Genomic DNA, 70,431 nt, shown 5'->3' on the forward strand with positions numbered 1-70,431 from the left:
CCATCTTAAGGCATATCAAGGATAAGAGGGTTATGAGGGGCAGTCAACATGGCTTCACCAGGGGGAAATCATGTTTGACCAATCTCTTAGCCTTTTATGAGGAAATAACACGGTGGATGGATGATGGCAGAGCGGTGGATGTGGTCTACCTTGACTTCAGCAAAGCATTTGACACAGTCTCCCACAGCATCCTCACAGCTAAATTGAGGAAGTGTGGACTGGATGATCAGGTAGTGAGGTGGACTGCGAACTGGCTGAAGGAGAGAAGCCAGAGAGTTGTAGTCTATGGGGCTGAGTCTAGTTGGAGGCCTGTAACTAGTGGAGTGCCTCAAGGGTCAGTACTGGGACCGGTATTATTTAATATATTCATCAACGATTTAGATGAGGGAATTGAGTGTACTATCAGCAAGTTTGCTGATGACACTAAGCTGGGAGGAGTGGCTGACACGCCAGAAGGCTGTGCTGCCATCCAGCGAGACCTGGACAGGCTGGAGAGTTGGGCAGGGAATAACTTGATGAAATATAACAAAGGAAAGTGTAGAGTCCTGCATCTGGGCAGGAACAACCCCAGGTTCCAGTATACGTTGGGAAACGACCTGTTAGAGAGCAGTGTAGGGGAGAGGGACCTGGGGGTCCTGGTGGACGACAGGATGACCATGAGCCAACACTGTGCCCTTGTGGCCAAGAAGGCCAATGGCATCCTGGGGTGTATTAGAAGGGGGGTGGTTAGTAGGTCGAGAGAGGTCCTCCTTCCCCTCTACTCTGCCCTGGTGAGACCCCATCTGGAATATTGTGTCCAGTTCTGGGCCCCTCAGTTCAAGAAGGACAGGGAGCTGCTGGAGAGAGTCCAGCGCAGGGCAACTAAGATGATTAAGGGAGTGGAGCATCTCCCTTATGAGGAAAGACTGAGGGAGCTGGGTCTCTATAGTTTGGAGGAGAGGAGACTGAGGGGTGACCTTATTAGTGTATATAAATATATAAAGGGGGAGTGCCACGAGGATGGAGCCAGGCTCTACTCAGTGGCAAACAATGATAGGACAAGGGGTAATGGGTACAAACTGGAACACAAGAGGTTCCACTTAAACTTGAGAAGAAACTTCTTCTCAGTGAGGGTGATGGAACACTGGAACAGGCTGCCCAGGGAGGTTGTGGAGTCTCCTTCCCTGGAGACATTCAAAACCTGCCTGGACACATTCCTGTGTAACATTATCTAGGTGTTCCTGCTCCAGCAGGGGGATTGGACTAGACGATCTTTCGAGGTCCCTTCCAATCTCTAGCATACTGTGATACTGTGATACTGTGATACTGTGATCTGTCTTATGATAAGAAGTTCAGCCACTATCCACTCTAATCAAGAAGGTGTCATCCGAGATCCCATTTAACTCTGAGACTAGAACATCCATCTGTCAGGTAGTCATCTTTCCGAGTACAGTTATCTCTACAAATGATCTAAGCCAGCATGAGTTTTACTCATGCTTCAAAAGCCTGAGTAAAAGTTTTAATCAACTGATAGCCTTTGAGGACAGGCATTCCTATGGCAATTCTGCATTCCTTCCATATAATCATAGAATCGTACAATAGTTAGGGTTGGACAGGACATTAAGAGCATCAAATTCCAGCCCCCCTGCCATGGGCAGGGACACCTCCCACTAAACCATGTCACCCAAAGCTCTGTCCAACCTGGCCTTGAACACTGCCAGGCAGGGAGCATGCACAGCTTCCCTGGCCAACCCATTTTATCAAAGAATAGTTAGGGTTGGAAAGGACCTTAAGATCATCTAGTTCCAACCCCTGTTACAAGAATTTCCAACTCCTCCTGCTCCTGGGCCAGACATCATTCCATTTCTCTCTAGCAGGTTCTTCATTGTCAGGTACAACAGGCTGAAGGTATCTGGAGATACCTTCCAGTATCTGAAGGGGGCTTATGAGGATGTTGGGAAGGAACTCTTCATTAGGGACTGTAGTGATAGGACAAGGGGTAGTGGGTTAAAACTTAAACAGGGGAAGTTTAGATTGAATATAAGGAAGAAGTCCTTTACTGTGAGGGTGCTGAGGCACCGGAAGGGGTTGCCCAGGGAAGCTGTGAATGCTCCATCCCTGGCAGTGTTCGAGGTCAGGTTGGACAGAGCCTTGGGTGACATGGTTTAGTGTGAGGTGTCCCTGCCCATGGCAGGGGGGTTGGAAATGGAGAACTGGATGATCTTAATGTCCTTTCCAACCCTAACTATACTATGATTCTATGGAGTGCACTACAGCTTCAGTTCTAGAACAAACTTGAACGAACTAAGACAGAAGCTAATCCTGATGAGCTCTATTGCTCAAATCTGACTCTGGCATTTTTGCAAATTCTTTTTTATCTACAACAAAAATAATTTTTCACATTATGCCTCCAGTCTTGCATCTGATGACACCACATTTAGGAATCTACCCCAGTTTATCCCTGCCTTGACATGTTTTGCCTCACAGCAGTTATGAGTGGTGACTGTCTTTGCTGAACTGATGTCGTTCTTTCAGAAGAAAAGTTTTCTTCAAGAATTATTCTTATATATATATATATATATATATATATATACAGAGACAACTCATAATTAAGTTGCCTATCAGACAGAGAACATAACATGAACCAGCTACTATCTAGCCTGGAATCTGAATTAGACTCCAGCAGGCCTTTATTGAGTTCTCTATGTTGATAACTTCGGAATACTTGCTCAAGAGAGAAATATTTCATAGAATCATAGAATGGTTTTAGTTGGAAAGGTTCTTAAGGTCATCCAGTTCCAATCCCCTGCCATGGCCAGGGATGCCTCACACTAGACCATGTCACCCAAGGCTCTGTCCAACCTGGCCTTGAACACCGCCAGGGAAGGAGCACTTACCATTTTTTTGGGCAACCTGTGCCAGTGCCTCACCACTCTCACAGTAAAGAATTTCTTCCTTATATCCAACCTGAACTTCCCCTGTTTCAGTTTGGACCCATCACCCCTTGTCCTATCACTCCAGGCCCTGATGAACCGTCCCTCCCAAGCATCCTGATAGCTACCTTCAGACACTGGAAGCTGCTCTGAGGTCTCCACGCAGCCTTCTCTTCTCCAGCCTGAACAGCCCCAACTTTCTCAGCCCGTCTTCAAACAGGAGGTGCTCCAGCCCCTGATCATCCTCGTGGCCTCCTCTGGACTTGTTCCAACAGCTCCATGTCCTTCTTGTGTTCAGGACACCAGAACTGCAAACCACAGTTTCAAATGAAGTCACATGTTTCTAACCTTCCTCTTCAATGATGGGAGAAGAGGGAATAAAGTAAACAGAACCTCAAAATGACCAAGACATAACCTGAGCTCATTGGCAGCTTCTTCATTCACCTCTTCTTTTACTTGGGCTACACCCAGCATTTATTACTTCATCTTGTTTCTTTTTCAGTGTTCAAGGCCAGCTTGGACAGAGGCTTGGGTGACATGGTTTAGTGCGAGGTGTCCCTGACCATGCAAGGGGGGTTGGAACTAGGTGATCTTAAGGTCCTTTCCAATCCTTTAAAGATGATCTTTAATGCTCCTTTCCAACCCAAACCATTCCACGATTCTCTGAAGAATTTCCTATCAAACATTTCCATAAGCAATGAGCTGACACCTCAATGAAGTCAACTGAGCGAGCTGATTCGAGAGCCACTTCTCCCCAGTTTAAAGACCCAGTTCATCATGGCTCTAAGTTCTGAGACTGAGAACAGGAAGAATAGAGGTTCATGGTTGAGGACAAGAAAAAAAATGTCTAGTGAAGCTACTATCCCACCCCTTGTTACTGCAGTTAGCTTTGCCCAGCTCCTGAGTTTTTATGCCAGAAGACACACACACGCTGCTGGTCTGTGCTGAGTCTGCAGCTGTTGCCTGGTGAAGAGATTCCAGTTGAGAGCTGCCAGTTTCTATCCATGCAGATAAGCTTCAAGCCAGTGCTCTCCGGAATCCTTCAGTGAACTGCAGGAAAAGAAAGTAAAAAATCACTTATGAGCACACAATATTCAACTTCATAGGAAGCAATTTAGAATTAAAATGAAGTAAATGGAAAAAATGGATTAAAAACTCGATAGCAAAGTCTGTGTAAAGGGAATGAGTAGAGAGGATTTAATAAGAGAAAACAAATTTGAAAATCTATGTGCCTTTAGAAAAACCAAAATAAACTCTAGGTTTGATCTCACCATGGAAATAGATTTGTAATGCTGGCTTATGTCTCTTCCTTGCAAGCAAATACAATGCAAAACTATCTTGCTAAGTGATACTTACTGCAAAATATCTGAAAATGCTGTCAGTAACGTCTTGCTTTTATACTCAATGCCATGCTTCTCACAAAGGGCTTTCACCAGAGGAGCTACTTTGCAGTAGTTGTGTCGAGGCATTGTGGGGAAAAGGCTGCAGAATTGAAGGAGAGGGAGTTACTGTAAGCGTTGGCTTGTATCATTCTCTGTTCCCTCTGTCCAAAGTAATTCCCTGCCCTCTCCCATAAGGAGAGCAAAGGGTCTCCTGAGATGCTTTAGTGTGAGACTACATGGCCTTGCTGTCTTTTAAGTTCCCCATATTATTCCCACTCTTCTTCCCATAGTCATACTCACTGGTGCTCAATTTGGAAGTTGAGGTGCCCAGTGAACCAGTCATTGAACAAAGATTGTTTCACGTTGCACGTTGCATGGAGCTGGGAGGAAAAGACACCAAAGAAATACATGGTTTAGATTTAATTTATCTTCAAGTCTGGTAACTGAACCCCAGCAATCATTATCCATCCCTATTCAATATAAAGAGCAAGTCAGAGTCAGTGATTATAGCCATGATTGCCCTGAAGAATTAATCAAAGTCTAGATTTAAATGTGTTGTTAGCATATAAGTCAATTTAAATAGCTCTTTGATCAGAAAGAGCACCTTGATTGTCATGCACACAACCCCAACTGTCATTCTTTAAAGAGGTTCTCACATCTTTCACTTGGATGGAAAGAATGGAAAGAAAAGATGCCCGGTTGAGAAACAAAAGCCATTCTTCTGACCTCCTCCAACTAGTACCATTGGAGTCAGACACAAAAGGATGAGGGCAAAGGTTTGTGTCCACAGGCTTCATCTCACCTGATTTAGATACCTTTAATCTGAAATCTGCATCTGAGCTCATCACCTTACAGTCAATGGAGAACACCAGTTGCCATTCATCTGATCTGCTTTCAGAGTAAGGTGAATCCTGCTCTAGAAATGGCTCTTTCTCTCCAATGAATAGCATTATACTGCTGGAGGCAGCAAAGACTGGAATCAAGTTAGATTAACATACTCACTTTATCAGACCTAAAAATTTATCTTATCTGCACTACAGCTGTAACGTGTAGGGTAAACAATAAAGGAATACAGTCCCATTTTGCTTCTCTTCAGTTGGCCTAAAAAGGAGATTGCCTGCTGGATCATCTCTTTTCATAATAGAAAGGGAAAAGCATTGTGAAAAACACATGAAAACACTTCAGTGAAAAAGTAGGATTTTTTTTACTCCCAATGCCCTTTGTTACAACTAAAGTTTTAAGTGGTTTTACTATTATGGAAATGCCTGTTTAACAAAGAGCAAGAGCAAACCTCATTAGCACAGCGTTACAGCCATGAGAATAACAACATTGCCTTTGTCCTGCAATTCAGAACTGCAGACCCTTTCTAGAAAACAGAGATTCTCACCTGAGTAGATACCCAGTCTTTGTTCCTATCATAATCAATGTGCATTGGAATGTGATTCATCTGTGTCACCCAAGCAAACCAGATACTCTCCAGGCACCTGCACAGATAAACACAGAAACACCAGACCTCTAATCCCATCCAAATTTACCATTAAAACACCTTCCTGAATCTCATCTTTAGTGAAAGAGCACTTTTACGCAATTCAGGATTTCCTATATCAAGCGTTTGCCTCCTGCGTTTTGGAGTTTCTTTTGACAACCACTCAATTTGTAGCTGCAGATGTCGCTGAGCAGCCACCAGCCCTCCCCTGAATTTCACTCTTTCTTCTGGGCCACCAATTAGAAAATAAATATAAGTAAATTGCAATGAATACAATTATTTTGCATTCCTTTCCACTGAAACTCAATGTTGTTTCCAGGTATTAGTCATGGGGACCCTGGATATGCTGTGTGTTACCTGCACAGCCAGAAGTACATCACAAAATTTTTAAATCCCATCAAAGGAATATACATGAGACCACTTCGGATGTAGAAAGTGACAGTCAATAAAACGTCCTGTAAAACAAAGCAAAACAAGATGAAAATAAGGTTTTGTTGATGAACCCCCTCCACTCCCCTTTACTTGAACTCCAGCATTAAAAATGTTCTTAGTTATTGATCTTTCATTTACCAAGGGGAGGCTCCACACCATCATTCTGCCTCCAGCTGACTGTATCCCTGAAGCATCCAACAGCACTCACATTACCTTCAGTAACTAAAGACCCACAGACAAACAGCCCTGTTTGGGACTAGGCCTGATAGTCTTCTGTTCACTTTTATTCAGCTACTAAAAGGCCAAATAGCTTCTAGAAAAATCTTCCCAGTCCCATTGACTGCATTCCTGCTGCAGCAAGCCTAGAATCAGCCTTTTCTCTCCTAACTGCCCCAGTCACTTGAAGTGAAGGTTAATATAGCCACAGAGTGGAGGTAGGGTTTGAATGTTCCTTCTAGACATTGCAAGCAGTGCTTACCAACCAGTTTTTCTTCTTGATTGCAATGGAGAATACAGAGAACTCGAGGAAGGGTATAAATGTAAGTGGGGTCAGTACTGAAAGAAGGAATGAAAACAGAAGAGGTTTATCAATTCACAGCATCATAAATATTCCAGAATCATAGAACCATATAATAGTTAGGGTTGGAATGGACCTTAAGGTCATCCAGTTGCAACCCCCCTGCCATGGACAGGGACACCTCACACTAAACCATGTCACCCAAGGCTCTGTCCAACCTGGCCTTGATCACTGCCAGGGATGGAGCATTCACAGCTTCCCTGGGCAACCCATTCCAGTGCCTCAGCACCCTCACAGTAAATAACTTCTTCCTTATATCCAATCTAAACTTCCCCTCTACAAGTTTTAACCCATTACCCCTTGTCCTATCACTACAGTCCCTAACAAAGAGTCCCTTCCCAGCAACCTTCTAGGCCCCCTTCAGATACTGGAAGGCTGCTATGAGGTGTCCACACAGCCTTCTCTTCTCCAGGTTGAACAGCCCCAAGTTTCTCAGCCTGTCCTCACTATTCTTCTGTAAGAAGAAAGATTCTCTTTCCAGTGGAAATAAAAGTGCTCTCTTCCATTTGCACCAACTTTCACATCGCAGAATATTCTCTTCCTCTTTTCACGTCACCACTTCATTTCTTTCCCAACACCTTCATCCGTACACTTGATTCACCCCTATATGGTACCTAACACCACATAATCCTAAGAGAGATATAAGGGGCAATAACTTGTCATGTGAACCTTCTTTGGTGTGAACAAAACATCTGGGAGCTGTGACTTCAATGGCAGTATCTTTAAAACCTTTATTTTGGGAAGGAGATGGATATTTAGGTGAAGTTCTACAGCACTGCAAAGAAGTAAGGATGAAATACTCACAGATGAAGTACATATGCTGATAATTGTAAGGCATGAACTTCTTCTTCTTTTTTCCAAGCTGAAAGATGAAAAGACATTGCAATGGGCCACTTGGAGACCTGAGATGCTTCAGGAGGTATTTTAGATTCCTGCTTAATGAACACAGTGAGAACTACCTCTTCATTTATCTAATTCAACCCCTCTTGAAAAGCAGGTACTGAAGTTCCAAAGCAAGAGAGAGAAGCAGGTTTCCTTTCAGCTTCTGTATCTAGATATCAGTGTTAAGTCAATATCAGAACAAAGCCATTTTTAAGAGGGCTCAAATTCACGACAGGATACAAAAATGCTCAAGAATCAATATTTACACCTCACTCTGCAGCTTCCTGTCATTAAAATCTTTGCTTCTCCAAACATGCCCATGCTCACCTCCACAGAGAGGGTCTTTCCCAAGCTGAAGAGTTTCGGGTGCAAGCTGAGGTCAGGGTCTTTGAGGAAGCAGTTGGGTTTGGCATGGTGCTGGTGGTGTAGGTGATTCCACCAGCTGGCTGGAAACCCCTGCACAAAAACATGAAGACCAGGGATTCAGACTTGAACAGTATCACCAATTGCTATTTATCCACCTCTTATTCACAGCTACACTGCACTTCTCTCCCAAGCAATATTATCGGACTGTAAGGACACTCCCATTCATTGCTTAATCCACATTAACCACACAGAATGTTCCCAATATGAGGAAACTACCTTCAGAACATTTATCACCACAATCTGCAGAAGTCGATTCCATTTAGGCTTCCTGAAGACAGAGCAGTGCCCCAGATCATGTTGGAACCAGCCCATCTGGATCTGGAAGACAAAAGGGTCACTGAGGAAGAAGAGTCACAGTGGCATTGCATTCATTTGCCTTGGGAGGCTCTGTAACTTCAGAGTATGAGTGTGTCTTTCTCCTGGTTTGGGGAAGAAACCCCACCGCCTCTCTTAGATGCTCAGTGCTGAGAACTTCCTTCCAGGCTACTGTCCTAAAGCTGCTCAGCATCATAGAACGCCATGGAATCATGGAATACCAGGTTGGAAAAGACCTCAAGGATCATCTGGTGCAACTCTTCAGATACCAGATACTGATTTTATTGGAGCAGCTGAGGGGAAAATAGCAAAATAGCATTACAATCAAGTCGACTGTTATAGCGTGGAGGTCTTTTGCTCCCATTGCAAATTGATGATTTCCAAGTAACTAGCTAGATAATGTAAGCATTTCCAAATCCACAACTTGATTACACTCAATTTTTCCTATGGAAATACAAGAATGCTCTCTGAGGAGTATCTGCCTTAGCAGATATTGGACAAATAAAACAGATAGTTTAAAAAAGATGAGTTACTTCACACTTTGTCCATGGATGTCTCAAAACACCTAAGGATTCAGCGCCACTAAGAAAATCTTGCTTTCTTCCCCCCTTCACCCTCCCATCTAAGGGTCACAAAGTCCTTATTCCCTCCTTCCCTCCACCAACCCTGACATGTATCATACCCTTCTATTTTTCAGGACTACTGAGTGTAACTGGCTCCTAAAGGACCCAACAAGCACCAGAGCTATCAGTATCACAACAGTGGAGTTGAGCATGAAATATTCCCTCCTTTGCTTGGGTGAGTGAGGAGATCAGCTCATCCCATCTTATGAAATGCCAGCTTCACAGCACCCCACCAACCCTGGAGAGCAGCTTGTCAGCAAAATGGGTTGCTGGAGGCAACCAAAACTGTGTTGTACAACATGCTTGTCTTCAGCCAGACAACAGGATCTAAGATGAGGAAGTAAAGCAACAACTGGGATATCAGCATCTCATTATCTTCTACCCAGGAGAGCCAAACAGGTCTGCAGCGTTGAATGGCTGTCAGCAGTTTACCTGAGCAGTGGTGAACAACACTATGCCAACCACGAAAGGCACAAAGGATATTCCAAAGTGCCAGACCACGAGCCAGGATGCAACATCCAGTACCAGGAGGTGAAGGAAAATCAGGAAGAAAAAGGTGTAATTTGGCCTCAGAAGTCCCATCTTCTCAACAGAGCAGCGCAGCTCACGAAAATCCTCTACAAGTGCTTTCTGTGGGAAAAGTGAGTATTAACGCACTGACTACATTGCAAATGAAGCACGGCAGACCCAAGAATCCCACAGTAGACATGGAAGTCACAGGAGATATTGTCTCAGAGGGTCCTTTGTATAAACGTGAGCATCAGATCAACAGATCTTGGTCTTGCTTTGACACTGGAAAACAAGTTACTGATGAGCTTTGATACTGACACATTGCAGTGGGAAGAACCGAGCAGAATCTGAGGCTCTGCGGCTCCTTGCTCACACCCAGGTGTGGATTTAGTGATTCTGGGACAGCGCATGTTCCCATGCCTATGGCACAGTGTCAGGTATGCTGCTAGGTCCTTTGTTTTCCTTCTCCTCCCATACCAAACCCCAAGCCATTCCCACTGCTGGATTCTAGGACGCTCACTTTTTTATTAGGGACATTCACTTTCCATTAGAGACACTCACATCTTTATTAGACTCACAGCTGGGTTGATCTGGTGCCAGCTCCCCAATCAGCAGTGACTTCAAGTATTTTTCCACCAGGGACTTGTCCTTATGAAATGCTATAAAGGCATCCTGAGAAAGACACAAATGAAAGGGTTAAGAAAGGATGTGAGACTAAACACCAGATGCTGAACTCCAGAGGAAGTTAATTCTCACCACATATATACAATTATGAGCTCTGGAGTAGTCAACAGCGCTTGGGAAAAAATCATGGATCCTGGCTTTAGGCAAATCCATGCCCCAAGCACAGCATCAACTGCCAGACTCTCCACTGGTGTCCCACCATGTCCTACCCTGACCATGACACACACTTCCTCCTCTGCCCTCCTAGACCTTACCGTAGCATCTTGCCCAGCATAGTGGCTTAAAACTCGGCTGCCTCCAGGATGTCGTTTGGAAAACTTGCTGACATCATACACTTTCCTGTCAATCACCAGCCATTGTTCCTGTCCTTGCCCACGGCCATTGTGCATCCTGATCTCTTCCCAAGTGAAAAGCTGCAGAAAGGCTGAAGCAGGTCTTGTCTCCTTTCTGGTGGAGCCAGTCTGTGGAGCCATCTGTACTGGTAGATGTGCAGTTGGTGCTGAGGTGCAACTGGTCTAAGTTTTGCAGCACTGTGTCCAGGCTGAGAATGAACCATCTCAGCCTGCCCATTATAAAGTCCCTCTCCAAGCCACTCCCTATGCTTGCGGGCTTGTTGGCTCCTCTTCAGTCTAGAATTTCAGACTGGTTTGGGTGGAAAGGGACCTTAAAACTATTCAGCTCCAACCCCTGCCACGGGCAGGGACACCTTCCACTAGAGCAGCTTGCTCTAAGCCCCTGTGTCCAACCTGGCCTTGAACAGCACCAGGGATGGGGCAGCCACAGATTCTCCTTACACCCTGTGCCAGTGCCTCAGACCCCTCACAGGGAAGAACTTCTGCCTAAGAGCTCACCTCAGACTCCCCTCTTTTAGCTTGAAGGCATTACCCCTTGCCCTGTCAAATAGGAGATGTCCCTGCCTATACATGCACAGTCAAATCAGGACTTTCTCAGTTTGAAAGCAGAAGCTGTCCCTGTCTGTATTACCCAGGTCTCCAAACAAATGTCAAAGCCACCTTGAGACGCCCAGGTAGGTATTGAAAGCCACAGGCCTGCTCATCCAGAGAAACTGCTGAGAAGGCAGTTCAATTGAATTTACAGCATAGGCAATGTTCTGCAACAACTACCCACACACCTGCCAAAATCCATGTCACTTGCATCTGGGAGCAAGTACATGTGCACGGAGCTATTCCACATCACCGCTTTTGTGACCAAGAGTCTCCTTGCACAGACACTTGACATTGTTTCCCCAGATTTCCAGTGTGCCAGTGATGTGACTGCTGAGCTCACAGCAGAAATGTTTTGGAAGAAAAGACAATACCCATCAACTACTTGCTTGATTAGAACATTGAAAGTCACCAGGTCAGTCAGGAGGAGTAAAGAACAGGTTTTCCTCTTTTTAGATATTGTGAACTAAAGAGACACTACCCTCTATCTCAGATGGGGCTGTCCTTCAGGAATCTCATGTACTTTCTGGAAAGAGAAGCAAAACCAAATGTAAAATCAAATCTGGTTTCTGTATCTCATTTAAGAGAATTCCTATGAATTTAAGGAATTCTTATCAAATATATCCTTCACATTCTCCTGCTTCCCAGAAGTGAGAACCCCAGGGGCATTTCTGCGGCTTAAGATCTATATTTAATGGATCTAAAATGATAAGTTCTAACTATAACAAGTTTTATAAAGTCCCTCTCACAAGCATGAAGGTAGCATTATATATTGTTACAAAGAGGAGATAAGACACAGTGTGATCCAAGCTAAATGACAATTCAACAAGGAAAAGAAACTCATTTTGATTGGGGTTGTTTTTTTTCAGATTATATGTTCAGTGCAGTGCACCCACTGATTCATAAAACCATAGAATGGTTTGGGTTGGAAAGGACCTTAAGATCACCCAGTTCCAAACCCCTGCCACGGGCAGGGATGCCTGATACAAGACCACGTCACCTAAGATTCCATCCAAACTGGCCTTGAACACTGCCAGGGATGGAGTATTTACCACTTCTTTGAGCAACCTGTGCCAGTGTCTCACCATCGTCACGGTAAAGAACTTCTTCCTTATATCTGACCTGAACTTCCCCTGTTTCAGGCTGATCCCATCACCCCTTGTCCTATCACTACAGTCCCTAATGAAGAGTCTCTCCCCAGCATCCCTATAGGCCCCCTTCAGATACTGGAAGGTTGCTCTGAGGTCTCCACGCAGCCTTCTCTTCTCCAGCCTGAACAGCCCCAACTTTCTCAGCCTGTCTTCATACAGGAGATGCTCCAGTCCCCTGATCATCCTTGTGGCCTCCTCTGGACTTGTTCCAACAGTTCCATGTCCTTTTTATGTTGAGGACACCAGAACTGCACACCATACTCCAACAGAGCAGAGTAGAGGGGCAGGATCAGCTCCTTCGACCTGCTGGTCACGCTCCTTTTGATGGAGCCTGGGATACAGTTGGCTTCCTGGGCTGTGAGCGTGCACTCACCTGCTCATGTTCAGTTTCTCATCAATCAACACAGATACCCTTCTGAATGCTCTTGCTATCTGAAATCATGCATCTGCAGAAGAACTCTACAGAAGGTGGCCATGGTTGAAAGGGACATTTTTTAATACAAGGTTTGTGCAACACCAATCAGGAACAATGTGGCATAAGGAGGATTAAACACCCACAGTGGTTCTACAGCCTACACACAGAGCACCTTCCTTCACCTGTTCTTCCTCTGAGTCTTGGGTCACCTCCCAGCTTATGCAACATATGAGACAGGGATCCTGCATCAACTTGCCTCCTGCACTGCTCAACCATCATTTAGTTCTCTGGCCTTCACCACTACTTTCTACACAGTCTTTCCTCAGACACATATTGTGGTGCATATTCTTAGCAGGGAAACATACACATTTCAAGATGTGCATCAACCTTAAACTTCTACATCTTCCCCTCTCCACAAGGTCAGTCATAGTCATAGAATCCCAGACTGGTTTGGGTTGGAAAGCACCTTAAAGCTCATCCAGTTCCAATCCCCTGCCACAGGCAGGGACACCTTCCACTAGAGCAGCTTGCTCCAAGCCCCTGTGTCCAACCTGGCCTTGAACACTGCCAGGGATGGGGCAGCCACAGCTTCCTTGGGCAGCCTGTGCCAGTGCCTCACAACTTTGACAGTAACTAATTTCTTCCTGTTATCCAACCTAAACCTCCTCTGTTTGAGTTTAAACCCATTGCTCCTTGTCCTATTACTAGAGTCCCGGATGATATTTTTCATTTATATGGCTGAAGACACTTTAGCAGTTCCTACTCGCTCTTCCATGACCCTTCCCTGTGTTTCTTTCATTCATCAAACCTTGCTCTTAAACAAAAGCAGCAGCTTGAGACCAGTGTAGCTAAGCTGGGACACGTAGCTCTGATTTGCATGCCCATACACTCCTATACTGCCAGTTCTTTTACCTCTGGTGGCAGCTCATGTCCAATGTCAATCTATTCCCAGTTGCTCCATCCAGATTTCCCATAAAGTATGCAGTGTCCTGCGGTAGCATGCCATGTTCAGAGAACATCACTGTTCAAACCTCTTCATCCCTGGAGAAACTAAGGCTTAATGGCTACCCTAAATTTTGAAGTAGAATGGAGTAGGTGTGTGGCTTTTAGATTCTCATACAGTATGTGTAGGTCTGTCTTATGATAAGAAGCCTGAGTAAGAGTTTTACTCAACTCAGATAGCCTTTGAGGACAGGCATTCCTATGGCAATTCTGCTTTCCTTCCATATAATCATAGAATCATACAATAGTTAGGGTTGGAAAGGACCTTCCGACATCCAGTTCCAACCTCCCTGCCATGGGCAGGGAAACCTCCCACTAAACCATGTCACCCAAAGCTCTGTCCAACCTGGCCTTGAACACTGCCAGGGATGGAGCATTCACAGCTTCCCTGGGCAACCCATTTTGTCATAGAATAGTTAGGGTTGGAAAGGACCTTAAGATCATCTAGTTCCAACCCCTGTTACAAGAAGTTCCAACTCCTCCTGCTCCTGGGCCAGACATCATTCTGTTTCTCTCTAGCAGGTTCTTCATTGCCAGGTACAACAGGCTGAAGGTATCTGGAGATACCTTCCAGTATCTGAAGGGGGCTTATGAGGATGCTGGGATGGGACTCTTCATTAGGGACTGTAGTGATAGGACAAGGGGTAGTGGGTTAAAACTTAAACAGGGGAAGTTTAGATTGGATGTAAGGAAGAAGTTCTTTACTGTAAGGGTGGTGAAGCACTGCAATGGGTTGTCCAGGGAGGTTGTGAATGCTCCATCCCTGGCAGTGTTCAAGGTCAGGTTGAACAGAGCCTTGGGTTTAGTGTGAGGTGTCCCTGCCCATGGCAGGGGGGTTGGAACTTGATGATCTTAAGGCCCTTTCCAACCCTAACTATACTATGATTCGATGGAGTGCACTACAGCTTCAGTTCTAGAACAAACTTGAACAAACTAAGACAGAAGCTAATCCTGATGAGCTCTATTGCTCAAATCTGACTTTGGCAATTTTGCAAATTCTTTTTTTATTTTCAAGAAAAAATATTTTTCACATTATGCCTCCAGTCTTGCATCTGATGACACCAAATTTAGGAATCTACCCCAGTTTATCCCTGCCTTGACATGTTCTGCCTCACAGCAGTTATGAGTGGTGACTGTCTTTGCTGAACTGATGTTGTTCTTTCAGAAGAAAAGTTTTCTTCGAGAATTATTATTACATATATATATATGTATATATATAGAGACAACTAATAAGTGCCAGGGATGGAGCACTTACCATTTTTTTGGGCAACCTCTGCCAGGGCCTCACCACTCTCATGGCAAAGAAGTTCTTCCTTATATCCAACCTGAACTTCCCCTGTTTCAGTTTGGACCCATCACCCCTTGTCCTATCACTCCAGGCCCTGATGAACCATCCCTCCCAAGCATCCTGATAGCTACCTTCAGACACTGGAAGCTGCTCTGAGGTCTCCACACAGCCTTCTCTTCTCCAGCCTGAACAGCCCCAACTTTCTCAGCCCGTCTTCAAACAGGAGGTGCTCCAGCCCCTGATCATCCTCATGGCCTCCTCTGGACTTGTTCCAACAGCTCCATGTCCTTCTTGTGCTCAGGACACCAGAACTGCAAACCACAGTTTCAAATGAAGTCACATGCTTCTAATCTTCCTCTTCAGTGATGGGAGAAGAGGGAATAAAGTAAACAGAACCTCAAAATGACCAAGACATAACCTGAGCTCATCGGCAGCTTCTTCAATTCGGCTCTTCTTTTACTTGGGCTACACCCAGCATTTATTACTTCATCTTGTTTCTTTTCCATAACTGATTGTGAGATGATCCTGGAAAGGAATTCAGACTCATTTGTTAGGACGTTTACGTCTTTTTTTGCCAGCAGAAGTTATCATTCTACCTGTCTGTGTATCTAAATGATTGCTTGAGGAGCACTCATGTTCATCCCAAAGCTCTGTTATAAGGAGGTGACCTAATTATGATAATCCTGCCCACAAGACTGTGCTGATCTCTTTCTGAGTTGAAGCAAACAAGAGCTACAGTTTATAAGGGATTGTCTACTAGAAAATTAAGTTATCCTTGAATTTTGCTATTTCCCTTTGTAGACAATCTATCACTGCTCCTGCTATATTGAATATTAATGAACCTTGGTACTATGAATTTGTACCTTCTGTGCAGAATCCTAGAATTGTTAGGGTTGGAAAGGACCTTAAGATCATCCAGCCCTGTGCCATGGGCAGGAACACCTCACACTAAACCATATTACCCAAGACTCCATCCAACCTGGCCTCAAACACTGCCAGGGATGGAGCATTTACCACTTCTTTGGGCAACCTGTGCCAGGGACTCACCACCTTTACAGTAAAGAACTTCTTCCTTGTATCTAACCTGAACTTCCCCTGTTTAAGTCTGAACCCATCACCCTTTGCCTCTTCTTTCATTGGTGTCAAGGAGTTCTGGCAATTTTATTCTTTTACAATAAAGAACTTTCCTAAACCTTTAGCTTTTCCTGTGTCTCTGCCCTGTATCTTCAATAATAATTTCGTATTGCAGACACCACACCTGAGTAAAACATGCCCTTTTTAGGCTTTGTACATACAGGTCAGAACATATGACCCTGATATATGACATACAAATATATGACATCCCTTTTAACCTCAATGATCCTGGGATTCGAAGGTCCTGAGGCCCTGTTGTCTGCCCAGAAAGATACAGCCTTTGGCATCCATACAGGACATATTTGGGCTGTTCAGAGACCACCTTCAGTGGCTATAGGAGTTTCTTATACACCAAGAAATATGTATTAGTGAAAACAATCTTCCTCACAGGGAACTGAGTTCTGACAGTAATGGTCATCTAAACAGCTCAATACAAAGTGAAGCATCTAATCTGAACTAGATGCATATGTTCTTCCTACAGAGCCTGAACAGCAGCAAGAATCTCCAGAGGCACTTCACTCTATTAGATTTTTAATTAAAAGAGCATCTGGAATGGTTCCTTTTATTTCCAGTGACTGCAGAGGGAGACAAATGCTTCAAGTAGATTTTGGAGCACCGGGCAAGTTACAAGTCTACTTAAATCCAAAACCATCAAAAAGCCAAGCTAGTTCTTCTGACCAAAGATGAGGCAGACAACTATGGATCAGTCAGACCTTTGGAAATGGCCTACTAGCTTCCTCTATATATTGATTCCACTTCATCTTTCTTTGCTTCTGAGGATCAAACATAAATTTGATATTCTAGAGACCCTTTTGTCCTTAGACAAGCATTTAAAATATTGAATTCACACCATATTTTATTTATTGCAGTATATTTATAAGCTGATTTTCCTGAAAAATGCATTGTTATCATTTGATCCTCCAACTCTACAACTGCTACTTCTCACAGAAGCAAACCATTTTTCCTAAAGAACACCACCATTATCAGCCTTTCTTATAAGCAGTCATTGCTGCATTCTTTGTTATTGCTGTTTCAGAACTTCCCCCATAGAAATTCCTCCCCATTTTCTGAACACTTAATGTGAGTCTCTGGAGCATAGAACCATAGAATGGTTTGGGCTGGAAAGGACCTCAAGATCATCCAGTTCCAACCCCTGCCATGGGCAGGGACAGATGTTAATTACATAGAAACCACGTTCATGCCAATGAACTCTCTTCCAGTGTAATGCAATCCTCCTTCTTTCCCCACCCATCAGTAGTGTTGCATTAATACATCAGTCTTCCATACCTGACCTGTTAAGAAATCTCTTTACATTCCTTATAAAAGAACCTATCTTGGGAAGCAACAAATTCATCCTGTTTCTCAGCTGCATCCATTATCTATACCATACGGATCTACATTCACCTTAATTTCTCCATTTTCTAAATAAGGAGGAAATTCTGTAAACCACAGAGTTCACCTCTTTGGAAACTCAGGATAATGGAAGAAAACACACACGTGGATTGGGCAAGGATTGCAAGATCATTAACAGCACATGAGCACGTGTTAGGAAGGGGGAAAATCTAGCATTTTACTTTTACAGTTGCCCATCACCCTTCATTTTTAACATCGCCAAAATGTTTTTATAATTCCAGCTACTCCAGTGCTGAAAATGTTCCTCCCTGAGTTGAAAAAAGTCATTTATTCTGAGCTGGAGCCACCTCTGTGGGCAATGATGCTCCTCTTTACTGGATAATCTTCAAAGCTTTATGAACCTCAGACTGCGTTTTTAAGACCCCATGCAAATGCCTGATGAATTCGTTCTCCTTTGATCATCTTTGGGAATGATATCCTCTCCCAACATCTAAATCATGGAGAGGCTGAAGGCTAACAGGCTTCAACTTGAGTGTAAATGTTCTGTCTCCATCCCTAAATAAGCTTTGCTACAGTGCCAGTTGGTTTTGTTTTTTTAACAATTATCCTATTCATTACATCTCTCATGACACCATGTAATTCAAACACTTCATTGCCTAACCTGCCACAGCTGTGGTGTGTAAGTACAGGATACGTGAGCACAACACACAAAACCTCAGAACTACCACCTTAGCGGACACTTGGCTTTCTACAGCTACCAACAGCAGAAGGTAAATAAGTCTCACCTACCTCATGATCAGATTGACCAGAGACCTTCAGAGAGAAGGAACTTTTCTGTTTATTAAGTCTGTACTAAATATAGAACCATAGAATGGTTTGGGTTGGAAAGGACTTTAAGATCATCCAGTTCCAACCCCCTGCTATGGGCAGGAACGCCTCACACTAAACCATGGCACCCAAGGCTCTGTCCAACCTGGCCTTGAACACCGCCAGGGATGCAGCATTTACCACTTCTCTGGGCACCTTGTGCCAGGGCCTCAGCACCCTCACAGTAAAGAACTTCTTCCTTATATCCAACCTGAACTTCCCCTGTTTCAGTTTGAACCCATCACCCCTTGTCCTATTGCTACAGTCCCTGATGAAGAGTCCCTTTCCTGCATCCTTGTAGCCTCCACACACTGGAAGCTGCTCTGAGGTCTCCACACAGCTTCTCTTCTCCAAGCAGCCCCAGCTGTCTCAGCCTGTCTTATCACTCTTTTCATTTCGTAGTGCTTAGGCTGAACTGAAATAAAGACCCAAAAGCAGAAGGCCCAACAAGTTATTCCTGCTTACAGGCAAAGGTCCTTTTAATATAGTCTTACCGAATACAGAGGGTGAGATGGGGATGTAACTTTGGTTAGTGAGTTGTAGGAGCTCCATTCTCATATCAGCCAAAAGTCACTTTAAGCTATACATTCATTTCGTATTTACTTTCTTTAAATGAATGGAAAAATAGGATTAATAGCAAGGCTGAAGCCTTTAAATGCACTTCAGTTCCCAGGGAGGCTGGGTGACCTCCTTCCCTTCCAACTCCTGACTGTCACCTTGTGGCTATTTCTATGTTCAGGTCCCATGTTTGAGGGCTGAACTGCGAAGCCAACTGGCTTCCACCAAATGCCAGATTTGGGGCTGGTGTTGCTCCAGAAAGATGCTGTGAGGGTGACGAGGCACTGGAATGGGTTGCCCAAGAAAGTAGTGAATGTTCCATCCAAGGCCGGGTTGGACAGAGCCTTGGGTGACATGGTTTAGTGTGAGGTGTCCCTGCCCATGGCTGGGGGGGTGGAACTGGATGATCTTAAGGTCCTTTCCAACCCTAACTATTCTATAATTCTATGATTGCTGTAAAACTTCAATATTAAAAGCCCCAGGATAATCTGCCACTACAAACAGCCCAGAGCACTCTCAGAAACTGCAGAAGCTGGCATACAGCTTATTTCTCCTCTCAAGCTGTCATATACCTGGAGAACTTTTGGCACCCTCAGCATACACAGATCTGCTTATGTTGATTCAGGTCCCCTTTTGGTCTTATCCTTTAGGACTGTGGATTGGCTCATATGTGTTATTTGTCCTGGTTAGTCATGCAATTGGTTTATTGTATTGTGGATGCTTTCTCTTCATTGCAGCAAAGAAAACACAAGCCTCGGAAGTCTTAGGCACCAAAGTGGAACTTAAGACACATTATTCTCTTCCAAACTTAACTCTTAGGTCATCCTAGCCCTGGAGGTTAATCTCAAATTTACTTCACTTTCCAAAATTAAACATCCAGGTACCAAATGTTCTGACACTGGGCATTCAAACCAAAGCCACTCCCTGGGCAACACCAAGCACTTCAGCATTGCTAAACCTCATGGCCCACCTAAACTACAAGCAGTGCTTTTTCTACTTGCCCCATTTGCCACAATCCACCTGGTAAGTACGTTCAAAGCTTCACGAACTGAGCTGAAGTCTTGCTGTCTCTGTTCAAAACACACTGGAAACACTTCTACTTTTACAGTCACTTCATGGACACAGCACTAGCATCCAGCAACCAAGCAGTTTAGACTGTTCCCCTCTTACCAGATGATTGAAAACCTGTTCTGACAGAGAGCACCTTCCTTGCCTGGTGAAACCATTCTATTTGCATGTCCAAATTAAAAGTTCACCAAGCCCCAGAAAGAAAGGACTGAACTTTATCTCAAAACTGGCAATTTTGGCCACAACACAAGATGGAAGCATTCTTGCTACCAGGACAGTCTGCATGGCTTTATCCAGAGTTGGGAAAGATGGGTTAGGAGATGGAATCTCTATAGAGTTTTAGAAGATCTTCTTGTCTTCAGTGTTTTCTCTTGCCTACCTTAGACAGCTCCCCACTTGTGCAGCTTTCTCCATACACCTAACGAGCCTAGCCTGTGGGGCTGGAGCTCCCTATGGAGCTGAGATGTTAAATAGCTCTCCTGACCAGCATAACAAGTCTTGCTGCCCTTTGTGGCTGAGGGTCAACACTCCAAGGTTAGAGGGAATGCTTGGCAGTCTGCTGAAGCTTCACCTGCGTGCCACCTGCCTGTTGCATTTAAGACCTTACAGAACAGCTCTTTACTTCACCAAACACAAGGTTTACAACAGTTCTCTCTGCAGCTGTGGACAGGCATTTGTTCCATGTTTTAGACAGCACAGACTCTTAGACATATTGCACACTGATGACAGCAACAATTGGTAAGATAACGAATTTTATTATTAGACGATTCCTCCATCAACAGTTCTAATAAGTGGGAAAGAAACAGAGCAGGAAAAAACCAAAGTAAAACAGTAACTAAGGCCCACTTTCATTATGTTTTTTATCAACAGTTATCAATGATTTAATTATTATTTTATTATTTCTGGTACAATTTTATTCTGTGCTTAACACTCTTGGCCTGGGAAAATGCATTTCTTCCATTCTCTCACAAGCCACCCTCTTTTTAGATGCTGAAAGCATGACAATCAGAAGAAGGTACCGTATCTTCGTCAAAATCAACCCACCCCTTCTGGAGTCTAAGCCACCTATTACTGAGGCAATAGGGTGATGGAGCCGTTTTCACTAGTGCTATATCCTGGGTTGGCATTGCTCACATTGATGTAGTAAAGGAGAAGACACCAGGAAATGCAGTACAGCTAATTCACATTCCAATAAATCACAGCACATTCCCTCTTGGGGTATGTTTCAAAATCATAGAATTAGTTAGGGTTGGAAAGGACCTTAAGATCATCAAGTTCCAACCCCCTGCCATAAGCAGGGACACCACACACTAAACCATGTCACCCAAGACTCCATCCAACCTGGTCTGGAACACTGCCAGGGTTTTGATGGCACATCATCCAAAAGAGAAACACCAGCCATGTATTGGCTTATTGTGTGCCTATGGGTATGCAGCCCACTGACTTCTGTGACTGAAAAACACATTTCAACACCACCCCAAGCCCCAACACTTTCACAACTTCATTAAATTTGCCTGCAGTTTGTAGGAACACATCGTGTTCCATGGCCAGAAGTCATGAGTTCTCTCCATTTAAATCACTCATCAGTTCAGAGGTTCAAAAGAGTGAAGCTTCAGATGACCACACACTGATTACCCCTTCTCTTCCTCAGTCACCCTTGTAGGGACATGCCTTATTTCTGTCTCTTCTGACTTCCAGCAAAGGGTTCAATACCACTCAGAAGTATGGCACTGTGGAAACCACTTGCAAAGACACCATGGGAGGTCAGCAATGGGCAAATAACCCAGAGGCTTTCACACAGAAGAGATGCGGAGGGCAGCATTCCCACAGGATGTGGCATGCTGAGCTCACACATCAACATGCCTATGGAATAACGTCCACTTTCCCATTTCTCTGCCTCAATTTTGGGCTCTAATTAGCTCTTTTTCCTCATGCTTATTCCTAAAGAACTGCTGCCTGCATCTTTTCCTCCTCACCCATACACATACAAATGGGTTTGGCCTCTCACATGCTCCCCACTGCCCCTTGGTTTTGGTGCTTCTATGGCCATCATTTAATTATATCCAGGTATTTGAAAATACTGTAGCTACACAATTCCTTATGGCTTCCACACTTCACCAACTCCCATGTTCTTTGATTTTATCCTGTCTCAACTTTCCTACTACATTCATAAGGAGAACCACCTCACAAGAGCCTATGTTAGATAAGAAACATCCCTCCTATACACTCAGCAAATGAAGTATCAGCGAACCAAAAGGAATCTGTTCCCAGTCCCAAAGCTGCCTCCAGCTTGGTGGAACATTACCTCCTCCATTCAGCTTTTCCCCCCTAATTCAGCACCAGAGAAGAGGAATGAAAGAAGCACAAGAAGAATTAAAACCACATATTTTAAAAAATCATATTAATCACATTCATCAATGGAATTAAGCAGCGCCACCTCCCCACTTCTGGCTTAGCCAGTTCTCTCTCCTCTGTTCAGTATCTTCATGGCGACCACCACAGGAAGCAACAGGGCAGGGGAATTCCTCTGCAGGGATACACTGCTTCTTATTTATGTAGATAGGCATCAAGCCAGAGCTCCCCTGAATCTTTCAAAGAGCTGCCAAGAGAGAACCACATTTCCTTAGAAACAGGTAATGAAATACAGCATCCAGAGCACAGAGCCTTGTGGGAAGCATTCCCACCTACAGATTAAGCAAAGGAGTTTACAGAACCATAGAATGGTTTGGGTTGGAAGGGACCTTTAAAGGTTATTTAGTCCAACCCTCCTGCAATGAGCGGGGACAACCAGATCAGGTTGCTCAGAGATCTTCACAGCAAGGCAATGTAGACTACAGCTCCTTGGAAAGATGAAGGACTAAAGCACTGGGGCTGCATCAAAGACTGGAAGGCTGAAGCAAACAATTAGAATGAAAATAAAAGGAGAGAGCACGGCAGAAGAGAGGTAGATGACTTTCCAAAGGAGTAAGAAATATCTGGGAGGCAAGAAAGGGAACAAAGGAATAAAAGAAGAATGAATGAATGAATGTTCAAACTCATCTTTATGAAAACACCTCTTTAACCTGGAGCATACCCGGAGACAGGGGCACCAGACCTGGCATCCTATTGACCCCTGACTCTTCAGAACTGAAGAAAAGGAGCTCTCTGTTAGGTCATTCCTACTGACACCTTCCATCTGCTGCTACTGGAACCAGCACCATGGCTGAAGAGTTTTCCAGCCCTTTCATAGTCATACTGTCTACAGCTTTTCACAGAACTTCTGTGATCCAAGCTGGCTGCCCCTCCTCTTCCCATGTCCCTCACTTATTCACTCTGGAATACTGGAAAACCCTTCCCTAGGGAATGCAGTGGGTTGATACATACTATACTATGTCTGCAAAGGCGGTGAGCAATGGCTTGCACTTGTATTCAATACCATGTTTAGCACACAGGGACTTCACCAGAGGAGCCACCTTCCAGTAGTTGTGTCGAGGCATTGTCGGAAAAAGGCTGTGGGAAAAGAATACGGTGATCCAATGGCATCCATCGTCATCCCACAGAATTCCTGTTCCTCTTCTGTGCCTCAGTCTGGGATTGCTTCAACCTCCCCTTGTGCCCACAGCCATCAGTGCTCTGCAGTGGTCCCTCTCATGTCACTGCAGTACCTCTGCTACCTGGGAGGCTAGTAATTCTCACTCCTGTGCCATGCTACTCATATCTGAAGTAGTGTTAGTGCTAACTGGTGATCCACAAATATTCTGACCCATCACTTGGAGTTCCCATTCCATCCCCACATAAAGAGTCCAGTATTTACCCACATTATCTTTTGTTCTTGTATTAGCTGATAGAGACACAGGACCATTATAGGCTTTTCAGATCTAGTGGAACTAGCACTCCTTGAACCCCCCTCACATCCTCAACCCATGCTTCAACTCACTGGTGCTCAATTTGGAAGTTCAGATGTCCGCTAAACCAGTCGTTGAATAGGGACTGATGAACATTGCAGGTTGCCTGGAGCTGAAAGGAAAGAATACAGTTAACATTTAAGTCTTGTTTTGGGAATGTCCCTTCTCTTATACGTGCCAAAAAATGGTAAACAGGCACAAGTTCCTCATTATCACATGCCTTCTGGCTGAATACAGCAACTCCAAAAGCTATCTCCAGTCGACAGGATATATTATTGTTAAGGACATAATCTGGGAGAACAGCCTTGACCTCGCCAGTGAGATAAGCCATAACAACCCTGACTTTCACCCTTCTCACTTAAAAACCCCTATGTAATGGCTTCAGAACTATAATAAAACAGACTACAGAGAGAGATGTGGATCCTTCATACATGGAAAGCTCTCTATCTGAAGAGTATTACAGCAACCCTAACTATTTTCCTTGAAGCTTCTGTGCTCAGCATCTGAAGCCTCCGTCCTACCCCTGCACCTTCTTTCTTTGCACTAATCACTTACTTCATATGGTGAGGACAAGCTGCTCATGTTTTCCTCTCTCAGTTCCCATCATTTCTGTGATCTTGGGCATTACATCCCCAGAACTATAAACTCTCACCTTTGAAGACACAAGGCTCTGGGAAGGTCTTACCTGGGTAGAGAACCAGTCCACGTTCTTATCATAATCAATGTGCATCGGGATGTGATTCATTTGTGTAATCCAGACAAACCAGTTGCTCTCTATAAACCTGTGCATACAAACACGCACAAAACCACTACTGATATCACACCTATGCTGTACCAAGTCAGTACAAAACACTTGTACACATACAAGTTAGTCAATGTTTGACAAGATGAACACTAGGAACCCCAAATATCTGATCAGTAGATCAGACCTGCACACACCTTCTAAAGACACGTGCTTGACAGACAACAACCTCTTTATGCTAAAAGGCATAAGAGACAGAATAGAGCCAATAGGTAGAGATAAGCAGGAGTCTGAAGAAAAGCTGACACAGAGGATCAATATAAACCAGATAAAGAAAATGAAGGAATTAGAAGTTGAATGATACCTGACTAACAGATGAAGCCCCAGGATACCCTTCACTCCCAGCAAGGGAAAGTAGGTGAGAAAGAATCGGATGTAGAAAGTCAGCATCCAGGCCAGGTCCTGCAGCATAGGGAACAGATAAAACTTCATTAAGAGGAAGACTTACTGCTTCCCTTTAAAACCTTCCATAACATCTTCTCCTGATAAGATTTCTCTCTCCTCACCCCCCCGACCCAATCACAAAGCAATCTGACACGCAGCCACCACCCCACTCCCCAGGCATCCCTGTGCTTGGGAATTATCCTGCTCAGGGCAAGTACTAGAGAGGGCATGCTCTAAAGCATCATGTCTTCCTCTGAATCTAAAGAGGATGCAAGGAGTGAGAAAACCAAAACGCAACAATTAAAAGAATAAAGAGGTCTCATCCTTTTTTGTTCCTCTTCATATGTCTTGGAATCTCTTATTACCCTCATGGTCATTTTCTCCTGACCATCCCACCTCCCAGGAAGATGCCTTGTCTCTAACCCTCACATCTCAGAGAAATCTTTTTCTTGCTTTTTTTACCAAAGTCTCTAAAACCCATGCTATTCCTCAAAGTCCTACATTTCCCCCTAACAAACTATCTCCCTAACAGCTCTGAAAGTCTACTACACATCCCCTATTCCACTTCACACTCAAGTGTGAGAACTCAGTTTTAGGCTACCTGAAAGCTACTTGATTTTTAATAGATCATTTTGCACTGAATCCTCCTCCATCCTATCCCTGATTTCTGCTACTTTTCTATTTTTTCTCTTTTTTCTGTGCCCATAAGTTTTTACTGTATTGGTTTGGGAAAACAAAGAAAAAGAATGGCCAATTTCTTGCACTGAAATGTACCTATAAAACAAGGAGAAGGCACCATTTGCAACGTGGAGCTAACTTACCACCCACTGTTTCCGCTGCACCACAAAGTAGAATATGTACCACTGGAAATAGAGAGGCACCAGAGCTGGGGGACCAACTAGAGTGGAGAAATGGATTGCAGACATTAACTGTGCCCTTTTATCCCAGTGAAACGGACTGGAAATGGAAGGGGTGGAGTGAATGCTGTCCACAGAACTGTGAAAGGGTAGGGTTACTCACTGATGAAGAAGTACTTGTGCTGGTGGTTATAAGGCATGAATTTCTTCTTTTGTACACCAAGCTGTTGAAATAAGCAAATTGGGCTGTGAAGACAGCTAAAGACTTCTGTGCATACACTTCTACCTATGCTTTTGAAGCAATGCATACTTAGATACTTCCTAAGCTTTAAAAGAGATGTCCTATCAAACCACGCCACTGCCTTCATCATCCCCTGGAACTTCAGTCTGATGATTTTCTGTCCCTGCCTCAGATGCACAAGAGGCTGGGCAGCCCCTTGCACCACAGACAGTAACATGCACTGGAAGCTCTTTCCCTACAGAGGGCACAGTTGTCTAGCAAAGCTTAAATCGAAAACCACATGAGGCCCTGGGACCCGTTTGCTGCCAATATAAAGCTTCATAAAAGAAGAAAAATCTATGCTATTATTAATAAAGATGAACCATGATCACGTGTAGAACTCACACCTACTTGCAATAAATCTCTAAAGCACAGAAATGAGCATCTAGACATCAAACTGTGTCCACAGGAACGGGGTGGATACATTATCCTCTCTCTGAGACTGCTAATTTTTCAGTGCTCACTGTAGAAACATAACAGATCATGTCACTGACTTCCTTGAGGAATTCCATTGCATCCCTGTACATGTCCAAACCAACTCCAAACAGCAGCCCACCCTTAATTTCAGTGCAAATCAGAGCATTTAAGGCAGGTGACACCATGAATTCATGTAACCAGTTCTTTTAAGGACTGGCAAACACTGAAGCCATTCAGTTATCTTCAGAGCTGTACCAGAAATAGAGCTGGACTCCGCATCGGATCCAGTCTGACACCCACTGTCAGACTGAGACTAGTCCTTGCTTGTCATCCACTGCTTCATTTCCCAAAACACTACAATTAGTCAAGCTGATCTTGAGAAAGAGAACTATTTGCAATCTTATCTTCATACAGCTGCAAGTCTCTCATCAGAGAAGTATGAACTTGCAATTGTGACAAATATTTCATTCTTATTTTAAAACATAGCAAAAATACCTTCGATTTCTAAGAGAATAAAAATCTCAGAGGTATTGAAGAAGTATTAAGGGATATTAGGGACTAGTTGAAGGCAAAGTAATACCACATAAAGAGGAGGGCAACTCCAACCATTTTCTGGATGTACTTCTCATTTTATAGAAGCAGTTCTGATGATTTCTTTTAACCTTCAGAATAAATTTGGAAGATTTCAACCCATAGCAAGGTTGTATTAGGGAAAAAGACAAAAAAAAAGCCCAGCTGCAACATTAAGTATGTTATGGAAGCTAGAGATGCACCAGGATCTTTTAATGTCTTGGTTTTCAAAGGCCATTAATGCCAAGCTGCACCTCAGTCATGGAGACCAAACCAACTAGTCACTAGTCTCCAAGCTCTCTGCAGCTTTCCAAATTGGAATTGTAACCCTGTAACCCCTCAGCTTTCATCAGGTCTCACCTCTACAGAGAGTGTTTTTCCCAAAGCAAAAAATAAGGGGTGCATGTTGACATCAGGGTCCTTTCGGAAGCAGTTGGGTTTAGCATGGTGTTGGAAGTGGAGATGGTTCCACCAGCTGGCTGGTGCTCCCTGTAGGAAGGGGTGAGAAGAGAATGCTGTAAAGCTGTATCTTCCATCCTTAGTCCTCCCTCCCCATTTGCATTTGCTTTCTTCTTATACTGAGATTAGTTTTGACCACAGAGCATCCCAGGCCAGGCTCTAACATCCCCTCTGAGCACTGACTGCCCACCTTCAGATGGCCGATCACGAACTTGTGCACCCAGTGATTCCATCTGGACTTGCTAAAGACTGAAAGGTGTCCAAAATCATGCTGCAGCCAGCCAGCCTGGGCCTGGAATTCAAAACCAACAACAAAACAAACAGTGCTGCTGAGGGAAAAGAAGGCTCTTCATCTGAAAAGGGCTTTCTCTTCTCCTGCTCCCACGCTCCTTGCAACATACCCCTGGATAGCAAGAGCATTTCCACTTCTAGGACCCAATCCAAATGCTTCTCTTTCATTATATATCAGTGCAGTCCAAACTTTGCCTGATGACTTTTAGTCCCAGATAGTTGTTTTCACGAGGAAGGGAAAATATCATGGAAAAACAACAAAATAAAGAAGACATGGAGCTGAGAAACAGCATTTATTCTCCTACAAAACTGCACTGAAATCAGCAACAAAGTCTCCTTTAAGACACAGTTTGCTGCTGTCTCCTCCCAGTACTTGTAATTCCAAGGGGATCAGCTGGCCACTGGAGAAATAGCTGGGGCTTTGAGAGCTGCTCTGCCTTCTCCTCTAACTCACACTAAGTTCCCATGGGAACACTGTGGCTTGGCCCTGACACAGTGCCTTGGAGTTCTGGGCACAAGGGACCTCAGAAGCGTAGCGTGGCTTTCATTGTATGAAGAAGGCTGGGAATAAGGAGGGCTTTGAAGGACTACAGGAAGGAAAAAGCCTGCTGTAATGAAGAAGCATCTTGTAGAACTGTAATTTTGCCCCTTCAGGGAGAAGCAGGATTTTGGGAAGTCCACAAAGATTTCTCCTGTGCTTATGCCAATGAGCACTGAAGTCGCAAAGGGTTGGCTTTTGCTCCTTCTGGGGCTTCTTTTTGCCTAGCTGCTTACCTGGACAGTGCCTAGAAGCACTGCAGAGAAGAGGAAAGGCACTGTGGATGCTCCAAAATACCAGATGGTGAGCCAGGCTGCAACATCCAATGCCAAGATGTGGCAGAGATACAGGATGAAAAACATGTGGTTGGGTTTGAGAAGCCCCATCTTCTCAACAGTTGCACGGAGTTCACGGAAATCTTCTACCAGCTGTTTCTGTGGGGAGACCCAAGAGTATCTGGTGGCCTGAAAATGCCTCAGGAACGCAAAGAGGGGCTCAGTTTGCCCTCTTCAAGGAGCTACTGTGGCAATAGGGAAAAGCTGAGGGTCGCCTGAAGACAAATCTTCACTAACACTACAAATAGTAACATAAAGAGGAAGCTTCATACCAACACATGAGTCCAGGAAATACTATTGGTTTATGTACAGGGAATTCTGGCTGCCAGAAAGAGAAGTTAAATAGCACCATTTCAACCCAAATACTAAGTTTTTAAGTTACTTACATTCTTGCTGGGCTCAAAGCTGGGTTGATCTGGTGCCAGTTCCCCAATCAAGAGTGGGCCCATGTACTTTCGTACTAGTGCCTTGTCAAGATGAAATGCTGTGAAAGGATCCTGAAATACAGACAGAGGAAAAGGGTGAAGAAAAATAATCATTCCAGTGGCACCAAAGATACTCTGAACTCAGTAGAAAGCAACCTAACTAATGGAGCTGGCTGAACCAGGTTTTACTGTCACAGACCTTACTGTTTCTTCACACCATAAATGATCGCACAAAGCTGAATTCTCTGTTAACATTTTCTAACTGGGTGCTGTTAAGTACAGGTCACCAAGAAATAAGGGATCACACCCCTATTGCTTCTGAATCTGAAAATCTCATATCCTGTTGAACTTCAGGATGTATCATCTCAGTAACACATTCCTCTACCTCTGTTTTGTCTTTAGTTTCCATCTTAGTTTCCCTCAAGCCCCTTATCCTGAAACGGAAGTGTGACTAGGGAGAAGGGTGAGATGTTGGCACAAAACCTGGATCAGGAAGTTGAACGGGGAAAAATAACAGGACAAGCAGGACACACACAGGCGATGGTGACCCACACCAATCTCTCAAAAGCCCCATGTTGTTCCAAACACACTTCCTTGGCAAGGTCCAATGCCCACTCTGCCACATCTTCCTAGAAAAGATTTGTTTTCTTGCTACCTGCCTCCTCTTCCTCATCTGGTTCCCTTCACGTTTCTGAAATGTCCCATGAAAAGGCCATTCTCATCCTTACCACTCAAAAGACCCTCTTAGGGAAATCAGTTACTTTTACCATTTAAATGTGATGTCAACCTCAACCAGGCAGCCAGGTGAAGAAAAAACTCACTAGTGATTGTTATCACTGTAGATTCTATCACTACATTTAGATTACAAATCCTCTGAGCACACTTGGCAGTTTGAAATCTACTTCCCATTGAAACCTCCCTTTTGTATATTCCTCTCCCAGTGTCCAAACTAGCGTACATTTTACAATCTCTCTCAGCCTAATGGATGCTTTTCTTCCCTAAGGCAGTATTTGCCCACTGTGCATCAGTCTGCAAGCTTCCTGCAGCATGCACTGTTCAGCGTTAGTAATTTCTATATCACCACTGCATGATCCTAAAATAAATTGTCCTTTTAAAAGATTTCTGGTCAAGAAAGAGGTTAAAAAGTGGCTGATGCTGCCAGCTCTGGGTCAGCCCTGTTGCATTTCAGATGTAGCATCCTCTCTGCTCAGGCTTTTGCGAATAAAGGAGGGAAAGAGGAGAGGGGAAACTACATTTGCATTTTCTCAATGGAAGAGTGAAAAAACTGGGGAGGAGTATGTGGGCAGATCACAGGAGGATGGTACCACATGTTTAGACCAATCCTCTCCATGCAGGCTGTAAAACCTGGCATCGAATTCCCAACAGGAGGTTAGGGACCTGATGCACCTTCCAGAAATCAGAACACCCCCAGGACATTTAGCAAACTAAAAGTGTGCTTTGGGCTGTGTTTAATCTGCTTTTTGTCTTTAGTTGTTTTGTTTTTTGGTTTTTTTTTGAGAAACATGATTTTATTCATTTCCAAGACAAAACTATTGGAAAATTTGGAATGTACTTGGCTCAGATTCCTCACTGGTCAGCAGTTCAATTGCACCCAGCAGTGACACAGACCTTAACGCCTAAAGAATGCAGCTGGCTGCAATCCGACCATCCAACTGTGTTCATTCAGGCCCGTGTGGCGGCCACTGTGGCCCACCCTGGCCTCATGAAGTATGCTCAAATTCCCTTATTATCCTTGGCTTTAAATGATACACAGCAAAGGAAAGCACTACATCTCAAGTTCCATCCTTTCTGGTCAGGGACAACACTGGACTGAACCATAGCCCATCACAACACTGCAGAGGTTCACTTCACATCCCATACCTGCCTTTGGCTCCAGCTGGAGAAATGCATGTTCTTTGGTGGAGAAGATAAGCAGACAAAGGAAAGAAATACACTGACAAATCAGCGCTGCCAATTCCACCGCCGCTTCCTCCCCTTCACAATACTCACTGGTGCTCAGACAGGAACGATTTGTTTTAAAGGCTGAAATACGACTTTCAGTCACATTCTGCACTAGTGCCATCTCTTGGAGACACTACGCTGGGCTTTTTAAGTTAAGGGGAGGCTGAACACGCTCGTACGCTTGCAACCAACAGCTCCATCCTTACACACCACAGTGTCACCATGAGTGACACCGTAAGTGACACCTCGGGTGTTTCTGTTCCACCCTGGCCTGTGGCTGGACGTGTACACCACCACAGTACTGTTAGTTGTTATAAGTATGCAAAAACTATTAGGTTCCCCCTCAGAGGGCTGCAGACACCGTATCAGTGCACGGTTTAGTTACTCCTTTCAACAACGTTACCGTGTAAAACCAGTCAAAAACGGGTCGGTATGGAGCTGCGCACACCGGCGCTACGGGTGGCTACTAAGGACCATGCCCTGGCCCGGCTCCACCAAAGGATTTCGATCCCGACCCTCTGCCACGCGTGTCCCTGGCTGCCGGCAGCACGGCCGAGGCACTTCTGCCCCTTCCTCTTCCTCCTCCCTCTCCGGGATGCCCAAAGGCTCGCGCTCCTCCATGCTCGTAGCGGAGCCGCAGCGGTCGGAGGTGGAGGGAGTGAGGGGGTTGGTGATGGAAACCTCGGAAAAGGAGGAAACTTCGACCCCTTGCAACAGGCAGCGGCCCGGCTGTCAGTCTGCAGCCTTCCAGTGTCCCAGGGGTGTCTATAAGGATGCTGGAGACTGGATATCAGGGTCTGGATAGGACAAGGGGTGATGGGTTCGGACTGGAACAGGGGAGATTTAGGTTGGAGATAAGGAAGAATTTCTCCCCTGTGAGGGTGCTGAGGCGCTGGCACAGGGTGCCCAGAGAAGCTGGGGCTGCCCCATCCCTGGCAGTGCTCAAGGCAACCTGCTCTAGTGGAAGGTGTCCTTGCCCATGGCAGGGGGGTTGGAACTGGGTGATCTTAAGGTCCTTTCCAACCCAAGCCATGCTATAATTCTATAGTTACAGGCTGTAATGCACCATTGATGCAGCTGTAGGCACTGGAGGGAATGATTTGAGCCAATCTGAGGGCACCCTATAGACCTCCTCATCTTCTCTTCCTCAATAAGTAGCCCATTACAAGATGCATTCCTAAGGGTGTCTATGCTAATGCCAGGGCTGTTGCAATGCCTTCACTCCCAACCAAGGAAATGGGATAAATGCACCTTTATATACATTTACTGATTGTATCAAACAGGGGTGGGGGAGTGCTGGAGGGTAAGAAAGATGGGCAGGCTGACAAGAACATCAATATAACATTTAATATAAGAAATAAGAAGGTAAGAAATGTGGAAAAGGGACCAAAATATCAAGTGGCTGGTCCTTGATGACTTCATTGTTGGAAAGGACCGAGGCTTGGTGGTCAGTGTTACATGGCAGGTGAAGACACAGCCTGGAAAATTCTATCATGAACCCAATATAGGATTTGGGGTAAGGAGAAAAGCCAAGGACTGGATCCAGCAACAGAGGAACAATGCATAGACTCTGCAGCACAATTCATGCTGAATTTGCTTCTTTTTAGACCACTTCCACAACCTATTTCTCCTTACTTCTGGGCCAAGGATGCTCCATCTTCCCTGCCCTTGGTTTCATTTCCTCTTTCCAGCAAATCCCCCTCACACACACTCTTCCAGCTGTCCTACCTCTCCCTTTCAGCTGCCAGGGTTACTTCTGTTCCTACAGCAGCTCCATTTGCAGCCAAAGGGGGGAAAGATGTCACCACAGGTATATCACATAATATACTTGCTTGATGGTGCTTTGCAGATCATTCTTCATACAACAGAATACTGAATAATCCTAGAAGAGTGAATGATGCTAAAATAGATCCATTCTTGTGGAACTTCATCCATATATATTACAAACATACATTAAAAAGCCTCCCTCCACATTCTGCTCCCTTCTTGCTTTCCCTAGTAGCCACAGCCTTCTCCCTGAACTCTCATTACTGATTCCAAATGTCTTTGTTTTCATTCACACCTTCCGATCTGACCTAGTTACAGCAATTCCAGTTGAATGTAACCATAGAAACAAAGAACCACCACACTGCATCCCTTCTTGTTCTGAACATCACCTGATCGCTACCTTACCTCTTTCTAGCTTGGAATTCTGTGCCTGCAAAACATCTTATATTTCCCTCCCTTTGGCAATGGCACAGTTAATGAATCTAATGAGGCTTCCCTGCTTCTACACACTTGCACTGTCATCCATGAAGGAAAAGGTTCTCTCCCCATCTCAGCAAAAATGAAGTTGCTTTGTGTGTGGACTCCTGACCATCTCACAAACACCACTATGGAAAACATTAATATTTAGCATCATGTAAAATTTAACCATTATATTCCAAATGGTGCAGTAATAATTTCACTTTCTAGCATTTTTTGTTATCTATCATACAAAAGAATCGTTGTCCTAAATCTAATTGGTATTTTCATTTGACTTTTCATCATGAAAACAGAGGGCACCGGTCAGTTTTCTTTTTCTTATACACCACATTGAAAACCACCAAACTCTATCTTCCTAAACAAGTTAAACCTTTGGAAACTAGCTTTGAAGCATCTTAACAATAGCCAAAAGCACCACTGAGTCTTGTCTGCAAGTCTTGTTCCAAACAAGTACAAACAAGAACAAGCTGCAGTCTTGTTCTCCTCATATACCTCCTCTGATTTCAGCAGGACCAGAAGCTAGAAGGGTTGTTAACACCTTATTAACAGATCTTCCCTTAAATTATACAATAACCCTTGGAATTATCTTCAAAGCTTCTTCTGACATAAAATCTGTGGCTCTGTTTCTTTTCACCTCAGTAGGTGATTCAGCCCAAGATGTCATGGAGGCTACTTGAATCATCCAGCTCTAAGCAGTGAAGGTTTTCGTGTCCTGCTCCAAGCTTCCAGTTGACAGCACTGGTTGGTTCTCCTACATTTGCCATGTTCAGGGTCTCACTGGGTCTCACAGAGGCCCAGTGAGAATGACTTTATTACAAAGAATGAGATCTTTGTAATAAAGACAGCAGGGGAAACCCAGCTGCCATTATACACTCACTAGCACCCTGCCTCCAGCTGCCACTCTTGGAATAAACAGAGTCAACCTTTGCTTTTCCAATGGCATTTCTTCTTTTCAGTGTTCTCCTTGTTTTACCTCCACTACTCCCATCTCCATCATTCTACGATTCTATGATTTCTCCTTACTGCCAATCCAGCTGTGACCCAGCTTCCTAAGCTATTAAGGATCACTGAAAATCCAAGGGGAGGTATGAGATGCTTTTTGATTCAGTCTTCTGATCTAAGCTGCAATTCATTCTTAGCATCATAGATGACCTGAGATCACCAAAAGACAATGAAAATATATTAAAGCTCTTTATGTCACTACCATGATTCGCCTGTAGCATACTTTAAAATACCTGAGTGACCCGGGGGATGAGGGATCACTAAGTCCCTGGACATCTGGGGACCAAACCAGTAATACAGAGAAATGGAGATGGACTGAAAGGATGGCAGTCTTTATTTTACCTTCTTGGGCAGGGAAGAATGAGTTAGAATAATGGAGGGAGGAACCCATAGAAAATAGGATATGTTAAAAGAAAACCAGCAAATACTGAAAACCAGTTTAAAATAGCAAAGTCTAAAAGAAGAATCAGTTCTTGGCTTTTGCCCAGCCTAAGAAAAGCTTAAGATGCAGGGTGCATGGAATTACAGTGTGAAGATTTACAAGATGCAGGCTGTCCCCAGTGCAATTAAAACAACAACACTGATGAAGCAAATGCAGGAGGAAAACACCAATTTTAGCATCGTATTCCTTGCAGGGAAGAGCTGGAAACTCCTTGGTATCTCACTGTAACACTACTCCAGCATTAGGCTTAGGATCCACACATGCATTGGAAGGATTAGCATAACACCAAAAAAGGGGTGGATACCAAAAATATTTCCTTTCTTCTTGTCCACTGCTGCATTCTTAGGAATGAGCTGTAATAGTTGAATAATTTGGCCTAAATGAGTTAATGTTGTCCCTGAACTATTGGTTTGGATTACTAACACTTGATACTGACAATAAGGTTTGGGATACAAACTGTGTTTCTTCAGCCTGTGTTAACTGCATGGAGTATTTGCTCTGGTACTTGTCCCTAACAACTGACTGTTAACAAATATACATGATAGAGGGAAAGAATGAATGTATTATAGTGTGGACAACCAGAGGAAGACTGTGATTTGGGAGGAGTTTACATCCTTCCAGAAAAAGCAACCAAGAATCACTATATGTAAGGGATGTGGTTGCTGAGATAAAAGGAAGTGTGTTTTTTGTCCTCTAAAAGATGTACATTCAGATTAGTAACTGAGGGAATAAAGCAGTAACTGTTTAGAGTTTTTCATGTTTGAAAGCAAAATCTGAGTAAAGAGAAAAGGAAAGAAGCTGGTGATAACAGGAGAACATCAGTAGAATGCACTTTTCATTATAAATGAGATTACACTGACAAGGCAGCATTAAGAACAGAACACTTCTTATTGTGCTGATGGGTACTTGCAATGCCTGCTGCTTTCTATACTAAACAAGTGTGATTATGTACTCTGCTTCCTTGGCATCCAGACCGATATGTGCCTTGAGCCTGATAATCCCACACAGCCAACACAAGATCCACTACAGAATGTGAAACTCATTCTAGCGATGGAAGTACAATGGGAATTTCTGTTTGCTTGTTGGTTGGCTGCCTTGGGACGTTAAGCCAGCTCTCAGCCACCCTCCTATGACTAGAAAAAGTGTTGCCAACTCAAGATCATAGAATATGTCTGAGTAAAAAACCATCCCTGATAGCATTTTTGTCTTTGTTTTAAATGTATCAGCTTCATTAGCCAACTCTAGTACACACGATCATAAGCTATCTATCAGAGCAAAGGAAGAAAAATTACCAATACTGTACAGAATATATGAAAACAGAATTATATCAAAAACTATGTTTTTCAATAGACATACTTCTGATCATAGTTACACTCTAATGCAATTGAAATGTAAAGATTGAACAGTGACTCTAAGACATTCATGTTTCTTTTAACAGATTTGTAAAGGTCAGGGGCTGTTAATGGTTTAATGTTCCATAAGATAAGAAACAGAAAATAATTAATTTACCAGGGTAAGGAGCATTTGATTGAAACGTGCTTCAGAAAAGGATGTAGCCTTGACTTGAACATAATCCCAGAATCATAGAATGGTTTGGATTGGAAAGGACCTTAAGGTCATCCAGTTCCAACCCCCTGCCATGGGCAGGGACATCTCACACTAGACCACGTCACTCAAGGCTCTGCATTAATTTTAGCATTGATTCTGCTTAACTAGTGAAATTTTGAGTCTTAAAGTTTAATTTGTCTGGGTTTGACTTGGGAAATGTTTACTGGGTTTTGTTTTACAGGTCTCTCCTAGACTGAAAATAAATCGGTTCTGGTATTTCCTCTCTACACAAGTACTTGTCCAGAAACAAGTGATTTCCTGATTTTTCCTTCTGTATCCTGAAAGTTGCAGATAGACTCAGCACATGTTAATAAACAGTGGGAATCTGTTTACACAAATGACATTTTGTCCAGTAAGGAATCTCAAGGACCCAAATGGCAATAAAATGGTTTTACCAGGACTGATGTGGAAATGCAGCAGCACTCCAAGGGAGGTGATTGTTAAGTTTGTATGAAACTATCACTCTGCTATCTAATTATTCATTTCAGATTTAAATACCTTAAAGCCTTGGTCGCAGCCCTGTTTTACCAAGTGCTATGTAAATATCTGCTCCTAAGAACCTTCCTTGCTGGCTGGCAGAAGAACAAAAGGCAATGAGGACACAATAGCAGTCAGATGTGTTATGAAAGGACATTTAAACTCCAAACTGGGAGCACTGTCACTCAGAAACAGTATTATTAACAAGCCAGCCTTGTTGAGGGCTTCATACTGACCTGAAAACAATGTAGTTTAAGATGCCTAGATCATTTTGAAATGGAAGCACAATTCCCAAACTACTTTCCACATAGAAAAGAGATCAAGATATTTTATTGTAGCCTGGGAACCCAGTTTTAAATATTAACATGAGGGAAAAGGTCTTTCCCTTCTCTTGAAAAAGGCAAATGGAGTTTTCCTTTTGGGCACACATATGTTTCAAGATGCTCAAAGAAGGTGCAGTTTCTTCTTTTGAAGAGCTGTGATATCCTCATGGAACTGATAATTGGTTTTTCTTTCTTCAGGGGAAGAATACTCCATCCTGAAAGCCCAAGCCAATCTTCATCCAGTGAAATACACAGTAGTTATTGCTTACCTTTGGGTAAATTAGTGCTCATTACTTCAGCACCTTGGGTGTCTTTCTGCTTGAGTCAGCTTCCTCTGGCACAGAATCATATATCCTGATGATATGCAGAACTACATCATCCTTCATGCACCCATCTGCTCCATATGGTGATGAGCAAGAATGTTTCCTCCTCAGAGCCATTAACTGATTGCTTCTCAAGCACTAGAAATCTGCTTCAGGGGAGAGATGGAAGGAAGGGTTTGTCTGCCCTTAAGGGATGGGGAAGAAGTTTACTTCTGTTAAAGTGATGCTGCAATAGCTTCCCTTCCTAACCATTGTGTTCCCCCACCTCCATGCTCTAGCATCCCTTTCTCCAGCCCAGTCAGGATGTCATTTTGTTGTCTCCTACTAGGTTTGATTTTATTCATCCACTTCAACCCAAGTTCAGAGCTCCTCAGTCTTTCCTTCTAGTGATATGAAGGGAAAGTGGGGGTCCTTTCTCTGCTTAAGTATATTTTTCCTTGGCAGAGTAACTAAAGGTAGCTGAAAGACTAAAGATGCAGCTAAATCTGATCTTCACTCTATTTTTCTCCCAATATCCTCAGTTCCCACTTTCTTCCTTAGCCCATCTCTTTTCCCCTTCACATACCTACTCCACATCCCTCCCATGCACCCGTTGCTCACTGCTCTCTCCTGCTGCCTCGTTTTCCCACCACTTGCCATGGAACCATTGGACCTTACCAAGCGGCCAGCAACGGATCTCATGCTTTTTAAACTGGAGAAAAAGTATGATTTACCCTGCATCCATACGGATTACTGCACAGCTGTAGTGCATTTCCATGTGCTGGTGATGGTCTGGTGCTGCTAGCAAAGTCATCCTCTAGGTGTTAATGGAGACTAATCCCTTCTAAAAGATGAAAAGAATCTTATGTGGTCTTACCAACTTGTATATAAAACTCAATAAAAGCGTAATATGACAAACACAAAAACTGTGATTTCTACTACGTTTTTTAAACACTTTCCTCGGAACCTCAGTTCCTTTTACATTAATGAATCAATGAATTACACAATGTAAAGATACCAATTTGCCCATTCCAGACTAACCAGGAAGATGTCTGCACCCAAACGAGCGTGACCATGAGCAGGTCGAAGGAGGTGATCCTGCCCCTCTACTCTGCTCTTGTGAGACCTCACCTGCAGTATTGTGTGCAGTTCTGGTGTCCTCAACATAAAAAGGACATGGACCTGTTGGAACAAGTCCAGAGGAGGCCACGAGGATGATCAGGGGACTGGAGCACCTCCCATATGAAGACAGGCTGAGGAAGTTGGGGCTGTTCAACCTGGAGAAGAGAAGGCTGCGTGGAGACCTCATAGCAGCCTTCCAGTATCTGAAGGGGGCCTGTAAGGATGCTGGGGATGGACTCTTCATTAGGGACTGTAGTGATAGGACAAGGGGTAAAGGCTTCAAACTTAAACAGGGGAAGTTTAGATTGGATATAAGAAGGAAATTCTATCCTGTTAGGGTGGTGAGGCACTGGAATGGGTTGCCCAGGGAGGCTGTGAATGCTCCATCCCTGGCAGTGTTCAAGGCCAGGTTGGACAGAGCCTTGGGTGACATGGTTTAGTGTGAGATGTCCCTGCCCATGGCAGGGGGGTTGGAACTGGATGATCTTAAGGTCCTTTCCAACCCTAACTATTCTAAGATTCTATGATTCTATGTCCTTCACTTACTCACTAGTTTATGTATTTCTACATGAACCTGGAAGGCAGACATGCCCCTTCTATGTGTGCCCCCTACAAAAATCCTTCCACTTCACACTTCTATATATCCCCTTTTCCACACTTTCTTTCCTGTTATGTTTCTCACCTTCTTTCCCTGCCATCTCTTGACTACCCGATGAAACTCAGGGCTCTTATGTCCCTTACACAAGCTCTTTGTGCCGTTAAAGCTACACCATGCAACAAATGCAGCCTTTCACCTACTTGGCCACAGAAGAGAGTCTGTTCTCCTCTCATTGCCTTGGCTGGTTTGTGTCCCCGGAGCCAAACAAAACCTAGAACAAGTGCTGCAGAAAGCCTTGACAGCGTTACAGGCTGTGCTGCAAGAAGATGATAGCAGTGGCGGGGGGTTGATAAGCACCTTTTGATGACTTGGCATTAAGTTATTACACAGTTATCGATGTGAAATGTCCAGATGGGGAGTTCTGTGTGCAGATTTTACACCTGTGTCTATCTAACATGAGCCAATTCCAAAATATACCCATCTTCATACTCATTTCTCGAGAGGGAGGATTTGCTCAGGCAAACAGACTGCTCAAGCCCAGTGTTTCCACATGTAGCCAGCCCTGTATAGATTATCCACGGCTAAAGTGACCAGCTCTGAAGTATGAACTTCCATGGACTGATTGATAAAGCTTGTTGTATACAAAATAGGTGCCAATTTCAATAACACTATTACATGGCTCTTGTGGAGTGGTCACCTGGTGGACTATGACCATCAGACAACACTGTGAGTTACCAATCATACGTATCATTATCTCTACTAGTTAAAAGAAGTCATGGCTTTGAATCTAGCTGTGGACATAGAGGACACAACCTTTAATGAGGACATTGAACAAATAAAACTAGTTCATGAATTTGCAAGTTAATTTTCTTCCCAAAAATCTGCCTTTGCAGTGGATCCTCCCTGCTTTCATACAGGGAAATACCATAAGTGAAGCTTGAAGAAATGCAGCCTAAAATAATCAATTATATGTTTCCTTATCGCTTTCTCTATGTTGTCCAGTAACCCTCTCCATTTTCTTAAACATCTCTACATTCCTCAGTTTTGCAGTCTTATTCTATAGGGGATTATAAAATCATATAGCTTGCAAAGGACCTCCAGAGCGCTGCAACTCAACCAGTATAACCTCCTGTCTCAAAGCAGAGCTGTGGTCCCTCTCAGCATAGTCACAGAAACCAGAGAACCAGCTGCCTTTAGCAGGAAAATCATCAGGATCCACCAGTTTACAAATGTACATGATTTTACTTTGCAGGAACAAGAGATTTTGCCTTGTTCTGAAATGCTGCCAGAAGTGGAAATATTAAAGTAATTCACATCATCCAATAGATATGCTATAAATTACAGCTGGAAAAAAAACAGTGATAGATCTTTATCTGCACTGATTCTCAACCAGAGGTCTGCAGACTGCTCGGAGTCCATAAGCCACTGCATAGGGGTTCCACAAAGATGACTGAGAAATATATCTCCAGCACAGTTGTTTAAATTCACTAAACATAGATCTCTCCCTAAGACAACTGTATATATATACATATATAGAATTATAGAATAGTTAGGGTTGGAAAGGACCTTAAGATCATCAAGTTCCAGCCCCCCTGCCATGGGCAGGGACACCTCACACTAAACCATGGCACCCAAGGCCTTGGCCAACCTGGCCTTGAACACTGCCAGGGATGGAGCATTCACAACCTCCCTGGGCAACCCATTCCAGTGCCTCACCACCCTCACAGGAAAGAATTTCCTCCTTATATCCAATCTAAACTTCCCCTGTTTAAGTTTGAACCCATTACCCCTTGTCCTATCACTACAGACCCTAATGAAGAGTCCCTCCCCAGCATCCCTATACGCCCCCTTCAGATACTGGAAGGCTGCTGTGAGGTCTCCACGCAGCCTTCTCTTCTCCAGGCTGAACAGCCCCAACTTCCTCAGCCTGTCTTCATACAGGAGGTGCTCCAGTCCCCTGATCATCCTCGTGGCCTCCTCTGGACTTGTTCCAACAGTTCCATGTCCTTTTTATGTTGAGGACACCAGAACTGCACACAATGCTCCAGGTGAGGTCTCACAAGAGCAGAGTAGAGGGGCAGGATCACCTCCTTCAACCTGCTGGTCACGCTCCTTTTGATGCAGCCCAGGATACAGTTGGCTTTCTGGGCTGCAAGCGCACACTGCTGGCCCATGTTCATTTTCTCATCAACCAACACCCCCAGGTCCTTCTCCGCAGGGCTGCTCTGAATATATATATATATCTGAATCCAGAATTCATGGCATACATGGGCCTCAAAGCTGTTTTAAGAAGGGGGAGAACAACCAAAAAACCCAACCCCAATGAAAAAAACCAAACAAATAAAACCAAACAGAAACAAAACAAAACCACAGCCAAAACAAGGAGAGAAAATGAGAGAGAAGGAAAACCATCTTCCCAGTGGCCAGCCAGGAACAGAAGCAACGGGGTCTTCCAGAAAACTCTTGTCTTCTGGGTGTTCTCTACAGTGGGCCAGGGAATCCACAGAGCAGTTTTCCAGTAGTAACAATGCAGTTTTTATCCAAACCCACTTAAACTCGTTACTGAGATGATGCTAGCACTGACTGGATCACACTTCATAAGGGGCAGAAATTGCATGCTCCATGCACATGTAACCTGCACATGTAACCTACACATGATATTGGATATGTAAGTTTATCTACTGTATTATCCAGCATGTTCTAAAGTTATAAACTAAAAGCTATGAAGCAAAGGGTAAAAATACAGTGTAAGAAAGGATGTTTCTCTTACCCGTAGTTATCAATTTTTAGGAGAAACAAGGCAGAAAACACATCCAAATGCATCTGTGGAGGGCCCTGAGGAAAACTTGGTCCAGGTGTGTGGTTACAAGGGAAAAGCAGGCTACAGAGGGAACATGTTTAGCATTACAAAGGTTAAAGCATCCAACATGCTATGCAGAATCTCCTATAAGATTAAAATCCTCGAATTCAAAGAACTCAGGACAGAAACTTTCCAGGTAAACTTTTCCCACATCACAAGCAATGAGTTTCAGGTCCACCTTAATGTAGTGTCTTGCTGACATTTATTGTTGTCCTTGTCGGAGGTCTATTTTGAACCAAGCTAAATAAAACTAGCAAGTCTTAGGAAAACATTCCTTTCATTTCTGGCTTTCCTCACCCCCGCGCCACAGGAAAAGACTGTTTATGGCTGGGGCTGGACAGAAGCACGGCAGCACCAGGGCGGGAGGCACTTCTGGTTTCACTTGAGGAGGTGGTCTCTTATCCTATGCTGTCCTTCAGCAACAAGATATGATAGCGGGCTAGAGAGCAAATAAACAGTGTGAATTGAAACACTGGATCTTTAACTATGTGAATTCCTTCCCCTGCATTTTCATTCCAGGTCGGAACATAGTGCGGTTAAAAGATGAGGTAAATAAAGGTCTGAGCTACCGGAAGGCAGTGTTACTCCTATCCTAAGTTTGATCATACACCAGAATGCTCTTAGGGAATGCAGTCAGTACCCCAAAACGTTTTAACATCTTGTATATTAAATTTGCTTAGACTCAGACAGAGCCATTGCAGAAAGGATTAATAAAAACTCTATTTATTAACGCAAAATGGTCACAAGAAAAGACACCTATGGCCAGGAGAGCTCTGGGTCACAACTGCCTTTCCCTGGAGAGCAACTGCAGGTACCTTCAGGCATAAAAAAGGCAGCAGTGGAGATCCTGTGCCATTGTTTCTGCCCTTGCACCACAACACCTTGTGTAACTTAATGACAGAGATAAGTTTATAATAAAGATGCCCCAAGGCAAGGAAAAGATGGCACAGTCCCACCTGGTAATGAGAGCATCGCCCTAAGCAGGAGCTCTCGAGCTTCGCCTGCTGTCAAACTGCTCTCCCTGGGACAAAAGCAAGCTGTCAGGTCTGACAGCCATCCGGTGGGTAATTCAGCATGACAAAACAGAGCAAAACAGCGCTAATTCCAGGCGGAGTAGCAAGAATCTGCTTTCTAAGGTCAATAGCAAGAGGTGAGGTGACAGTTCTGGGAGGAAAAAAAGAGGGCGGGTGGAAAGGAAAAAGGAAAAGGGGGAAAGGGAGAAAAAAAGGAAAAAAAAAGGAAATTAAAAAGGGAAAAAGGAAAAAAAAAGAATAAAGGGAAAAGGGGAAAAAGAAAAAAAAAGGAAAAAAGATAAGAATAGAAGGGAGAAAAGGGAAAATGGAAAAACGGTGAAAGAGGGGGAAGGGAAAAAAGGGGGGAAATGGTAAAAGAGAGAAAAGGGAAATAAAGGGGGAAGGGAGGGGAAAAGAGGAAACGAGGGGAAGCGAAGGGAGGGGGAAGGAAAAAAGAGGGAAAGGGGGGAAAGGGAGGAAAAGTGGGAAAAGGGGGGGGGAAGAAGAGAAAAAGGGAAAAACAGGAAAAGGAAAAGGGGGGGGGAAGGAGGAAAACGGGAGAAAAAAGGAAAGGGAAAAAAAGAGAGGTGAAAGGAAGAGAAAGGGGGAAAAAGGAGGAGAAGGGGGAACGGGAAAAAAAGGGGGAGAAAAAAAGGGAGAAAATTAAAAGAAAAAAGAGAAAAAAAAAAGGGAAAATGGGGGTTTGGGGGGGGATGGGATAGGGAAAGAAGAAAACAAAAAAAAAAACCAACAAACAAAAGCGGGGGGAAGCTTTTGAAAGCAGGAGCCAAAATCCCGAGGCCAAGAAGCTGAGGAGGAGGAGCAGCAGCAGAGGGGTGCCCCCCCCCATCCCCCCCCCCCCATAGCCCCGCCGCCCCCCCCCGGTGTGAACCCTTCGACAGATCGGGCCGGGCCAATGGCCGGGCCGGGCGCGGCGGCGGCAGCGGCGGGATTGGCGGCGGGGCTCTGCTGATCCCGGCGGAACCCCGGCGGGACCGAGCGGGGCGGGGGGTGCCGGGGGGGGGATGCCGAGGGGGGAAAAGGGGCCGAGCTTCCCCACTGAACGGGGCTATGTGCGAGGAGAAAGTGCATCAGTGCGGGAGGAGCAGCGCAGGGGGCACTTCCGAGCAGGCGGTGGAGCGGGGAGACGGCGGGGGCCGGGAAAGCGACAGACAAAGAGGAGGGAGGACATGAGCGAAGGGAGAGAGCAGGGGATCAGCTGAGTTAAACCGCGCGGCAAACGCATTCCTGGTTAGAGCCAGGGACAGGTTGCGTGTGTCCCCTCTACACCCTTTTCTTTTTTTGGGGGGGGCGAGAAGACAAAGCAGCAAGTGGCTCCATGGGGAAAGGTGGGGAGAAAGGAGGGGGGTCGGGGGAGCCGGAGGCGCAGCTCCGCTTCTACACCTGGGAGGAGATCCAGAAGCACAACCTGAGGACGGACAAGTGGCTGGTGATAGAGCGAAAGGTTTATAATGTCACCAAGTGGGCAAACAGACACCCGGGGGGTCAGCGAGTGATCAGCCACTGGGCCGGCGAAGATGCCACGGTAAGGACCCAACGCACGGACATTCCCGCGGCTGCATCCCGGCGTTCAGCAGCATCCCCCCTGCCAGGGCACCGCCTTCCCGGTGCTCCCCAAGGAGAGAGCCAGCCGCCTGCCTCCCCCCCCCCCCCCCCAGCCTCTCTTAACACTCGCTGTACACCCAGCTCATCTCCTTCGCTGCTTTTAGGACGCAAAGGTTGGTCCAAATAGATGCAGCTCCTTGGCTTGAGCCATGGCGATTAGCAGCATCTGCAAGACCTGGTCGGTAGAGATTGCTCGGCTCTGCTTTCAGCCTCGCTGTTTTGTCTTTGTCTCTTGTTTGTGCTGTATCTGGAGTTCTAAATTCAGGAGTGGAGGCATCCCAAATCTCCCCCTCTTCAGTGTGTAGTTTATGACATGCAGATGCACAGCAGCCAAGCACAAGAAAGGGTTAAGGAGAGGCCAGGCTGTGTTTCACAGTTGTTTCTGTGAGGAAGGTGAGCTTGAGGTTTAAAACAAGGAGCTTTTTAGCTTTATTTTTTACTCCAGGGGAGAATCCTCTGGAGAATTTAGCTACAGGTTTCTACAGAAAAGGGGGAAAAAAACCAGCCTTTTGCTAATGCTTTTCCTAGCTGGGTTCAGCTGCCTCATGTTTCAGCAACTTCAAAACCCCAACAAACAAACCCATCCAAACAGAATCCCTTGAAAAAGGAACAAATTGCCTCAGACTGTTGTCTGCACCCTGTTCAGAAGAGCATCCGGGAACAACTTCTCTCCCCAGGGTGTTATTAGCCCCTAGTTAATAAAATGCCTACTGCCTGGGAGCTGTTCCAATACCTGTGTAAGGGCAGGAGAGGCCAAGCTGCAGCATTAACTGTTCATCCCCCACTGCTCTTAACACCTTAGCAAGGAGGAGGCTCTGTGTGTGGCAGAATTAATTGGCAAGATTTACTAACCTTTGCTTTCCATCCATCTCCATTTGCCTGTCCTCTGTGGCTATTTTCCATTCGTTTCCTTGAAGCATTCATTTCCATTCATTTCCTGAGATGCCTTTTGGTATTCCTGTCCCCCTTCCAGTAAATCCTGTGAATGAATAGCTTTCTCCCTCAAAAAGATAGGCCAGGTTTTACTTTCAGCTGCTTAAATGCAGCCCTGCTGAAACCAGAGGAGTTTGACTCCTATCCCCAAGAATTTAACTCCAGTATCTCCACTTGAAACCAAAATGCGTCTGCTATTGCATTTGTCTCCAATCCTTACCAGGAAAGGACCACAGGTTTCTGATTTTACTTACTGCTGGCCCTCATCAGATCCACCTTCGCACTGTAGGTTGCATCCCACTATACTCAAGAGCACACTCTATGAAGGCATAGTCTTAAGAATACTCTGAAATTGTTAATCATCACAGCTCTGAGTGATAAAACCAAGTTGGCATCTGTTTTCCAGCTTCCCTGTGGTGAATAACAGTTTACTGCCAAAAAGAAGTCTCATTCAGGGTGAGCAAGTCTTGGCCTTGACCCTGTCAAGGCTTAACTAACAAGTTTCATTCTGTGTTGCAAGATATCACGACTGGAAGAGTTTAGGAGGAGGAAAAAGCAATGATAAAACTTCAGTTGAACATGTTTATGTTCCTAGTTTGTACGTGGCTTCCATCTTTCTCAGATTCTCCTCACGTGCAGTGAGGACCTCTAGTCCAGCAAACGTAGAACCACAGAATGGTTTGGTTTGGAAGGGACCTTAAAGCTCACCCAGTTCCAACCCCTGCCACGGCAGGGACACCTTCCACTGGAGCAGCTTGCTCCAAGCCCCTCTGTCCAACCTGGCCTTGAACACTGCCAGGGATGGGGCAGCCACAGCTTCTCTGGGCACCCTGTGCCAGCGCCTCAGCACCCTCATATTGAAGAATTTCTTCCTAATATCTAAACTCTTCAGGTTAAAGCCCTTCCCCCTTGTCCTGTCCCTACATGCCCTTGTAAAAAGCCTCTCTCCAGCTTTCTTGTAGGCTCCCTTTAGGTATTGGAGGGTAAAACCTCAGCATCTTGTCCATTTACCAGTCCTCTAGAGGATAGGGTGCATCCATCTACTACAAGCTGCCCACTGAAACACTCACTGAGCTCTATACCCATGCCTGGCCACTCTATCTTGCTTGGTGATACATGAGCTAATTCATCTCAGGATGCTCACAGGACAAGGTGAGAAGCTTCCAGGATAGCTGTCATGTTCTGCATGCTCAGCTCAGGTTAGGGGTTTCCATGCTAGCTTATGCATGAATTTCCCCTGCACATACTAACAACACTGAGCGTTCATTCATTTTCGGCCATGCTTTAACACCCTGAGACAGCATACTTCTCTGGGGCAACCTGTCTTGGTATCACATCATGCACAGTTGCCTTTAGAAAATGAAGGCAAGAGTGTGCAAAGGCACCCTGCAGTCTCTCTCTTCCAGAAATGTTCAAGGATGTGAAAGAACATCCTTGTACTGACTGCACTAAGCACTTCAAATGCTCATGTACAATTCATACTTCAATAATACAAAGCTTATTAGCCAGCAGACCACAAAATTGGGAGGTCAGGTGTAAATATCATATGGCACTTCCCAAAGACTATGTTATGCCTTTCCCTCTTTATCTCCTCTAGAAAACAGACCTGAGGACAATTCCAAAATTCAGGTAGTATCTTATATTCGGGACCTATTAGTGAAGGAGATGCATGAGACGTAGCTAATAAAAAGCAATCCTGTGTGATGATGGTAAGAGTATTCAGGTGATGTTTTTCTCCTGCCTGGAGGCTATAGTGGAAAAGCCCATTCTCTACATATATCAGTGACATACGTGTGTATTACTTGTCAGTGAAGGTAAAACTTTCCTGCTGCCAGCACTTCCCTCATGGCATAGGCTTGTGATGGAAGTGGAAGATAGTAGTGTAGTTTTGAGTAACAGCTGTGTTTTGACGTGCATGATGGCTTTTCTGACCAGTTCCAACCTTTACTTTTCATCCCATCTATAAAAAGTGAGGAACTGAGTTCAGAGGCAGAACTGCCTGTGGGAAAGTCATGTCAGAGCATTTATAAGCATGTTTAGAAAACAGATGGGTACTGGCAGGGAGGCCCCAGGTAGACAAAAATACCTTTTAGGTGGTCAGGCAGAAGCTGCTGTTCTGAGTCAACCCCAATTCATACAACGTGAATCAGTGAGATCTCCAGGCAATACCTGGTCAGACCTCCAAAGGCTTCTTCTTTACTTTAAATAACATTGAATCAACATTCTGTAATGCTTCTCATGTGTCCACCCTCTCCCTCTTTCCCCTTCTTGCCCTTTTTTTGCCCCAAATTGCAAAACCTTGCAACAGGTACAGTCAGCTTTTTCCAACTCATTTTGCTCACACATTTCAGTGGCATTTATGGGTCTGAGAGCTGAAAATGCTGCAGTAACTGAAGGACTAGTGAGAAAGGCTTAAGGCTGGTCTGCCACTAGTTGTAACTTTGTGCATGGCCTGTGCCATCAGGAGAGGATGGTGTTCCTTAACCTCAGATGGGCTGTGATAGTAGCACCAGAAAGGGAGAAGTATGCATAAATCATGGTAAATCAAGTTAGGTTCCTCAAAGTAGAGAAGGAATATGGTGACTTGGGGCAAGTATTTCTTTGGATGGGAAATTCCGATTGTCTGTAGCTCTGGAAACAGCTTTGCTCATTCATTTTGGCACCAATAAAGTAACACCAGAGGCTAACCCAATGAAGTCAAAAAGTCCCACTTGTGCCAGGCTAAGTTTTACCAGTGATGCACTCCTCAGGAGAGAACATGGATAAATTGATCCAAACATCTCCCTGTGGCAACAGGGATCACTTGTCTATTAAATTGGTTCTCAGAGGGGATAGTTTGGGTACTGGTATGAGGAAAATCTGGTGCTTTACAGAAAAAGTGCACTTCAGTTTCATTTCTGGTATTTCAATTTACCTCTCCCATTGGAATGACATCCCCCCCCTTCTTTCTTCCCCCAAACTCTGGCATTTTATGGCTTTTTTAATCTTTAAACCATTCCCCAGGGTTTTATTTCTCTCCTGCACCTGTAGTAGCTCTTCTCTCCCCTCACCCCCCCTGCCAATGCTGCAGCTCTAACTTCTCGTGTATCATTTCTTTAACTTCAAGTTAAATGGCTGAGATCAGCTTTCACTCTCCCTCCTTATATGCCTCCCACAGCAAAAGTTCTATGGTCAGGGTATTATTCCAAAGCTCAATCCAGAGTCTTGGAATGAGGTGAAAGTTCCTATTGATTTTGGTGGACTTTGGGACCAAGGTTGTTGGCTGGTATTTTTGAACACCAGAGCCAGATTTTGATGGAGGTCAACTCTCAGAAGAGTAAGGCGGACACACTGAATACTGACCAGTTTGTGTTTAGAGCCAGAAATGAGGTTTCAGTTGGTCTCTACAGTTAGGCAATGAGACAAAGGTGGAAAGGCTTGAAGCATGGCACTCCTTACTTCTGTTTTTGGCTGATTTTGATGTACCGGTCTTATCACTACATGGAATTACATCTTTATACCTCTCCTAGGTGAATTTATAGAATTAACTCTAGTTCTGTGTAGTCAAGAAAAGGACGTGGACAGAGTGACAGTTTCTGATCTTGATCAACTTTCTGTTCCTACCACTGTATTTGCAACTAGAATTCAAGCCATGTGAAAGGAGGGGTAGGCAAGATTTCACTACGAGCAGCAGATGCATCAAATAAATGCTCCCGTCAGGCATCTGCAGGACATAGGTAGGCAAAAAACGTGTGGAAAGGGGAAGGAGTACAGAAAAAGAAGAGCCAGGCAAACTCATGAATGCCAGGATCCAAAAGACTCTACAACCAAAGCATTGTCCTTCCCTATTAGAAGTCTTGAAAATATGTGAGGAAAATAATATTCCAGCTGTGTTTCCTGCTTTTCCAGCCTCAGGATTCCATGGGCACAGGATTTATTTCACAAGTTTCCTCAACCTTGAGTTTCATCCCCCAATTAGATTCTGTTGCTGAAACTCAACACATTATTTATGTCTCTTATCACATGTTGGAGGGGCTTCAGTAAAATGTACCCAATATTCAAGGCATGCACTGAATAGAAAATATAGAAGCAGCCTTGCAAAAGATTAATGAGCCTCTTATAGGGACAAGCAGCCATATACCACAGCACTGTAAATGACAAGAAGTCTTGTAATGCATATTGATAGCTGTAATCTCTTCAACCTGCTTAGCATTATTAATATGAGGAAAGTTGCTTTATGGTGTAGGTCTCTTTTTGAATGTGGTCTTAGCCACTGCAAAGCTTGGTAACAAGCACTTTAAAGCAATTGCTTTAAAGCTTTGGTATACAACAGAGTTTTTGGGTTGATTCCTTTCTAAGACATTTTACTTGGACTTGCATGGAGGTGGAATTGCCTGTATATCTAGAATATGGTTCTAGAATAAAGAAAAGTTAAGGTAGCATTTGGTTACTCATCTTAGAGAACAAAAGGAGAAAAGCAGTCTCCAAAATGAGGAGTCACCACTTTTTCCTTAGCTATGTTAGTGCCTCTGCAGGTCTGGCCAAACCATCCAGCAATACTTTATGTATCTGCAGTCATGTCCAGGTTCAGTCACCCCCTCTCTTGAATTGCCTCCTCCAGGCAGCAGGCTTTGAAAAGGTATTTATATCCTTGTGGGGATTTGCACAAATTCCTCTCTGCCTACTACCTTCTGAGGGAATTAACAGGATTTAGGTATTTAGTTGCTTAGAAAACATTTATTGAGGTGCCTTTCACCATATGGCTAGGTAACATCCCAGGTCTCACCATTTGCTTGCTATTAGATAGGCAAATTCATCAGCCTTTGGTAGAAGTGCTGTGCTGACAATGACAACAGAGGTGGAAGCCACTCTGACACACCTCTTTCACAGTAACATAGTGGGGATGACTGCAGAGAAGGACAGTGCTGGATATGGATGGGAATGACGCAAGTAGGAAGCAAGAACTTACTCCTGAATCTCACACAATTACTCCTATTCCCACTCCAGGATGCATTCCAGGCTTTCCACATCAATCCAACCTTGGTGCAGAAGTTTCTCAAGCCATTACTTATTGGAGAGCTTGCTCCAGGGGAACCTAGCCAGGACCGGGATAAAAACGTGAGTATTTGTTTCTGAGCTAGGGGTTCTGATGGGCATGTTCCCCGTTTTGTTCCTTTTGGGATGTCCTACAGGTCAGAGGCAGATTATAAAGCTCCAGGAAAGGAGAAAAGTGGTCCATGACTGAACATCTGCATGTAGCAATATGCACATCCCAGTATAGATTAAAAGTGTGTGGAAGGGAGGTGACACATTCAGACTGGCTGTACGTCTGGACTAGGAAATATGCACCACCTCTTGGTGTCCCTTCTGCTGTTCCCTCCCTGGTGACCGAGCTCTAAAACACGTATCACCACTTGCCTGTTATGGGGAAAGGAGAGGAGTAGGGAGGGAAATCTGTAAAGACTTCCAAACTAATTGCTCAGCACCTCAACAAGACTTGAATCTCTTCACTGTTCACTCTGCAGCTCCCTTAACAGATTAGCTCCTAGGAAAACACATATTTGAGACTCAAACTGGCTTATCCTGCTGAGACCAGTATGAGCAAAGCTCTGGAGAGCAGCCACATTTGTGCCATGCATGGCATGAGCAGTAGGCACCTATGGGTTAGGAGAAGCAATGTCTCATTTTGGTGGCCGTGCTTAAGGAGCAGCAACCCAGCAAGTACCCTTTTTTTTCCCACTCAGCATCCTCAGGGCATCTCTGTATCCCTCCCAGACAGTCTGTTCATCCATTATTCAGGCACAGAGCAGGGCATGATTAGCTCTTGCTGTGAAACTCAATCCTGTCCCCTTGTTTGTGACTAGCCATGATTATGATATATCTGTATCACTCACAGTAGAAGAGACAATGGTGCATTAACTCAGGAATGCTCTTCTTGAATGATTGCATAGTACCTGACCCACATATTAAATAGATGATGGGTGCTCTGATATTGAGTGCTAATCATCAGAGCTCTGGAATTATGCATAGGTAATAGGATCACATTATCTCTTTCTCCAGCTGTCTCTTTAGTACTTGTAAAGCTCATTCAGATGAGAGTCATCAGCTGATGTAACTCTCAACACAGCCAGGTAGTGCTGCTGATTCACAGCTGAAGGCTTGGATTGCTCTCTTAGCTCAAGGTTCAAAATGCCAGGATATGGGCTCAGACCAGCCAGGATGTTTATTCATAGGGAATTGCTATGAAAAGCTAGAATACAGGGTGAATATGGAGGCAGGTTCTTCCTTACTTCTGGAGAAGCCAACCAACACAAAAAGCAGCCAGGATGCTTAGCATTTTATTTAGCCTTAGAGTTCCTTAGGCTCATTCAGATTTACTTATAAGCTTCACATGGTGTCTTCCATGTCTGTTTGCAGTCCCAGCTGGTGGAGGATTTCCGGACCCTGAGGAAGACAGTAGAGGACATGGACTTGTTCAGAGCAAATCCTTTGTTCTTCTCTCTTTACTTGGGCCATATTATTGTAATGGAAGTGTTGGCTTGGTTAATGGTTTCATACTTTGGTAATGGCTGGATCACAACTTTCATCCTCTCCTGCATCCTTACAACTTGCCAGGTGAGAAATGGTGGGCACCGAGCATATTGGCTCCTCAAATCATTCAGAGAAGGCCAGCTACTAGAGCAGAACATTCACATCAGTGAAAACCATTCCCAACATACCTGCCACTGTGGTGCCAGTGGCTTCTGGCCACCCCTACCCACTGATGATGGTGGCTCACACATTTTTCTCACCTCTTTGGCCTTTCCTTCCACATGTTGGTGGACCTGGGAGTGTTAGGCTTATGGGTGGACACAACGACCTTAAGGGTCTTTTCCAAACAATGATTCTATGATTCTGTGTTCTCCTCCAGAGCGAAAACTGAGATCTTCAGCTTCTCGCTTCAGTTATTTCCCTCTCTTCCTTACACTCAAAATTAGTCTTCTATCTCAATTTCCTTTTGTGCTTAACTCTGATTCCAAATGCTTGATTTCCCTTCGTCCTAGGCCCAGGCAGGGTGGCTGCAGCATGATTTTGGACACCTCTCTGTCTTTAAGAAGTCTTCCTGGAACCACATCCTCCACAAGTTTGTCATTGGACACCTGAAGGTAAAGGACTTTATGGACCCAGTGCACTGTGGAAACAACTGCAGTCGCTTTGACTAGGTTAAAGTAGGAAACGGCAGCTCTAAGTCTTTCTATAGTGAGGAGATGCCCAGCAGAGAGGTTAGTGACCACTGCACATGGTGCTGCTGTGCAGAAGAGATAAGGGACCCTAATCATAGCTATTACAGAACACAGTAGTTCCACAAGGTTCAGTGGAACTGCACCATTTTATAGCATTTGAGGACAAAGCTTATTACATTGCATAAACCCCTGTTTTAACATCCTGTCATGTTTTCACCATGCTCTCCACCATCCATTCAAGATGCCTTCAGAACTTCTATCCTCAGCTTCTATCATCATTCTGGGCTTTTCAGCATCTGCCTTCAGGAGGAGCTTGTAGAGGGTGGGACACAGCTTTGCCCATTCTCTCAAACCCACTCCATCTTGTCTGGTTCCAGCAGAGGGAAACCAGAACAATAATTAGTAAGACATCAAGAGGGTTTAATGGTGGATTTGGTAGTGTCAGTTTAATGGTTGGACTTGATGATCTTAAAGGTCTTTTCCAACTTAAATGATTCTATGATTCCATGAATATTAATAACAACTAACAACAGCTATTAATAACAACTTCACATGTGGGAAGATATGGTGACATGCAACTCAGAGTGTATTTATTCCCTGTTCTTTCAATCTGGATGATCCCTAGTAAGGGTAAAGCAGCCCTCTGAATCCAGCAGTCTCACAGCAACTGACACCTTGGCCACTTACCGCTTATTGCTGTCTCAAAAATGAATCAGAGCTTGGCCATAATCTGAGTTGCACCATTGTAGTTTATATTAATGAATGGGTAATCCTACCATTAGAGGAATTGTAGTTTCCCATGGTCTTGTATCTGCCCAGGGTGCCTCTGCAAACTGGTGGAACCATCGTCACTTCCAGCACCACGCCAAGCCCAACATATTCAAGAAGGACCCAGATGTCAACATGCTGCATATTTTTGTCCTTGGAGATACGCAGCCTGTTGAGGTAAGGGAAAGGGGGTAAACCATGGAAAACCATTGTTCTAAAGGGCTTCAGAGAATGCTTGTGCAAAACCAGGACCTGGCTAGTGTTGGTAGACATGACTTACAGGAACGCTGGAAAGGGCAATGCTTCATCCAGGGATTTCATCTGTCTGATGAAATGTTGTCTGATAGGAGTTTGCCATCAGACCCTCCCAAACCTCGGGCTGAAGAGCAAGATTGACTGTGTCATTCCCTATCCATTACCTATACTGATGACGGAAGAAAGTGTTTTGGGGTAGCTTGGGAAAAGCAGTAAGGTGGGATCGGAAAGAAAGTAGAAAACCATTAAAGACGACTTCATCCCTTTGGCTTGAAATACCAACACGAGAGGAAAAGAATTGTGTTCCTCAGTACTTCATCAACAGTGTTCCAAAACTGATCTTCCATTTCCACAGAAAATACCTTCCAATATTAGTCAGCCCTGCTGTGCCCCCAACAGTCTGTACAAGCTCCTCACCACTGAAACCTTTGCCATGCAGTTAAAGGGATGTTGCTTGCATAAGCAGTAACTTCTTCCTTTCTTACATTAACTACATACTGACATGGTGCACATGGAGTAACAGCCTGTTTAAGGGATTTTAACTCAATATGTCCTTCTAGAGCCAACATATTTACTATCTACTCTATAAAAACCTAGACAAAGCACTTAAACCGTGTATCATTCGTGGTCTTTTTTACAATGGAACAAAGATCTCTGGTTTTAAAAACAACAAACAAACCAAAGAACACAAAATGCAGAAACATTTGCAGCAAAGACAACGCAGGGGAATACAACATGAAAAGTTAAGGGTTTCTCAGCCAGCTTTTGTACTATTGAGAAAGTAACTCTGGACACATGTAGGGGGACATACACACTGGTATATGGACATGTATAGAGAATGCCTTACACACGTAATATTCAAGAGGCAGAAGGGCTCTTCTATGTGACTAAAATGAAAGCCTTCTCCTGGGGTGTAAAAAAGCCCCTATCAAGAAGATGTAAATTAGTATTGCACTCTTAAATGTGTGGGTACCACCCATTTAAATCTTGTGCCTGATAACTGGGTTTAAAAGCAGACCACGGTTGCAGCACTTAAAGGAAAATCTAAGGATGCAAACATTTATGACAAGGAAAACTGGATCTTCTTCCTATAAAATATATGAAATATTAGGCCAGCATCAGTCTATCCCAATAGTCCTTCATACTTGCATATAACCCTTTTACAGGCGATGCTAAAAAGACAGCCATTGAGAGCCCAGACCAGAGTGAATGATGTGCCTGATGTATTGGTGCTATAAGACTTACCTTCATGGAGAAGTTGTTATGCTGGAAGCAAAAATGCAGGTTCAAAGCAATCTAGAGTCTCCATGCATTAGCCCCTTGTGTGATCCACTCCTGCAGCTCAAAACAGACACATATGTATAGCTGCAGATATTTCACTATAGAGATGAGGTTAGGAGACTGGGTGCTGAAAAGAAATGGGAACCTGCAAAAATTCAATAAAAATTATATTCATATCAAGCTAAAAGACCTTTTAAAGAGATTTCCACCTATCACAATTAGAAAGTCGATGTATCTAACCATACAAAAACACATGGTGGTGGGAGTTTAGGCAAAACTCTTCACTCAATAACTAAAGAAGTATTACAGAGAATCTTCTCTTTCATGTGTCCTATTCCAATCCTGAGCTTTCTCCTCTGTGTTCTGCAGTATGGCAAGAAGAAACTGAAGTACCTGCCTTACAATCACCAGCACGAGTACTTTTTCTTCAGTGAGTATCTGCACTCTTCCTTTTTCCCTGAATTCCAGTGGACCTTTCCAGCCCCTACTATGTTAGCAGAGCAACTCCTGAAGTCTCAACTCATCCTCAGGATGACTATACCCTGAGCAGGTCCCAAAATCAGTTCAGTGTATTCTTCAGTGATACCCAAGTATCTTGAACATTGCCAGCATGGCAATTCCCAGCTAAGACTGGGAAATAACTTCTGTGTGAGAGGCTCCATGGGAAAAATGCATGTTGCCATTGCTCTTTGATAAGTCAAGATGAATGGGTGTGCAGCAGAGCCTCCTTTCTTCACAGAAAGGCAACCTTTCACTACTCTCACCAGCGCTAGGCAGAACCAGAACTAGTTCCTAAACCTAGGAAATCCTAGGTTTCCCTAGACCCAGTCCTATATCACTGCTCACTCATGTCACACACCTTTCCACCCCTCTGATGTCCAAAACCTTTCCTTTTGCTTTGCAGTCTTCCCACCCCTGCTCATTCCTGTGTATTTCCAAATGCAAATCATCTCGACCATGATCAAGCGCAGGTTCTGGGCGGTGAGTGAAATGTGCCTTAGATCTTCATGGGGTCTGGTTGGCTCATAAGAAATCACACTTGAGTAGGGAGGGAGACCAGTGGGCAGGAATCACACTTTGGTGCATTAATTACCCAGTGTCCTAACATCACCAACAAGGACATATTACATGAGATAGGCAAAGTGATGCCTAATGTCTTCTCTCTTCCCCTAGGACCTAGCCTGGGCCATCAGCTACTACATACGCTACTTCATCACATACATCCCATTCTATGGCGTTCTGGGATCCCTGTTTCTCCTCACTTTTGTCAGGTAGGAGATAAAGGGCATCCCTGCTGCTCTCCCCTCCCTGCAGTGCCAGATGAACTGGCTCAGCTCCGCTGTACCCCACAGGCCTTTTAGGTTCTTTGCAGTCATTGACCTCACTGTGTGTTATCTTGCTATTCCCACTGCTTCACTTTCCTCTTTATCATCTCCCAATTCTACCTCCCTGCAGCAGAGCTGGTTCTGGTGCTCAGCATCTTTCCCTGCCTGCATCTTCTCCCTTGTGATGGTCCAGCCAGGATTCTCCCTTCTTTCCCTGTTCCCTGTTCTCACATGCTGCCTGATTCCAACACACGTATGCATTTTTTTCCACTTTGCTCAAGTCTGGACCCTTCCAGAGAGCCTCAGGCCATTCTGTTTGTTCCCAGCTTACTGGGAAGGTGATTCAAGATCCCTCCTGAGCACTGCATGTGCTTCCTCTGTGAGAGAAATGCTCACTGCTTCTCCCAGTGTGGAAGACTGCATGGCCTGTACACAGGCTAGTACTAAGGGATAGCATTTAGTCCCACAGTCAGCACAAGTTTTAAGGGAAACTTTTAATCACAGTGAAAAACATTTTCTCAAGCCAAAATTTTAATTTTTTTTTGAGTAAAAGAAATCACAACAAATGTGCAAAACCCATCACAGCATTAGAACTTTTGCCTTCACAACATCTAGTGTCTGTAGCTTCAGTTTTCACAGTTTCAAAACACTTTGGAACTAAGGAAAAGAGATTCAAGAGACTCACCTGAAGTACCCAGCCAACCTTTTCAGTCTGAAATCAAGCTGAAAAACTTACAACTGACCCATTATTCCCAAAACTTCTGTGTTTTTATTAAGCTAAAAGTACAAGAGGCAAACCTGCAAATTCACATTAAATGCTCTTTGAGAAACAAGCCTAAAGACTAGAACAAGGATGCTTCTGGACAACTACTTTGTCAGCATACATTTAATTCTCAGCATAGAGAAACTGGGCATTTCTGTAGACTATACAGATGCTAAAAATGCAATTATATACCATAAGCAATAAACGAGCTGCTCTAAGGTGGTACCCAGGCTAGGGCAGAGTTAAGACTCAACACTATAGGTATTGAGAGAGCAAAGGGAAGCTGGGAGCTCCAGTGTGCTGAGCTCAGCACTCAGAAAGCTAACACCAATGGGCAGGTGGATTTTGAAATGACTGTATATGGGAAAGATGAAAACAGTTCTGAGAATTCCAGGTTCTGGGAAACCCATCACAGAAGTGATTCACTCTGGTGTACTCATCAAGAGAGGTATCTACTTCAATACCTCAGAGAAATTCTCCCTGTTAAGCCCACTCTATTTACCTCTTACCCCCATCTGCAATGTAAATTGTTCTGCTTTCTTGCCTGTTTGTTTGGAAGGTTTCTGGAGAGTCACTGGTTTGTGTGGGTCACGCAGATGAATCACATTCCAATGGAAATTGATTCCGAAAAGCACAGAGACTGGCTTAGCTCTCAGGTAACTGGGAAGGGAAAGGATACCCCTCATTCACCCCAAAATGGGTTAGAGATTCATATAGAGAGCACACAAGAAGCTTAACATGAGCTGGCAGTGTGTGCTCGCAGCCCAGAAAGCCAACTGTATCCTGGGCTGCATCAAAAGGAGCGTGACCAGCAGGTCGAAGGAGGTGATCCTGCCCCTCTACTCTGCTCTTGAGACCTCACCTGGAGTATTGTGTGCAGTTCTGGTGTCCTCAACATAAAAAGGACATGGAACTGTTGGAACAAGTCCAGAGGAGGCCACGAGGATGCTCAGGGGCTGGAGCACCTCCCGTATGAAGACAGGCTGAGGAAGTTGGGGCTGTTCAGCCTGGAGAAGAGAAGCTGCGTGGAGACCTCATAGCAGCCTTCCAGTATCTGAAGGGGGCCTATAGGGATGCTGGGGAGGGACTCTTCGTTAGGGACTGTAGGACAAGAGGTAATGGGTTCAAACTTAAACAGGGGAAGTTTAGATTGGATATAAGGAAGAAGTTCTTTGCTGTGAGGGTGGTGAGGCACTGGAATGGGTTGCCCAGGGAGGTTGTGAACGCTTCATCCCTGGCAGTGTTCAAGGTCAGGTTTGACAGAGCCTTGGGTGCCATGGTTTAGTGTGAGGTGTCCCTGCCCATGGCAGGGGGGCTGGAACTTGATGATCTTAAGGTCCATTCCAACCCTAACTATTCTATGATTCTATGTGTTACCTTTTCGCCAGGTACTAGTATATGGTCTCTGTCCATGTTGCATACCAGAAAGATGTCCTCTCAGAGCCTGCAATACTGATCAAGACATTGAAATCTAAAATTCTGTAATTAAATTGACAATCAAAAGATTACTTTATATTTGAGGCAGTACCAGGTTCAAGAAGCATGACCTGCCTTTCCTGGGTTGGTGTATTCAGCAGATACAGATGAGCAAACAGAAGAGCCCCAACAAAAATCAAAGCTGAAGGGGAGCTCAATATATTCCTCAAGTTTATATTTCAGCAATAAGGATTGAAATGAAAACCAGATGCTTTCTACCTCGTTTTAATGCCTCAGGGGCAGATAAATCCACTCTGCTGAAAGGATACCTCTTATTTACAGTGCTCCAAGCCCTATTCAGACCTAGAGGATAATGAGAGCAACTTTGGCACTGACAGTAGGAATTTGGTATTACTGAGTTGAGAGAAGAAATCATCTTTCTTAGCTAGTATATAATTACTATTCCTAGTTTTTAACAGGGCCTTGAAGGTCAAGTTTCAAAGTCAGTTTCTCTCCCTCGTGCTAAATATGCTAAAACACAAGAAAAAAAGGTGCTAAAAGTGCTATTTAGGAAAGCACCTACACATTTGTTTTAAATTAAGCATGTGAATAGAGTCACTGAAGGCTTGGGTGCATTCAGATGTTCACCTTAAGCTTTTGCTTAAGCACCTTATGCAACTGGAATTTGTAGGTAAAGAGGTTGTGAGAGTGAGAGATTTGGGGAGGGGGCTTATAAAAGAAAGAGAAATGGGGAAAGAAGGATAAAATGTGTTTGTGATAGAGGGAGATAGGCCTCTTTGATGTGGTTTTAAGATGCATCTTGGAAAGGGTGAGGAGCATATGTGTCCTATGGTTATGATGTAGAAATCACAGCTTAGCCACTCTGAGTAAAAGAGGATTTTAAGCAAGGCTACCTAATTTTACCATCATTAGTAGCAAGAGTAGTTAAGATTTCCAGAATATTCAGACCTTGTGCTTAAGGCAAAGTGAGCAATAACTAGATGGGATTTGGAAAGCAGCTTTCTGTGTCCATGTACTTTCCTCCCATTTTCCACCTTGGTACTGTTGTTAACCACCTGATTTTCAAAGGGAAGGGGCTGAGATTTATAAGTCTATACTTGGGCTGCTAAATTACTTGTCACCAAATGTCCATAAAGTGGCTCCTGATCATGTCCCTTTTACCATGGTCAGCCCAACAGTTGTCAGTAAGCCCTGAAAGGAGGATTAAAGCTCCCCTTGCTGCCACCAGCTACCTCACAGCAGCAGTCTTGTGCACTCTGACAGGTCGGTAGTGCAGTAAGACCCAGATCAGCACTCTGCCACAGGCAAAGAGGAGCTTGTTCTGACTTTAGGGTGAGACTTCACTACTCTTCACAGCTGCTCTCTTGCCTTCCCAGATGGCAGCCACCTGCAATATCGAGCAGTCCTTCTTCAATGACTGGTTCACCGGGCACCTGAATTTCCAAATTGAGCACCAGTGAGTATGGACCCAGCATCATTTGGCCACTACCAGGTTGTCACAACACAGGACATGAGGGGAGGGAAAGTCTGCTAAAGACACATGTGTGGGATGGGGCAGGATCTTTGGAGCGCTACCATATGCCAAGGAAAGAGAGGCCAAGAATCCTGGGGGTCATAGTCTCCTTCTACTACAGACATGGCGTCTTTTCCTGCTACCAAATACTTCAGCTTTCACTTTCACACTTTTAATTTGGGGTTTAAATGAGAGTCTGTGGTACATCTCTACCAGTTACAGTGGTATGGACTCAAATTCTAAGCTAACTGCTGGAATTTGAATATCCAACTTCCTCTCCCCTAAAACACTTCAGTGTTTAACAGCATCTGGCATCTGTGTGGGAGTGCACATGCTGTTGGATACGAGGTTCCAGGAGAGAGATTAAAACCAGGGCCATAGGGACAGTCTGTTGCTAGTGAAAACATTGAATGTAAAAGAGCATTGAAGAGGGCAAGGTGATCCTAAATCCTTCTTTACCTCCTTCTCTGCTCCATGAGCTTCCAAAGGTGGGAAAGGAGGTCATTGGGAATTCAATTCAACAAGAAACATCTAGGACTTCCCAAAGGGAATAGGCAGGATCCCAGCAGCCTGGGGCTGTTTCCTCACTCCTGCTTCCCCTGTATTGCTCTTGGAGTGTCCTCTCCAGCACAAACTGCCTTTCATTGTCTTTCTTGAGCACAGCTTTGTTCTGAGGCATGGCAGGAGAATCAAGGCATTCATTTTTCAAAGCCTCCTTGAAACAGAGGACTATAAAACATGGGTATCTCTCTGTGCCTCTCTTGTCTGCTTATACAGCTTAAGGAGAAGGCATTAATAATTAGCCTCTATGAGGAGGCAGCCAGAGGTGCCCATCCCTTGGGTTCGGTCTCTTGCATCCTCTCAGGTTTGTTTTCTCTTTTCTCTATTCAAGCCTGTTCCCAACAATGCCACGGCACAATTTCTGGAAGGTAAAACCTTTGGTGAAGTCATTATGTGCCAAGTATGGAGTCCAGTATGAGGAGAAGCCTCTTGGAAAAGCATTTGTAGACATCGTTGGGTAAGGTCCTTTTAGTATCATCTGCAGCTTGTAATTCATTGTTCCATGGACATCCTGTGTTTTCTAGAACAGAGAATTCAGGACATTATAGAACTTTCAGAAATACCATGGCAATATGTTGTAATCTGGTGTCATGACGTTACTAATCTTCATATCTATAGTCCAAGGAACAGCCACAGTAGTGTTGACCCACAGCAGAGATGACAGAGCTCCACTGACTTAGTGGACTAACATCAGGTGACAGCAGAAGGCAATAGGTGATGGGGGAAGAAACTGTCCCCCAGAGCAGCTTCTGCAGCTGAAGTATTATCAAAGTTCCGAACACTTAGTGTTCAGATAAGTTGTAACCTGATCTAATAGAGACTCTTTGTAAATGCTCTTCTGACACCTGGTGATTCTTGCTTTTAGGACCTGGCAGCATATCTTCAGGCTGCAAGATGAGATGAAGCAAAGGGGAATGAGTCTTGTTACAGCCCATGCTGCTTTCCATCTGAGCCCTGGCGGCAGCAATGGTCTATTCCTTATAGGCACAGCTGAAGACCAACCTAATAGTCCTTGCCAGGCAGACTATGTGTTAATGTTTCTGTCTCAGTTACTCCAAGAGGAATAATTCATGATAGGGAACATGAGAAAGTATTCTGCAGTCCAGATCTCCACTTGCAAACCATTCTGAGCAAACACACATTAAAGCTGCTTGGCCCCACCATTTAGAAGAGCTGAAAACTGGTTCAAAACCTGCTTTGCTCTTCTCATCCAGTTAGCACAGGACAATGGATGCAACACTGGGACCCAGCGGGGTGATGTCCAGCATCCCCCATATAGTGCCCACATCCCTACAAGAGTTCTCACAAACCATCTCAGCAATCACTTGCCCTGATTGAAGGCTTTTGTCAGAGTGGAAATGTTTAAGGCCAGGCTGGACAGGGCTTGGAGCAACCTGCTCTAGTGCAAGGTGTCCCTGCCCACGGCAGCGGATTGGAAATGGAGGAGCTTTAAGGCCTCTTCCAACACAAACCATTCTATGATTCTGTGACTTTTGGGGACAGATCAGCTCAGCTCTGTCACATAATACCTGCAGAGGTGATGCAGATGGGAAATTCTGTATGATAATTCCCAGGGGGGAGCAGGGAAGCACCTTCAGAGGTGCAACATGGTAAGCACAGGCAGTTCTGCTCTGCTGTTTATTCAGGGCCAGAGGGGCTATGAATAACAGAGTGGGCATCAGGTGAAGCTCTTTCTCATTTTGGCTCTTCTTGCTATACTGGGGAAAGACATTTGGTGTCTTATGGACTCATATTCAAGTTCAATTACAGGCTTCTTTGTAGGGAAAAAAGGACAGAGGCAAGATTCACACACCAAAAAAACATTTCTCCATTTTTTTTTCCACAGGTCCCTAAAGAAATCTGGAGATCTATGGCTGGATGCCTACCTCCATAAATGAACATGAATCTTAATGGGGAGGTGTGAGTGACAGGGAGGGATGGGGGTGTATGGGGGGGGAAATCACACACATGTCTTTTACTCTCAGATCTCAGTCTATAGCTACATGCACAGTTGGAGGGGAGTTTCCCATCTTGGCAGCTGCTACTGGGGATGGGCTCAGGCAACCAGTTTAATCCAGACAGATCTAAAATGTGCTTCAGAGGAGGAAATGTGATGCCAGTATTGCACAAAATGGAAGGTTGGGAGAGGAGGGAGAGAAGTGTTTAAAAAAGGGGCATTAATATCCAACCTTCACCTTCTGTTCATAAAATTCATTCTAATTCTACCTAAACCACACAAGCCCCTGATTCAGATGCTCTTGTGAGGGTTGTTAGGCTTCAGTGAGCATTTGCAATCCAAGGACACCCCAGTCAGCTTCTGCCTCTTTCCTCTTTCCCGCTTTTGTGTATAAGAATTGCTCAGCGGAGAGTTTCATTTTGTTATCAAGGATCCACGCTCACTGTCACAACAGAGAGCTCAGGTGGGCTGTGATGCCCATCAGCCCTGCTCAGAGCCCAGCTTCCTCCTTTCTCTCCCTCCTTCCTTTCTCTAATCACTTTAGGAAAAGCTGTGATACTGACCCTGCACAACTAACATCTAACCACCTCTCAGCAGGGTTAATATAGCTGTATTTTTACAACCAGTCCCTATTTCTAGGGGTCCACAGAAGATCTTGGGGCTTAAACGGCAAAATGTCTCTTTTAGGAGACGTTGTCTCTTTAATGAGCACCAGCTCTGGCATAGCATTATGGTTGTCAATAAATTATACAAAAGACCAACATAAGTCATAGAAGGAAAACTTACTAATTGCGGGTGATGGCTCCAGTGTAACCACAAATGGTCTTTTCACACCAGAGCAGTTCCGTGTGCTGCAGAACCCCATGGTTCCGCCTGCCTGCACATGCCTGGCACAGACCATGCCTATTCCTGCTCGTCAGAGGCCAGAAGCAGTGGCACTTGTTTACCCCTCTCTTGGGAACAATCAGCCAAGAAAAGGAGTTCTCCCTTCAAAGGGAGTTGCTGCCCAACCCTTTGACCTGGCCCTTCTGAAACCAGAGCTGACCAGGCTGTGCTGGTGGTATGAAACCTTCTGGAGAACCCTCTAACACGCTGCTTTCTGCCCAACCCCTAAGTACCAAAATCCAGTCATGGCTTATCAGGAGGTACGGTTTAACAGCTTCCAGGTGCTTCTCTAACAGGAAACTTGATCCCAAGTAAATCAAGGGCTTTAGACTCAGCTGTGATACAACAGAATACACATACCCATAGGCTCATGCTAAAGGACCATGGTTTCCAAAGCAGTCTCCAGTTCCAACAGCTGCCTCCTTGCTCACTCAAAACACACAATAGGGATACACAAGTTAGGAGTTTGCACGCCTCATTGCTTTGCTCGGCTCTGAAACTGGATCTTCTCCATCAAATCCTTGAATGCTAACAGAGTCCCACAGAATCAGCAAGATGCTTCTTGAAGAGAGACAGCTCCCAAGACTGGAGCCAGACAATCCAAACAATAAATGGATTCCCTCCCCACTCTCTTTGGAGGATAAGATAAAATGATATCTTTTCTTATAGATGGGAATTCATAGGCAGGACTGCACCTTCAGCTAACAAGTAATACGTAAGGTTTGTAAAGGGCTGATGTTCTCACCCACCCCTAAGCTGGCAATACCCGAAGGTCAGTAGGAATGCTTAGGATGAAAAGCTACTGCCCCTGGGGTGTCTGAAGCTCAAACAGCCTTTGAGCAAATTATACAATTGATTTCTAATATCATAAACAATAACATCCTTCTGGATGCTGTGATATCCCAGGCAGGTAGTAACAAGCTAGCCTGGAATTGTGGCTAACCTGAAGACTGCCTTAATACGTGCATCTCTGACTCCTTGAATGTATCTCCCTGTCTCTGCTCCAGCAAGGATGACCACAAGCACACAGTAACATCAGCATGCAATCTTTTAAATATTCAGCTTATTTTTCTGACAGTTCATACTTTTTTACCCCTACAGTTCTTATTTCTTAATACAGATGCCTCTTCCTCCTTACTGCTGTCCCCTCTTCTCTCTCTTACCTTTCTTCATGGGAAACTGCTTTTTATACCTAGAGAAACTGGTAGCTCAGCCTGCCTAGAGTCCTGCTTTAGCAGCTTGGCTTTGCTGCTTGCCACTGAGCAGCCTACTGTAAGGACTGGTTTTCTGAAATAAACCCAGAAGAACTCCCAACACAACAGCCTGGCCGAATGGAAGACATCAACTGCTACTGATGATGGCTGGAAGAACTTGAAACCTTCGAGGAGAGCAACCATGCTGCAAGGACCTGCAGAAGGAAAGACCAGCTCTTAAATGGGCATTTTTTCCCAAGACCTTAGCAGAAGGTTCCAAAGGGAAGAAAGGGGGGACAGGAAAGGTCTTGGTATCAACTTCCCCCCAGCTATTTGCTTCTTTCAGACTCTTGAAGAATTCCCTTTCCATGAAAAATGTTCAGTTGCTCAAATCCAGAAATAAAAGCTGTGCAATGTAATGGTCAGAACTGATTTCCAAGCGTCACACAGTGTCCTTGCTACTGCAAGGGAAAAAGGTCTGTTCTGCAAAGAACAGGTCACCAACCCTTTGTAGCTATCCCTGTCTTTTTCTTACTCATTGAACTTGTACGTGCAGAAAGTTTGCCTGGTGAAAATGGAAGATGCTGGTTACTTTTGCAAGCAAAGGCTCTCTGGTTCAGATAGTTTCTTCCTTTCCTCCAAAGACTCCCAGCCTCTATCTTGGAATTTGAGCTGTTTCATATGTGCCTTGATGTGCAAGTCTCCAACCTTCAACTGGAGCAGGTCCAACAGATCCCTGACAAAGAGCCCTGAAAGTCTGGAGCAATCTGCTTTGTTGTATTGAATTAGCACCAAGATGACATTAGGCTTACAGGAGAGGTTCCAGAAGTGTCAGTAAAACTGCAGACTTAGGTGGATATAAAGTTCCATGACCTTGCTTGGCTTTGTCTTCAATGTGGGCAGTATACAGCAATCCATCATGCATGAGGTTCCTTTACAGGTTACAGTTAGCCATCAAAATGGTTTAAACACAGCTATTTCAGTCCAGTTTTGCCCAGCTTTCTGAGGACCATAACTGACTCATTTCTCTGAAAATAACAAGGTGAAATCTTGTACCCTTTCTCTCTTGATAAAGGTCATTCATTTGCACTGTAATGAGACACAAACAACAAACTAGAAAGCTGGAAATCATGTTGGGAGCCTGCCAGGTTTTATTTAACCAAATCATTGGCTACAGGAGCACTTGGCAATGGAGAGAGGCCATGAGCTGGAAACACAGAGCTTGTTTCAGGGCAGATAATAAAACAATAGACAGGAAAGAACTGGCTTTGCTTCTCGTTAGTGGGGACTGGAGCAGAAGCTGGAGGACCAGGATGGTCAAAGAGAGTTGGAAAAGAAAGGCGTTAACTGAAGCAAGTGCAGTAAAGGCAAGAGAAGCTTTGGGAAGCACAGAAATAGGCACGTGTTTGGGGAAAAAGTACAGAGATGGAGATATGTGAAGGGAACAGGCTGGGGAGGGATGCAGGATAGAGTGGGAGTAAAAATACCAAGGGGTTGGAGAGAGAAGAAAAAGCAGCTAGAAATCAGGTGTCCTATATTCTCCCATTCATCACTAGTATCTGCCTGGATAACAGCTTATGCTAGAGACAAGGCAAGGAAGACGGAGCACAGGCTCAAAGGAGCTGGCAGAGGCTGGCAACATCACTAGACACCTTGTTGTGAGCTGGATCTTGCACTGAGCTCCCCCTCGATGAGGGTAACACACACAGTGCCCTTCAATAAAGGGTTTCAGTCCTCCACAGAGCACGTGCTTCTCCTGCACTCTGGCTGAGGTAGGTCAAAGCTGGATCTGTGCCGCCTTTGTGAGCTAACAAGAAATCTAGCCCCATGTTTCCAGGCAGAGGCACAATGGGAATGAGGGGACTTGCACTGAATTTATTTCCTTTAAGCATGGAGTTGAGGAGTCTGAGATCCCAGCTGCTTACTGAAACAGGGCTTGGGAGGCTTTGAGCACCAGCAGAGCCTCATCAGGACACATCTCCAGGCACCATCACTCCTTTCTACTGGGGCTGATCATGCCGGTTGGATTTTAGGTCATCATTAAGGGCAAAGACATCATTTTCTTTCTGTAACAAACTGTAATGTCCTAGCCATGGGCTCTTCTAGTAGATGCTTTCCCAAGGAAGCCTTCCTAACAAAGCCCTAACATTTCAAATGTGTTCTATGACTTGTTAAAGCATCAGCCCCGCATTCCTTATAGGACAGCTCCTAATTATTTTATTCTTAAAAAGAAATAAATCAGTAACTCAAAAAGAACAATTTTTTTTCCTTGTGTATTCTACTGCTCAATAAAATCATAACTATTTGTTGACCATAAAAATGATTTATGTGTTTTTTCCACTCACATCCAGCATCACTGCAGTGCTATAAGAATCTGTTTCTTCTTGAAGCACCTTCTGCAATATAAACCCACTAGAAGGTAGCATGAAGAAGCCAATTAAGCTAGTTAGGACATCTCTAGGGTGTTTGTCACCATACAGGCCTGCCCTGACATCAAGATACTGTGCTCAAATTCAGAATTCTTAAAGGGTCAAGGTAGGATTTGGCATAAAGAGTGATTCAAGTCTGAGTTTCAGCTTTAGTCTTATAATTGCTGTACTAATCAGTTCAAAATCAGATCCCAGACCAAGAACACTGTGGAAGCAATCCCTAGAAAAGGGTTTGGGATCAGATTTGCTGATTGTGCTTTTCCTTGGTTTCCTAGCTAGGGGTTTTTATCAAGGAGCTGTCAGCTAGTGATTGTGGAAAGTCCTTTTTCCGCTTCACAGGGTGAAATTAATGGTATTACTTTTATAACACCGACTTTTATAGCACAGATAGATTTCTTTATCAGCCTTCACAGAGCCCAGGAGCAATAACACTGTTTACCCTCATCTTGCATGAACAAGCACCAAAGGAGAGGAGATCTTCCCAGTAATAAAAAGATCTGCTCAGCCATTCACACTCAGTCTCCAGGCCATTGGGGAGGCAACTGAGAACAAAACTGGTATGAAACCTTTCATAGAAACCTCTTACAGTTTGTCTAAAACTCAGTTTTCTGCCCATTCCTAGCTCTATCAGAGGTTTGGTAAGCAGGTTTTCTAACCAACAACTTAATCCAATGCTTCAGCCGGCTTTAGGTCAACAACATCAGTGGACTTCAGGTCAACATCACCGGTGGACTTCAGGTCAACAGCATCAATGAGCTTTAGGTCAGCAGCGCCAGAGGGCTTTAGGTCAGCCCAGAGGCTTTAACACAAGTGAGAGACTGTTGGTTCTTGCAAATAAACCCATTTGAATGGTATCATCGGGGGAGCACACAACAACAGAGCGAGGCTGTGAGTAGGAAGCGCAGAGGCTCTCCTAGGTCACGAGACAGAATGATAGTCGGGGAAAGGCCAGGCTGTGCTTATCTGTCATTTAAATCAATACTACAGTTGCCCAGAGTACACATTAATTGCTTCATACGTAAACTCATCCTGCACTGAAAGCATGCGATGAGAAGTCGTAGAACTCAACAGAAAATGACCCTATCTGGCCCTGTTATGAGGTCTTTCATTTGATCCCAGACTAAATACATTCCCCTAATACAAACACAGGGAGCTCTTATACAAAAATCAGCTGTTACAAGTTGATGTATCACCTGACTTCCTTCCCTGGAAGTACAACTCTTCCCAGAACCTCTGAGCATCCCAAATCATCATGGCTTGAAGGGGAGCAAGGAGCAACTTTCTATGGGCTAGTTGAAATGTAGCCTTTCCAATTCCTTCCCTCCCTTGAAATTAGCACACAGATGCTAGGAATGTAAGAGAGGAAATGGATATATAGTAAGTAATCTAAGGCATGAAATCAACATAAAATATTCTTATGTTAAATACTCATATGCCAGGCATTGAGCTGATCATTTCTAACTCTATTTTAAGCTAGTTAATGGTCTAAAAAATAGAGATTTATGATTGGCAAGATCTATAAAGAAGCCTTCATCCATGAGCAATATTGATTTAAGAAGCCCATCTGTTTTACTTACCCTGCAATGGCCCAATTCCAGTTGTCTTGGTAAACTGTATGTTTTGCAGCATACCTAGTATGTGGCACCAATGTGATAAGAAACATGTTCACGGTGATCATGCGTGCCGTTTTTACCTAGGTAGTGCAAGAATATGTTGTCACAGAGCTCCCTCCTTGCAAAGTCAGTTTTTAGCTCAGTCTTTGTGCTCTATTATCATGTGTTTTATTGGGCAGCTTGAAAAATCAGTCTGAATTCCTCAAATACAACAGAGAAACATTTCCACAGTGCATCCTGCTTATACTCTCCCTCTCTCCTGCAGTTTCTACAGGGTAGGGCATGGGTGAAGGTGCGAGCCTCTTGTAAGGCAAATATTCCATTCACATTTCCAGACATAGAATCATCATCTGCTTGAAAACAATGGTATAAATAGCATAAAGGGAATAATACGGAAATCCAGAATTCAAAAGCAAGCCAGGAGATGAATCATTCCCCCACAGCAACGCTAGCACTGTCCTGGGATAGATCTATTAAACCCAAGGGTGGCAAGAAACACAGCACAACACTTCCAGCATCATGGAAATTTCACCATTCAAGCACAGTAAGGTCTGAATCCAGGAAAGAAGATGTTAAGATCCTCCATGACCCCCAGATACATCAGTTGGTTGACAATCTGCAGCCACTTTCTACTGAAAGTGTGTGTTTTTAGAAGCCCCACCATCCCCATGACAAGAATCCAGTGATTCAGCTGGGGGGAGTCACCATCAAAGCCAGGAGCTCAGCCAGGAATGTCAAACAAGACACATGAGGAATGTTTTATGGGATTCTTACTATACCATTATCAAAAGGAAGACAACAGGGGGGAAAGAAGAGATGGGAAGAAGAGAGGGGAAAGAAGAGAAGGACATTACAGAGCCCATTCAGAAAAGTGATAAGAAGCCTTTCAAAGAGCATGAAGTTTATGATGCTGCTCAACCTTTTGCTGATGAATGAGACAGGGAGGAGGAGATGATTATGAAAAGGTCTCTTTTGTGTACAGAAGTTATAATTTTCATGTTTCATTTCCTGACAGAATTAAGACAGGTGTGGGCTTTATTTCCTAAACACTGACGAGGAACAACGTGAAAACCATTACTCCAATGAGAGCTACAGGATAAACTCATTTAGTTCCCGATTCAGAGTGAGGATTCTACTGAGTCTAAGCATAACTATGCTACTGAGGCTGCAGTGTAGGGGATTTATCTTTTCTACAAAGGAGTTTTTTTCTCCATGGATTATGGACTAGTCCATGAATTGCCTAAATTCACCTTGTTTCTTTGAGCAACGGCAGTGCACTCTGATAACCTGATTCATACAAAAGGTTTAACCTAAATCCAGTCTTTTGCAATCCTCAATAAAGATACAGAATAATAGAATCACAGAATGGTTTGGGTTAGAAAGGACCTTAAGCTGATCCAGTTCCAACCCCCCTGCCAGGCAGGGACACCTCACACTAAACCAGGTCACCCAAGGCACTGCCCAACGTGGCCTTGAACACCACCAG

At 44.3% G+C, this 70,431-nt stretch overlaps 3 protein-coding genes and 1 long non-coding RNA gene across 6 annotated transcripts; 1 reads left to right on the forward strand and 3 right to left on the reverse strand.

The window, feature by feature from the left end:
* Positions 1-3,754: 3,754 nt before the first annotated feature.
* Positions 3,755-10,791, reverse strand: LOC134165315 (acyl-CoA (8-3)-desaturase-like). Its single transcript, XM_062621970.1, has 12 exons — positions 10,484-10,791; positions 10,107-10,217; positions 9,468-9,665; positions 8,314-8,415; positions 7,999-8,127; positions 7,594-7,651; positions 6,691-6,767; positions 6,138-6,235; positions 5,682-5,778; positions 4,595-4,674; positions 4,269-4,394; positions 3,755-3,962 (listed from the first exon to the last, which is right to left on the reverse strand). The coding sequence occupies exons 1-12, from the start codon at positions 10,700-10,702 to the stop codon at positions 3,911-3,913; spliced, it is 1,347 nt and encodes a 448-aa protein (XP_062477954.1). The 5' UTR covers positions 10,703-10,791; the 3' UTR covers positions 3,755-3,910.
* Positions 10,792-20,744: 9,953 nt separating this feature from the next.
* LOC134165314 (acyl-CoA (8-3)-desaturase-like) lies at positions 20,745-29,380 on the reverse strand. 2 transcript variants are annotated; one of them, XM_062621967.1, is made up of 11 exons: positions 29,213-29,371; positions 28,728-28,925; positions 27,853-27,954; positions 27,564-27,692; positions 26,100-26,160; positions 25,901-25,977; positions 25,000-25,097; positions 24,579-24,675; positions 23,926-24,005; positions 23,373-23,498; positions 20,745-22,608 (listed from the first exon to the last, which is right to left on the reverse strand). In XM_062621967.1, exons 1-11 carry the CDS (start codon positions 29,363-29,365, stop codon positions 22,557-22,559), a joined length of 1,173 nt encoding a protein of 390 aa, XP_062477951.1. In that variant the 5' UTR covers positions 29,366-29,371; the 3' UTR covers positions 20,745-22,556. The 2 variants fall into 2 exon arrangements, with proteins under 2 accessions (XP_062477951.1, XP_062477952.1); XM_062621968.1 differs by lacking the exon at positions 23,373-23,498 and having other exon boundaries at positions 29,213-29,380.
* Positions 29,381-44,286: 14,906 nt separating this feature from the next.
* On the forward strand, positions 44,287-65,322 carry LOC134165312 (acyl-CoA 6-desaturase-like). Its single transcript, XM_062621958.1, has 12 exons — positions 44,287-44,750; positions 50,750-50,860; positions 52,160-52,357; positions 52,786-52,887; positions 53,785-53,910; positions 55,639-55,699; positions 56,174-56,250; positions 56,443-56,540; positions 57,917-58,013; positions 60,171-60,250; positions 61,200-61,325; positions 62,715-65,322. The coding sequence occupies exons 1-12, from the start codon at positions 44,544-44,546 to the stop codon at positions 62,764-62,766; spliced, it is 1,335 nt and encodes a 444-aa protein (XP_062477942.1). The 5' UTR covers positions 44,287-44,543; the 3' UTR covers positions 62,767-65,322.
* On the reverse strand, positions 44,912-61,202 carry LOC134165321 (uncharacterized). Of its 2 annotated transcripts, none has more exons than XR_009965477.1 (3): positions 60,767-61,202; positions 55,234-55,414; positions 44,912-45,809 (listed from the first exon to the last, which is right to left on the reverse strand). It is a non-coding gene; the product is annotated as an uncharacterized LOC134165321 (long non-coding RNA). The 2 variants fall into 2 exon arrangements; XR_009965476.1 differs by lacking the exon at positions 60,767-61,202 and adding an exon at positions 57,860-57,991 and having other exon boundaries at positions 44,913-45,809.
* Positions 65,323-70,431: the final 5,109 nt, after the last annotated feature.

The sequence above is a fragment of the Pezoporus occidentalis genome, unplaced genomic scaffold (assembly GCF_034315485.1).
Source record: "Pezoporus occidentalis ecotype Australia unplaced genomic scaffold, CSIRO_AGI_Poc_V1 ctg236, whole genome shotgun sequence".
In the NCBI taxonomy this organism is placed as follows: domain Eukaryota; kingdom Metazoa; phylum Chordata; class Aves; order Psittaciformes; family Psittacidae; genus Pezoporus; species Pezoporus occidentalis.

Excerpts from the sequence above, each read along its gene's own strand:
- LOC134165315 (XM_062621970.1), bottom strand. The coding sequence starts at position 10,702 with ATGGCTCCACAGACTGGCTCCACCAGAAAGGAGACAAGACCTGCTTCA. Across the intron at positions 7,652-7,998 it reads GAAAGACCCTCTCTGTGGAG|CTTGGAAAAAAGAAGAAGAA; the intron begins GTGAGCATGGGC and ends TTCATCTTTCAG. Across the intron at positions 3,963-4,268 it reads GCATTTTCAGATATTTTGCA|TTCACTGAAGGATTCCGGAG; the intron begins GTAAGTATCACT and ends CTTTTCCTGCAG.
- LOC134165314 (XM_062621967.1), bottom strand. The coding sequence starts at position 29,365 with ATGATTATTTTTCTTCACCCTTTTCCTCTGTCTGTATTTCAGGATCCT. Across the intron at positions 24,676-24,999 it reads GGGCTTCATCTGTTAGTCAG|GTTTATAGAGAGCAACTGGT; the intron begins GTATCATTCAAC and ends TTGTATGCACAG. Across the intron at positions 24,006-24,578 it reads TGGACTGGTTCTCTACCCAG|CTCCAGGCAACCTGCAATGT; the intron begins GTAAGACCTTCC and ends CTTTCCTTTCAG.
- LOC134165312 (XM_062621958.1), top strand. The coding sequence starts at position 44,544 with ATGGGGAAAGGTGGGGAGAAAGGAGGGGGGTCGGGGGAGCCGGAGGCG. Across the intron at positions 44,751-50,749 it reads GGGCCGGCGAAGATGCCACG|GATGCATTCCAGGCTTTCCA; the intron begins GTAAGGACCCAA and ends TTCCCACTCCAG. Across the intron at positions 56,251-56,442 it reads TCAAGCGCAGGTTCTGGGCG|GACCTAGCCTGGGCCATCAG; the intron begins GTGAGTGAAATG and ends CTCTTCCCCTAG.